The sequence below is a fragment of the Eleutherodactylus coqui genome, chromosome 6 (genome assembly GCF_035609145.1).
Source record: "Eleutherodactylus coqui strain aEleCoq1 chromosome 6, aEleCoq1.hap1, whole genome shotgun sequence".
NCBI lineage: Eukaryota > Metazoa > Chordata > Amphibia > Anura > Eleutherodactylidae > Eleutherodactylus > Eleutherodactylus coqui.
Genome location: NC_089842.1, coordinates 14,715,201 through 14,780,046, shown reverse-complemented (window position 1 = coordinate 14,780,046; position 64,846 = coordinate 14,715,201). Strand labels below are relative to the sequence as shown.

General features: G+C 47.6%; 2 protein-coding genes across 3 annotated transcripts; one reads left to right on the top strand and one right to left on the bottom strand.

Moving 5' to 3' along the window:
• The first annotated feature begins 8,859 nt into the window (after nt 1-8,859).
• Nucleotides 8,860-22,136, top strand: RCC2 (regulator of chromosome condensation 2). Of its 2 annotated transcripts, none has more exons than XM_066606340.1 (13): nt 8,860-9,013; nt 9,938-10,213; nt 12,040-12,133; nt 14,675-14,818; nt 15,708-15,839; nt 16,043-16,131; nt 16,212-16,326; nt 16,682-16,848; nt 17,589-17,769; nt 17,852-17,957; nt 18,729-18,801; nt 20,716-20,793; nt 20,885-22,136. In XM_066606340.1, exons 2-13 carry the CDS (start codon nt 9,962-9,964, stop codon nt 20,987-20,989), a joined length of 1,536 nt encoding a protein of 511 aa, XP_066462437.1. In that variant the 5' UTR covers nt 8,860-9,013; nt 9,938-9,961; the 3' UTR covers nt 20,990-22,136. The 2 variants fall into 2 exon arrangements, with proteins under 2 accessions (XP_066462437.1, XP_066462439.1); XM_066606342.1 differs by lacking the exon at nt 8,860-9,013 and adding an exon at nt 9,054-9,190.
• Nucleotides 22,137-25,874: 3,738 nt separating this feature from the next.
• LOC136631875 (protein-arginine deiminase type-1-like) lies at nt 25,875-50,637 on the bottom strand. Its single transcript, XM_066606339.1, has 16 exons — nt 50,351-50,637; nt 35,875-36,055; nt 35,501-35,573; nt 35,329-35,390; nt 35,133-35,250; nt 34,926-35,051; nt 34,635-34,798; nt 34,346-34,437; nt 32,744-32,855; nt 32,218-32,325; nt 31,920-32,074; nt 30,219-30,360; nt 29,951-30,044; nt 29,129-29,205; nt 27,453-27,584; nt 25,875-26,970 (listed from the first exon to the last, which is right to left on the bottom strand). The coding sequence occupies exons 1-16, from the start codon at nt 50,440-50,442 to the stop codon at nt 26,737-26,739; spliced, it is 1,962 nt and encodes a 653-aa protein (XP_066462436.1). The 5' UTR covers nt 50,443-50,637; the 3' UTR covers nt 25,875-26,736.
• Between the last annotated feature and the right edge of the window lie 14,209 nt (nt 50,638-64,846).

Genomic DNA, 64,846 nt, shown 5'->3' with positions numbered 1-64,846 from the left:
AGGAGCAGTATTATAGTAGTTATATTCTTGTACATAGGAGCAGTATTATAGTAGTTATATTCTTGTACATAGGAGCAGTATTATAGTAGTTATATTCTTGTACACAGGAGCAGTATTATAGTAGTTATATTCTTGTACACAGGGCAGTATTATAGTAGTTATATTCTTGTACATAGGCGGCAGTATTATAGTAGTTATATTCTTGTACATAGGGGGCAGTATTATAGTAGTTATATTCTTGTACATAGAGGGCAGTATTATAGTAGTTATATTCTTGTACATAGAGGGCAGTATTATAGTAGTTATATTCTTGTACATAGGAGGCAGTATTATAGTTGTTATATTCTTGTACATAGGGGCAGTATTATAGTAGTTATATTCTTGTACATAGGAGCAGTATTATAGTAGTTATATTCTTGTACATAGGAGCAGTATTATAGTAGTTATATTCTTGTACACAGGAGCAGTATTATAGTAGTTATATTCTTGTACACAGGGCAGTATTATAGTAGTTATATTCTTGTACATAGGCGGCAGTATTATAGTAGTTATATTCTTGTACATAGGGGGCAGTATTATAGTAGTTATATTCTTGTACATAGAGGGCAGTATTATAGTAGTTATATTCTTGTACATAGAGGGCAGTATTATAGTAGTTATATTCTTGTACATAGGAGACAGTATTAGGGTGCCCACCCACTGGCGTTTTTTTTCACTGCGAAATTCGCAGGTTTTTTTTTCTGCAGGGGGTCTATGGGACTTGTAATGTAAAAATCGCGATTGCGATTTTAGCTTTGCATGTCCCATAGCCCAAAGACCCCTGCAGAAAAAAAAAAACGCTGCGAATTTCGCAGTAAAAAAACGCTAGTGGGTGGGCACCCTTATAGTAGTTATATTCCTGTACATAGGGATCAGTATTATAGTAGTTATATTCCTGTTTATAGGGGGCAGTATTATAGTTGTTATATTCCTGTTTATAGGGGGCAGTATTATAGTTGTTATATTCTTGTACATAGGGGCAGTATTATAGTAGTTATATTCTTGTACATAGGAGCAGTATTATAGTAGTTATATTCTTGTACATAGGAGCAGTATTATAGTAGTTATATTCTTGTACATAGGAGCAGTATTATAGTAGTTATATTCTTGTACACAGGAGCAGTATTATAGTAGTTATATTCTTGTACACAGGAGCAGTATTATAGTAGTTATATTCTTGTACACAGGAGCAGTATTATAGTAGTTATATTCTTGTACACAGGGCAGTATTATAGTAGTTATATTCTTGTACATAGGCGGCAGTATTATAGTAGTTATATTCTTGTACATAGGGGGCAGTATTATAGTAGTTATATTCTTGTACATAGAGGGCAGTATTATAGTAGTTATATTCTTGTACATAGAGGGCAGTATTATAGTAGTTATATTCTTGTACATAGAGGGCAATATTATAGTAGTTATATTCTTGTACATAGGGGGCAGTATTATTGTAGTTATATTCTTGTACATAGGGGGCAGTATTATAGTAGTTATATTCTTGTACATAGGGAGCAGTATTATAGTAGTTATATTCTTGTACATAGAGGGCAGTATTATAGTAGTTATATTTTTGTACACAGGGGGCAGTATTATAGTAGTTATATTCTTGCACATAGGAGCAGTATTATAGTAGTTATATTCTTGTACATAGGGGGCATTATTATAGTAGTTATATTCTTGCACATAGGGGGCAGTATTATAGTAGTTATATTCTTGCACATAGGAGCAGTATTAAAGTAGTTATATTCTTGTACATAGGGGGCATTATTATAGTAGTTATATTCTTGCACATAGGGGGCAGTATTATAGTAGTTATATTCTTGCACATAGGAGCAGTATTATAGTAGTTATATTCTTGCACATAGGAGCAGTATTATAGTAGTTATATTCTTGCACATAGGAGCAGTATTATAGTAGTTATATTCTTGTACATAGGGGGCAGTATTATAGTAGTTATATTCTTGTACATAGGGGGCAGTATTATAGTAGTTATATTCCTGTACATAGGGGGCAGTATTATAGTAGTTATATTCTTGTACATAGGGGGCAGTATTATAGTAGTTATATTCTTGTACATAGGGGGCAGTATTATAGTAGTTATATACTTGTACATAGGGGGCAGTATTATAGTAGTTATATTCTTGCACATAGGAGGCAGTATTATAGTAGTTATATTCTTGTACATAGGGGGCAGTATTATAGTAGTTATATTCTTGTACATAGTAGCAGTATTATAGTAGTTATATTCTTGTACATAGGGGGCAGTATTATAGTAGTTATATTCTTGTACATAGGGGGCAGTATTATAGTAGTTATATTCTTGTACATAGGGGGCAGTATTATAGTAGTTATATTCTTGTACATAGGGGGCAGTATTATAGTAGTTATATTCTTGTACATAGGGGGCAGTATTATAGTAGTTATATTCTTGCACATAGGGGGCAGTATTATAGTAGTTATATTCTTGCACATAGGAGCAGTATTATAGTAGTTATATTCTTGTACATAGAAGCAGTATTATAGTAGTTATATTCTTGTACATAGTAGCAGTATTATAGTAGTTATATTCTTGTACATAGGAGCAGTATTATAGTAGTTATATTCTTGTACATAGGAGCAGTATTATAGTAGTTATATTCTTGTACATAGAAGCAGTATTATAGTAGTTATATTCTTGTACATAGTAGCAGTATTATAGTAGTTATATTCTTGTACATAGGGGCAGTATTATAGTAGTTATATTCTTGCACATAGGAGCAGTATTATAGTAGTTATATTCTTGTACATAGGGGGCAGTATTATAGTAGTTATATTCTTGTACATAGGGAGCAGTATTATAGTAGTTATATTCTTGTACATAGGGGGCAGTATTATAGTAGTTATATTCTTGTACATAGAAGCAGTATTATAGTAGTTATATTCTTGTACATAGGAGCAGTATTATAGTAGTTATATTCTTGTACATTGTAGCAGTATTATAGTAGTTATATTCTTGTACACAGGAGGCAGTATTATAGTAGTTATATTCTTGTACATTGTAGCAGTATTATAGTAGTTATATTCTTGTACATTGTAGCAGTATTATAGTAGCTATATTCTTGTACATAGGGGGAGTATTATAGTAGTTATATTCTTGTACATAGGGGGCAGTATTATAGTAGGTATATTCTTGTACATAGGGGGAGTATTATAGTAGTTATATTCTTGCACATAGGGGCAGTATTATAGTAGTTATATTCTTGTACATAGGGGGAGTATTACAGTAGTTATATTCTTGCACATAGGAACAGTATTATAGTAGTTATATTCTTGTACATAGGAGCAGTATTATAGTAGTTATATTCTTGTACCTAGAAGCAGTATTATAGTAGTTATATTCTTGTACATAGTAGCAGTATTATAGTAGTTATATTCTTGTACATAGGGGGCAGTATTATAGTAGTTATATTCTTGTACATAGGGGGCAGTATTATAGTAGTTATATTCTTGTACATAGGGGGCAGTATTATAGTAGTTATATTCTTGTACATAGGGGGCTGTATTATAGTAGTTATATTCTTGTACATAGGGGGCTGTATTATAGTAGTTATATTCTTGTACATAGAGGGCAGTATTATAGTAGTTATATTCTTGTACATAGGGGGCAGTATTATAGTAGTTATATTCTTGTACATAGGGGGCAGTATTATAGTAGTTATATTCTTGTACATAGGAGGCAGTATTATAGTAGTTATATTCTTGTACATAGTGGGCAGTATTATAGTAGTTATATTCTTGTACATAGTGGGCAGTATTATAGCAGTTATATTTTTGTACATAGGGGGCAGTATTATAGTAGTTATATTCTTGTACATAGGGGGCAGTATTATAGTAGTTATATCCTTGTACATAGAGGGCAGTATTATAGTAGTTATTACCTTGTACATAGAGGGCAGTATTATAGTAGTTACATTCTTGTACATAGGAGACAGTATTATAGCAGTAATACTCTTTTACATAGGGGGCAGTATTATAGTAGTTATTTTCTTGTACATAGGGGGCAGTATTATAGTAGTTATTTTCTTGTACATAGGGGGCAGTATGATAGTAGTTATATTCTTGTACATAGGAGACAGTATTATAGCAGTAATACTCTTTTACATAGGGGGCAGTATTATGAATTGAGAAACATGATGACATTTAAATTTTGGTATGTAACATCAGTAATTATCTTTTGTCTTTTCTTCTGCTAGTACACATGGACTTACCAACGCCTCTAATTGTGGATTGTTTTCTTTGTTGCACTCCCTAAAAATAAGTAAAACAGCCATTGTGTGAAGTTTCTTCTTTGTATTGGAGTTGTCAGAATAATGACTGGCGCTCTGCCAGGATGAATCAGATTGAAGATCTCACCTAATGATGCGGAGGAGCGCTGACGTCTTGCCAAAGTAACTTTGAGACCCGCAGTTTTGGTTCCACTGTTCTCTCTCTCTCTCTTGCTCCTTAGCAGATGAAGCACAATGTGTCAGCAGTTCAGTCTGTTACTAAGGAGCAACTAAGAAAATGTTAAATGTCCAATCTGAACATCTCAGAGAAAGTGGAGCAATGTCTCCGTATCTGAAGCAGAACATTCATATCAAACAAAGCTGCAATCCGAGTAAGGGAATTGGTTATAAATGTAACATGGCATATAACATACACTCAGCAACAGGCTCCTGGTTGTACCCTCTTAGCCTTTATAAAATCCTGAGGTGCTCCGCTATGAGACCCACCCCAGAAGGATACTTTGGTTTTGGGTTGGGGGAAGGGGAATATTTGAAGAATTCTTTCCGACTTGACTGCATCCATAGCAGCAAGTCAATGAGGGTCCTGAGCCTTTGTAAGCTCTTTGTATGGTCCAGCAATATAATTCAGGTGCACTAAGGACATCTGCTGGAGATTCAGTGCAACTACAGTTGTGGCACAGCAGTTGGGGTACAGAGGTGCTCTTTTTTATCTTGTCCTTTACTGCAAAGGTTCTGTATTGGGTGGGTGCTGTTTCTTCTTATTATCGGACCATTGTGCCAATACCAATGGGTAGAGGTTGAAGCACACTTCCCACTTTAACCACCTAAGGCCTCATGTTCACGGGCGGATCGGATTCCACATCTTTTAAAGAATTTTTGTTATTTTCTAAGTCAGGATCTCCATTTTTAAAAATTCCTAAAATCCTGCAGTTCTCAGACTGACCACTAGTCTGATCGTTCCTGTTCTGTACAGAATTTCCCAGACGTCATCTAATTATCATCACAGGCAGGGGTACTCTGAGAGGTGACACCTATATATCCATAACACAGGACTCCCCAATCACAATAAGTGATGTCACAGCTTACCTCCTCTCCCTCCCTGCACAGGCCACAGACCACGCCCACAAAAGTCAAGGGGTCCCCTCCTGTCCATTGTCTCTATGGTCTGTGAAGATGTTATACAGAACAGGTATTGTTAGGCTTAGTGGTCAGCGTGAGAACTGCAGGATTTCAGGATATTTTACAATATTCCCAGTGACAGAAAACAAAACAAAAATTCACCAAAAGTTTTACAAAATATATATTTAGAATTTTGTCCTGACACTAGAGGGTCGCCGTAACACAACTGGATTCATCCAACAGGCCATTTCCTGATGTGACTTTCTCTTTAAAAGGCGTGTATTAGTTTTAATTTCTGTATTAAAACAGAACCTGAAATATTTTCCATTTTTTCTGATTTTACTGTCTTTGTGTAGATTTGTTTATTCTACTGTCTGTGACTATGAGGGCGGCTAACAGAGAGATGCTTTACAGTCGCCTCATGGTCCATAGAGGGAATGTACAGAGAGGAGAGTGTTATAGGCATGTGCTGTGACCTGTGCAGGGAGGGGGAGGAGGCGAGCTGTAACCATCACCTATAGACTTCTATGGGAGAGTGTTATAGGCATGAGTGGTGACCTGTGCAGGGAGAGGGAGGAGGCGAACTGTAACAATCACCTATAGACTTCTATGGGAGTGTTATAGGCATGAGTGGTGACCTGTGCAGAGAGGGGGAGGAGGTGAGCTGTAACCATCCCCTATAGATTTCTATTGGAGAGTGTTATAGGCATGAGCTGTGACCTGTGCAGGATACACATGGCTTTAACTATAAACTGCTTGTGTGAAGATGGCCGGAGGGCTCTGTTACACAAGCATATGCGTATTTACACGCCTCAGCACATTTTTTTTTTTTTGCACACTTAGGCCGCGGGATTTCCACCCCTGGAAGCTGCCATAGGATTGCGTTAACAAACGCAATCCTATGCAGACGGCCCGATTTGGCCGCGCGAAATCTCACGCAGCATACACTATTTCTGTGCAGGGTTCGCAGAAACGTTACTCACCGGCCGGATGAGGGGACCCTGGTGGCATTGGGAGGTGAGGGGGTCTCGTTAGTATTGGGGGCATGAAGGGACCCTGGTGGTATTGGGAGGTGAGGCAGTTCTGTTGGTATTGGGGGGATGAGGGGGTCCTGTTAGTATTGGGAGGATGAAGGAACCCCGGGGTATTGGGAGGTGAGGGGGTCCTGGTGGTATTGGGGGAATGAAGCGACCCTGGTGGTATTGGGAGGTGAGGGAGTCCTGTTAGTATTGGGGGGATGAGGGAACCCTGGTGGTATTGGGAGGTGAGGGGGTCTTGTTAGTACTGGGGGCATGAAGGGACCCTGGTGGTATTGGGATGTAAGGGAGTTGTTAGTATTGGTGGGATGAGGGGACCCTGGTGGTATTGGGGGGGGATGAGGGGGTCCTGTTAGTATTGGGAGGATGAAGGAACCCCGGGGGTATTGGGAGGTGAGGGGGTCCTGGTGGTATTGGGGGGATGAGGGGGGTCCTGGTGGTATTGGGGGAATGAAGTGACCCTGGTGGTATTGGAAGGTGAGGGCGTCCTGTCAGTATTGGGGGAATGAGGGGACCCTGGTGGTAGTGGGAGGTGAGAGGGTCTTGTTAGCATTGGGGGCATGAAGGGACCCTGGTCGTATTGGGAGGTTAGGGAGTTCTGTTAGTATGGGTGGGATGAGGGGACCCTGGTGGTATTGGGGGGGGATGAGGGAGTCCTGTTAGTATTGGAGGGGGGATGAGGGGGGCCTGTTAGTATTGGGAGGTGAGGGGGTCCTGGTGGTATTGGGGGAATGAAGTGACCCTGGTGGTATTGGGAGGTGAGGGAGTCCTGTTAGTATTGGGGGGATGAGGGGACCCTGGTGGTATTGGGGGCATAAAGGGACCCTGGTGGTATTGGGAGGTGAGGGAGTTCTGTTAGTATTGGGGGGATTAAGGGGACCCTGGTGGTATTGGGGGTGATGAGTGGGTCCTGTTAGTATTGGAGCGATGATGGGGTCCTGTTAGTATTGGGAGGATGAAGGAACCCCGGGGGTATTGGGAGGTGAGGGAGTCCTGGTGGTATTAGGGGAATGAAGAGACCCTGGTGGTATTGGGGCTGTGAAGGGACCCTGGTGGTATTGAGATTGAGGGGGTCCTGTTAGTATTAGGGGGATGCGGGGGTCCTGGTAGTGTAGGGAGGATGAAGGGACCCCGGTGGTATTGGGAGGCGAGTGGGTCCTGGTGGTATTGGGGGGGGGATGAGGAGATCCTGGTGGTATTGGGGGGGATGAGGAGATCCTGGTGGTATTGGGGGGGATGAGGAGGTCCTGGTGGTATTGCAGGTGTGAAGGGACCCTGGTATTATTGGGAGGATGACTGGACCCTGGTGGTATTGGAAGAATGAAGGGGCCCTGGTGGTATTGGAAGAATGAAGGGGCCCTGGTAGTATTGAGAGGTGAGGGGGGGGGGGTCCTGTTAGTATATGGGGGATGAGGGGGTCCTTTTAGCATTGGGAGGTGGGGGGCCTTGATAGTATTGGGAGGAGGAAGGGGCCCTGGTGGTATTGAGAGGTGAGGCGGGGGGGGGGGGGTCCTGTTAGTATATGGGGGATGAGGGGGTCCTGTTAGTATATGGGGGATGAGGGGGTCCTTTTAGCATTGGGAGGTGGGGGGCCTTGATAGTATTGGGAGGGGGAAGGGGCCCTGGTGGTATTGGAGAGCTGAAGGGACCCTGGTGGTATTGGGAGGTGAGGAGGCCCTGGTAGTGGGGGGGGGGGGGGGATGAGTGGCTGATAGTATTGGGAGGTGAGGGAGTCCTGTTAGTATTGGGGGGATGAAGGGACCCTGGTGGTATCGGGAGGTAAGAGGCCCTGGTGGTATTGGGGGATGAGGGGGTCCTGGTAATATTGGGGGGATAAGGGGACCCTGGTGGTATTGGGGGAATATTGAGGTCCTGGTAGTATTGGGGGACGAAGGGGGCCCTGGTATTATTGGAAGAATGAAGGGGCCCTGGTGGTATTGGGGAGGTGAGGGGACCCTGGTGGTATTGGGGGAATGAGGGGGTGCTGGTAATATTGGGGGGGTGAGGGCGGGCCCTGGTATTATTGGACGGATGAAGGGACCCTGGTGGATTTGGGAGGTAAGGAGGCCCTGGTAGTATTGGGGAGTGAGGGGGCTCCCACAATGTTGGGGAGAGTGAAGGAGTCTCGGAGGTGTGAGGGGGTTACAGCAGCACTAAATGGAGGGATGATGGGACCCCCACAGTGTTGTATGTGGTGAGGGGTCTCCGGCCGTATTCGGGAGGGCAGTTTAGGCGCGAAGCTGGGTCTCAGCGCCACTTCTCCCACTGCTCTGGACCTGTGAGGCGCTCTGCTGCCTGCCCTCCTCCCGCCGCCTGAGGTCGCTGTGATTTTCACCCCTCCACTACAGACTCCGTTTGCTATTGGCGCCTCTGCAGTGTTCCTTCACCCGACAGAGGGCGCTGTGGAGACTCCCGTCGTTCTGGCCGTTCTCGTCTCGCTGCTCCCCCATGTGCCTGTGTTTGGTGTTGTGCCGGGCGCTTGTGTCGTGACAGGAGTTTCTACTGTCGGGACAGACGGACGAGCGCTGCGACAAGCGGCTGGGAGTGAAGCAGGTGAGCGCCCCCTGAGCCGGGCAGCCCTCTCCGGGCACTGTGTGTGGGGGAGGGGACGTGGGGGCGGAACCACGTGGTGCCGGAGCCCAGACACACACAGCCCATTGTTCGCATCGCTCACCCGGCGCCTCTGGACAAAGGGCCGCGCTCTGCCCGCCGACCAGCCGCCCGCTGCAGGTGACCCGGCCGGAGCCAGGGGCGCAGCAGACAGGGGGAGGGAGGACAGGAGGAGCAACGGAGGACCGGCCGGGAAACGGGTGGAAAGGGGGAAGTAGCGGGCGCGGCGGGTGTAAGAAGAGCGGGTGACCCGGCCGGCTTTGTAGGAGGGTTCCGGGTAACTTGGGGTGTAACTATCTCTGCGGGACAAACTGGTGAGGAGGAAACCGGGTGTAAATGCTGGGGGTTGTAGTGGGGGGTCTGCGGCTCATGGAGCCCTGAGGGGGTTTGTCCTCAGTTTGGGTTCTGAGATTTTGGGGTCCCTCAGGTGCAGTTTTTGGGGTGTTTGTCTCCATTGGGGCGAGCGGGGTAACTTGTTCTGGTGGTCGGGGCCGGCGCTGTGTCGCTTCAGGGTGAGCGTTATGTGACCGGGGGGCTCGGCGGGGAGGATCATGGGGGGCTCCGTGGGGAGGATCATGGGGGGCTCGGCGGGGAGGATCATGGGGGGCTCGGCGGGGAGGATCATGGGGGGCTCGGCGGGGAGGATCATGGGGGGCTCCGTGGGGAGGATCATGGGGGGCTCAGTATGTACTGGGGATGGATGTGATGGGAGGGTGTCGGGGTACATTTTGGGGGCTCCTTGGTGTTAGATTATGGGGGATCCCCTGTGACGTTTGTCTCTGCTGACTTGCTGACCCCGGGCTCCTGGTTTTGGGGGTCTCTCTCTCCTCTCAGGGGGTCTCACCCTTCGTCTCCTTCTCTTCGCAGTGACCCGCATCAGATCCATTCATTATGCCAAGGAAGAAGGTGACCGACGGACCCGGGAATGGCGCCACCCGCACCGGCGGCAGGAAGAAGCCCGCCGGCAGGAAGAGGGACCGGGACGAGTTCAGCAGCGACGACGACGACCTGGACGGGAGCCCCGGCTCCGATGGCTTCCAGGGGCCCAACAGCAAGCGAGGAGCCGGAGGGAAGGGAGGCAGCAAATCGCCGACCCCGGCGGCCGTCGTCGTCACCGAGCCGGAGCACACCAAGGAGAAGATTGTGAGCATGAGTGTTGGGGGTGACAGTGGCGTCGCGGGGGTGATAATGGCGTCGCGGGGGTGATAATGGCGTCGCGGGCGGCGCTGGAGTTGTCATGTGACATCCAGACAGTTATTTGGGAAGTTGGGTGGGTTGTCGTCCGGCGGCTTTCCTCGTCTCCTGAGCGGCGTTACATAAATCGGGGCATAAGCCGCAGGTTAGTCGTTATCCCGTAAATAAAGCCAAATCCTCGCGGTTCGCTGCCCTCCGATAGGCGCTGCGGGTCGGTTTATTTCATGCGCCCGTCGGCATCTGCAGTAAGGTGCGCCGAATTTATTAAGAGGCGAGCTTTTGTAAATTAGGAAATGACTTCTTTATGTGCAGAAAAATCGTTGCGCCAAAACTTCCCGTTTATTTCTTCCACTTGATAAATCTTCCCTTTAAGATCTCTGCTTTCTGTCAGTGAATGGAAACATTCTTCCCCTCCGGAGACTGAAAGCCTGCCCGGAGCTGCTGCCGCTCACACAGCTGAGGGTCTGTAACATTGTAGACTGATACTTTACCTGCACTGATACACTGTAGCAAACTGTCAGGACAGAAGGATTTGCCGAACTGTTCCTCTCCAGACTGGATGCAAATGTCACAAACCCTCAGCTTGGGGGCCCAGTGCACACGGCCGTATCTGCACTGTGGGATCCGGAGCAGATACAGCCTGTAGGATGGGCATTTCTATGCCCACGAGCGGAAATCGACTGCAATGTTCCACTTGCGGGGTGGTAATCGCAGCATGCCCTATTCTAGTGCAAAGCTCACGCTATGCAGATTATCGCCGGCCCGACTTCTCTGCTCTGCGCATGCGCAGCTGTGCGCCAGCTGTTACATCCACAGAGGCAAGACGCCGGACAGGTGAGCCAGGGTCACTGCAGGGGCACAGCGTCGCATCCCGCTGCGAGAATCTTGCAGTCAGAATCCGACCCAGCCGTCTGCATTTGGTGTAAATATTGAATGTTTCTATTCCCTGTCAGCAAGCAGAGATGTTGAAAATGGCGAAGCTTTATATGCGGAAGTCTGAATCTTTTAAAAAGACATTCGTCAGCATATTTTCACCTGCCGCAGGACCGCCGATGGGGAGGACGGGCTAAACATCCTGGGTGTTTTTGCAGCCGCAGCGCAAAAATTGGTGTCTGATTGTGCCGCGCCCCATATGCAGATTAGGTTAGAATTGTTTAAAGGACCGTTCGCCCGCAGGGGGCCGGACCGTTCGCCCGCAGGGGGCCGGACCGTTCGCCCGCAGGGGGCCGGACCGTTCGCCCGCAGGGGGCCCGCCCGTCGGACCGCTCGCCTGATCGGCATACATTACACAGTGCATTCACCGATTTGGGAGCGGCGGGGCGTTCAGCCTGTCCTCTGTGGCAGCGCTCTTTTTACACTACTAGTTTAGTACTGGAGATGCGCTGACCGTGTCCTCTACCGCCCCCGCTGGCACCTGTAGTACTTGCAGACATGTATATTCTGCACGTTTCCTTCCTCTCGTACTTCTGTATTTCTGTTGACGTCTTATAATCACCGGTTATAAATGGATTAGAACCAGTCGGGCGGCTTGTGGGATCCGTGCCGGGACTTGTCCTCTGCCACAGCAGCCATGACGCTGCTTCTCTTTGGGACTCGCCGGCTCTATAGGGGGTCACATTGACCGCTTCTGTTGGGGTCTCTTAGTTTCTGGGTCGGCCGGTCGTCTGCAGTGTCCATGTAGGATGCGTGTCGGTGACCCTGGATGTGATGGGGGGGGCCGACGGGATTCTGTATTTTGTGTCATTTGTATCAGATTTCTTATTTTTCTTCTCCAGAAACTTGAAGGCTCCAAAGCGAAGGGTCAGCTGCTGATCTTTGGGGCAACCAACTGGGATTTGATTGGACGGAAAGAAGTGCCTAAACAACAAGGTGAGCCGCCCAACGTATCTGCCGGTGTGGGCTTGGCAATGGCTAAACCCTCTGCTTGGAATTGGGGGGGGGGGGGGGGGGGGGTGCAGGTTCCTAGAAACCTTAGGTGCCCATAGACCTTTAACCCCTTAATGCCACGGGATGCACAGTTATATCCTGGAGGTTCGCGGTTTCCTTCTCCATATTTCTAATTAAATAAAATGTAAAAAAATTGGTGGTGCTGCGAGCGTGAAGGTCCGACCAATCGAAGGAACGCTTTATCTATCCCGGACGGTGAATGTCGTCAGGAAAAAAATACACGCAATGTCAGAATCGCCCTTTTTGTGGTCACCAAGAAGAAATTGAATACAAAGTGATCAGAAAGTCGCATGTACTCAAATATGGTCCCCACAGAAACCGCAGGACGTCCCGCTGAAAGCCCTCACACAACTGCGGATGGAAAGAAAATGGCGGCAAAAATAATTATCTTTCAATTTTTTATTTTTTTTTAAAGTAGTACCTTTTTTTTGGTGTTGCCGTATTCGTACCCATAGAGTACAGTTTGTGTCCTTCTCGCTGCAGTGTGTACGCCTCCCTGCTCCTCTCACCCACTCCTCAAAAAAATGGCGGTATTGCATTTTTTTTTTCCATTTCACTCCAAGAGTTCAGTTTCTCAGTACATTATACGGTATCATTGAAAAATACAACCCGTCGCGCAAAAAACAAAACCCAGTCAGCTAAAACGTGGAAAAATAAGAGGTATGATTTCTTTATGAAAGTGGGGAGGACAAATCAGAATAGAAGAAAAGGGCCGCATCCTTAAGGGGTTAACAGCGTTTGTTCTTCTGACAGCGGTCTTCCCCCGCTCCCATATATACACAAGCGTTCAGCTCAGATATACGTCGGTGTGTTCAGGGAGGTACGAGTGCTTTTATATGGGGCGACCGTCTCTCCTGTGCTTACACACGGGAGCGATAGCCGCTCAGTGAATGGAGGCTTAGTGCGCTGGAGATCGCTGCCGGCCGCCTCTATTCACTGTGGACAGGCAGTCATTCATAGGAGAACGGCTGCCTGTTTATATTGAGCGATAAGTCACTTTGTTTCAGGGAGCGGACATGAAGCAACTAAGCAGCGATTTCTTGTCTTGTACCCTATTGGGTCTCACATTTATGCTGATAGCCCATGTAAAAATACCCGGGTACCTCTGGCGCCGGCTGATCTCTTAAGGGAGCAATAGGATCAGGCATTGAAAGGCCACATCTCCAATTCCTCTTTCTCCTGATATCTGTCGGGGAGTAGAGGGGAAGCTGAACTGCCACCATACACATTAGACAGCCATCCAATGGGTGCAGACAACCAATGTCCATGGGGGCGGTCATTAACCCCTTCCCGCTATAGGACATACATTTACGTCCCGCAGCGTCGGGGTATGTATGGAGAGAGATCGCTAGGCAATCTCTCTTCATACAATGTGGGTGCCGGCTGTTTCTTACAGCCAACACCCAGCGGCAATAGCTACAATAAGCCGTGCGGTTCATCGGAGCTGTTAACCGTTTAAATCCCCCCGATGTTTGCAGGGAGCAGTGCGGGTGTCATGGGAGCTGGGCGTCTTCTGAAAGGCCCCAGGGCTGTCGTGGCAGAATGCCTATCAAGCCATGCCCATGGGGTGGCTTGATAGACTGCCTGCCCGATCGCAGGATGACGTAATACTATTGCATTACATCAAACTGCAGGAGCGATCAAAGCATCGCAAAAAGTAGAAATAAGAACAATAAAGTTTTACTAATTATTTTTTTAAAAAGTAAGTTTAAAAAAAAAATGCTTTTTCCATATTCATAATAAGAATCTAAATATTAAAACAAAATACATATTTGGTATCGCTGCGCCTGCAAAAGTCCGATCTATCAGAGTAACTCCTTATTCACCCCGCACGGTGAGTCGTTAGAGAAAAGAAATAAAGACCGCCAGAAATGCGCTGTATTCCAAAATGGTAGCAACACAACTACAGGACGACCCGCAAAAAAGAGCCGTCGCACAACTATGGCGACCGATAAATCAAAAAGTTATTGCGCTCAGAAGATGGCGGCAGAGAATCAATAAAAACAAAATTAAATATCTTTGAAAAAAAAAGTAGTACAGCAAAAAAAAACCCACTGAAGTTTGGAATCGCAATAATCGTACCGACCCACAGAATAAAGTTATCGGGTCGTTTTTGTTGCAGTTTGTGCGTCATAGAAACAAGACGCACCGAAAGATGGCGGAAGTTTTGTTTTCTGGGGGGTTTTTTCATTTCACTCCCACTTCGTATTCTTACAAGTTTTTCAGTACATTATAGGATACATTATATAGCAACATTGAAAAACACAACTCGTCCCGCAAAACATGAGCCTTCAGACAGCGACGTTGACGGATAAATAAAGGCGATACGATTTTTTTAAAGGGTAGAGGGAATTGAAAATAAAAGGATTCATGTCATTAAGGGGTTAAGGCCGAAGCTAATCTTGCTGTTCTATATTCAGATTTCATTGTCTCAACTTTTGTATTTCTCACTTTTTTTGCCAGCTGCTTATCGTAACTTGGGCCAGAACCTGTGGGGACCTCACCGGTATGGCTGCCTGACAGGGGTACAGGTCCGAACGGTGGCCTCCGGACCCTGCGCAGCTCACAGTATACTCATCACCACAGAGGGAAAGATATGGAGTTGGGGTAAGTACTGCAGGTGGATTGAATCTATTGCTATCTGTTATCAGCCATTTCAAGCTGAAACCATACACGCCATTCACATGTAACAGACCTCTTGTGTTAGGAAGTTTAGTGAGTGCCAATGTTATCAAATAGTGGCTGGCATGAAGTTTCTCCCTCTTCCCAAAGAGTTTTTTGCAGCAGCTGCGGAGCCCCTAATGAGTTTTAATGAACTCACACCCTTCTTTACTTAAAGGGGTTGTCTGGAGCTTTTACTATTGATGACCTATTCTCAGGATAAGCCATCAGCAGTTGATTGACAGGGATCCGCTGCTCTCGGTCCCCACCTATCAGCTGTTCACTGGGCCTGCTGTCAGTGCTATCAGTTTGGGTTAGTACTGCAGGCATAGCGCTCATTAAATATGGACAGCAGACCAGCAATTAGCTGATCGGCGAACCCTTATCTTGAGGATAAGTCATCGGTAGTAAAAGTCCCGGACAGATACTTTAAGTTACTGAATATTCCTTGGAGGAATCGATCATGTTACAAGGAGGCCACTCAGATCTATGACAACTGTAAAGGGGTTAATATGTCTGAGATGGCAGGGACCGCATACAACTACTATTACACAGGGGGCTTCGATAGGTGGAGCATGACAAGACACTAATGGAGAATCGGTCAGGCTCCGCCCCTTCAGGCTCCGCGCTTGGCATAACTGTGTTTATGTAGAGGGTTCCTTTTAGCACTGACTGTAAAGGATATATCAGGGACCAGAATGATGGGGGGACGGTCATAGCATTGGGGTTCATACTGTTGCCAGGGTTGTCCTTCATTCCGTCTGAAGCAACCATTGGACGCCGCCGCATTGAATGCTTGTAATCGGCCGCGGTAACAGCAATTCTTTTATTTCAGGACGAAATGAAAAGGGGCAGCTGGGTCACGGAGACATCAAGAGAGTGGACGCCCCGAAGCCTGTCGAGAGTCTTAAGGAGGAAGTGTTTGTGTATGCATCCTGCGGGAGGAACCACACACTGGCACTGACAGGTAGGTACTGCAGCGTGTGTCTGGGCTGTGCTCTGCTGGAAACTACATGTCTGTGTGTATATCCATATGGGGTGTATGTGTCTGTGTGTATATATGTATATGTGTGTGTGTGTATGTATGTATGTGTGTGTATGTATATGTATATATATATATATATATATATATGTGTATATATATGATCATTCCTGATGTACTCTCTGCAGAGAACGGATCAGTCTTTGCATTCGGAGAGAATAAGATGGGTCAGCTCGGCTTGGGCAATAAGACGGACGCAGTGTCCAGTCCGGCTCAGGTGAGTGAAGGGGACCAGCAGCAGGTACCTACCCCCTGCTTATGACCTTATGTAATACAGTGCATGTGCTTCTTTTACAGATTTTGTATAACGGTCAGCCGATCACCAAAGTGGCATGTGGAGCGGAGTTCAGCATGATCATGGACTGCAAAGGAAACCTGTATTCTTTTGGATGCCCCGAGTATGGGCAGCTGGGTAAGTCTCATCACTAGAGATGAGCGAGTATACTCGCTAAGGCACATTACTCGAGCGAGTAGTGCCTTAGCCGAGTATCTCCCCCCTCGTCTCAAGATTCGGGGGCCGGCCCGGGTGACAGGTGAGTTGCGGCGGGGAGAGGGAGATCTCTCCTCCGTTCCTCCCCGCCAGCCCCCGAATCTTTAGAGACGAGCGGGGAGATACTCGGCTAAGGCACTACTCGCTCAAGTAATGTGCCTTAGCGAGTATACTCGCTCATCTCTACTTATCACCTATAATACAGCTCTACTTAACGGCACTCAGCGGGGTGAGATCATATCTTATACCAAGGACTCGTCTATTTCACCTCACACAGGTCACAACTCTGATGGCAAGTATATAGCACGGGCACAGCGTATTGAGTACGACTGCGAGCTCATACCACGCCGGATCGCCATTTTTATTGAAAAGACTAAAGACGGACAAATTCTTCCGGTGCCCAACGTGGTTGTAAGAGACATAGCCTGCGGTGCCAACCATTCGGTAAGGCTTTAAAAGAGCTGTCATGATGGCATTCCCTGTTAAGATGCCCTACTAGGGCACACAAATGTCACAGTGCGGTACCCTGCTTGTGACCCCCTTCTTTGTCTCGGAATGGAGATCAGCTCCTGTCCTGGCACACTTTCTGGCTTCCTGTAATACTACATGATAGGAAATGTCAGGCTGGTGGCAGCTTCACATGGCACCTTCAGCTGGCTGCCAGGGGGCACCAAAACGAGGACTTGGGGCAGTCAGCTGATTGCCCTGAACCCCACATTTGCAAAAGGATTGTGCATCTTGGTACAACCCCTTTAATCATAACTCTTCCCTTGCAATTCTACAATGATTGTTCAATGCGCTGCCACCTAGCAGGAGCAATGGGAACTGCGCCAAAAATCAACAATCTTCTTAGGCTCTTTTCGTATCTACGTCATTCGCAGCTTCTGGCATAAAGTCCTGGATTAAATAGAGCAGCAAATGCAGGTCAGAATGCTGGAGGCTGGACACACCCCATTATCGTCAGTGGGGTCTGTCCTACATATTCCGCTTCTTTGGTATTTTGGTTGTTCAGCTCGCAGGACAGAGCAGAACATTAGCAATCGGGCTGGGGCACCAGGTGTAAGTGTAAATGTGTCCTTACTGGCAAAAACTTTGTTTAAAGTTTCCATAAGTTTATCGGAACTAGCCATAGGCTCGTTCTGTCTCCTGAACCGATTGTGACTGTTTTCTGTCTATTCCCACAGCTGGTACTGGACTCTCAGAAACGCGTTTTCTCCTGGGGATTCGGTGGCTATGGCCGGTTGGGACACAGTGAGCAGAAAGATGAGATGGTCCCTCGACTTGTGAAACTCTTTGATTTCCCTGGACGTGGCGCCTCTCAGATCTATTCTGGAGCTACCTGCTCTTTTGCTGTCAGTGAGATGGGTGAGTGCCATAGAAAGGTGCGGGAATGGTTGGACATTCATCTGTAAGGGTCTCTGAACACTAACTGGTGTGCGGTTTACAGGTGGACTGTTCTTCTGGGGAGCAACAAACACCTCGCGGGACTCCACTATGTACCCTAAAACTGTGCAAGACTTGTGTGGCTGGAAAGTGCGGAGTCTGGCCTGCGGGTGAGTTCTAGAAGTAACTTCTGAGACCTTTTGAAGAGGGAAGTATCTGTAATATCTAGTTGTCCTCCCCGCTGCTTCATGTCGGCTCTGCATAATTTTGTAGCACAATGAATTTAGGTTGATTTGCCGTTTGTTATTCTTGGAGGGCTGGGTGACCACCGAGTGCGGGAGCTGTGATGGTTACGGCTTTGGTTGTCACTCGGCTTTCCTGGAAACTGTTACACATATTAATAAGAATAGTTTTAGGACTTCATAAATGGCACTCCCCCAATTTTCTAACTCCCCAATGCATACTGTTTACTGATCTCTGGCCTACGCTGATCACGTGAGTGGTGCTGGCCAATTGGAGAGCAGGTATAGTGCATTGGTAGTCTGAAGATTTCATCAGCCATTTTGGGGGGCCCTAGAATAGGAGCCAGAAATGTCAGATCAGAGGGGCATCGCCACAGAGGGCCAACAGCAGACTATATAACTGCTTTATTTGGTCCCAGGCGACCCTTTTGTATGTATAAGCAGTGGAGCCCCAGCGATTGCCTTTGGTTAATTTGATGCAGTCCAATGAGAGCGGCTGTGGATTTTGGCTTTTATGGCAGCTTTCCTCCACTGCTCCCCTTATTTTTTTCCTTCCGTTCTCTGCTTTGTTGTACAGTCATGGCGTCTGGCACTCGTCACGTACCGTTATGTAATAAGCCACGTCTATTACTGACCTGCAGCTCCTGTTAAATGTTTAATCTGGGTTGTAAATTCATTCTAATCGTCTCTCATCTGTAGAAAAAGCAGTATTATTGTGGCGGCTGATGAGAGCACAATCAGCTGGGGACCCTCGCCGACCTTTGGAGAGCTGGTGAGTCTTTCAGCCTTTTTGGCATTTTGTGGATCTTGTACCTTTCCGGCACACATCCTGAACTAGATCCTCTTATACTCCAATCACATCCCGAGCTCCATTCAGTTGTAACTGAAGTATAAGACATGGCATAAAAGCAAAGCTTCCATGGTATTCCTGCTGGCAGGCATCATAGTCCTTCGGCCCTTTGTTATTAGCTGGAGCTCTATCACCTTAGCTAATGGCCTGTAATGACGTTCTATGTTGAATTGCATTGTGGGAGCAGTAATGTTTTGTATTGGGCACCATATAGTAGTTTTATTGTATGATTATATGTATATGCCATAGCGAAGCCTGTCGGTTTGTAAACAAAATACTGCCACCATGTGGTTGGATGACAACGCTAAGGCATTTATATTTGTGGACCAATAGATGGGGACTTGACACCGAATTGTTTATTCTGTAGATCAGAGATGTAGAGCGTGATGTGGGCAGTACCGGATGGGGTGCGGAGATAAGGAAGGGATCTCGTCCAAACTCTCTTCCCTACACCCTGTACTCAGCAGTGTAGCAGGGGGGGGCGCGCTCTACCAAGTTGCCCTGAAAATAAACCCCAGTATAGGTTTTCAGGATTTTTGAGGATGCCCTACTCCAAAAATTTGTCCTAATTACAGTAATTAAAAAAAGTCAATTTAAATAGTATCCCGGCAGCTATACGTGTAAAAAAAAAAAGTAAAATCTTTTGGAGCAAAAATTAATATAAGAACCTGTCTTATTTTTGGGGAAACGGGGTAATAGTATATACTCCCCCACATTGCTTCACAGCAGAGTATAGTCTCTGTAGAGATACTCAAATAATGGGGTGCAGCAGTGAGAATGTAGCAAATGGGTGACTAGCAAGTTTGTAATTTCTCTTCTGGATGTTAAGATCTAATTTTTAATAATCGTTAATGCTACTTAATGTCGTTATGCTAAAATCGGCAGCAAAGGAGCAGTGAAAGAATGGTGACTTATCTTAGATCGGCAGGGGTACACTGCCTGATCAGCTGCTGCGGTATTGCAGGCATATCTCTCATTAGTGAGACTCTGCCTGCAATACCACGCCGGGCCACTGCGCAGCATACGGAACTGTGTGCTTCCTGCTCCGTACACTGAAACGGCGACTCAGCAAACGGCTGATCTGCTGGGGTCCCAGGCGGCAGACGTCCAGTGATGCTGATCCAGAGGACAGGTCATCAGTCTTTTACAGCTGGGCAACCCCTTTAATTAAAAACTTTTGACATGTCAAAAGTGTTGATTGCTAGCGGTCCGGGTGCCGAGACCCCCACTGATCACTTCAACGAAGGGACTACAGCATTCTTCGACTGTCTTTGTGGCTTGTCGACTGCTCTCAGATGCATAGACTTGTACAGACATCCACGTGCCCATCTTCAGCTGTCGAAAGTAGCCGACGCTGTCCATTTCAGCACTCAGTGGGGGTTGCAGCACCCAGAACCCCACCCATTAAAACTTTTGACATGTCAAAAGATTTTTAAAAATGCAGTTCTACTTTAAGGCCAACTTTCAGGCCATGGGCTGTTGGTGTATCCCACAGACAGCACACAGTCTCCACCGTATTGGCCTATGAGGCTGTTCACATGATTTTTTTTTTTTGATATACGGACCAATGGTCAGTGAGAACTCCTAGCATGGCCTATCCCTGTCCATTTTTCCCACCCAGAGTAAGAACTGCAGTGTGCGGGGGGCCGTGTAGCTCAGGGGGGTCCGTGTAGCTCAGGGGGTCTGTGTAGCGGCAGAATTTCTGGAGTGCAGCTGTATTACAACCTTGTGTCCTTGCCTTAACACTGATTGTGTTTTCTCTGCACAGCCCCCCCTGGCTGTAGGTGTTCATATCACAGCCTGAATGTTTGTCTTTCTAATATCCAATCTCTTCAGGGTTATGGAGACAACAAGGCCAAATCCTCCACCACTGCTCAGGAGGTGAAGACATTAGACAGCATCTACTCGGACCAGGTGAGTGTCCCTGTACGACTTTTAGTTCACTGACAGGCGTTTTCTTCATTCCTCCGCTTCCCCTGACACTCAGGTATCTCCTCTCCCCCAGGTGGCCATGGGCTATTCACATACCCTGATCGTGGCACGAGATGAAACTGAACAAGACAAGGAGAAGCTAAAGAAGCTCCCGGAGTACAACCCTCGCACCCTGTGATACTTGGCAGCCCCCCAACCCCTTCTGGTTTGGGAGGAGATGCAACATAACAACCACTCCTCTCACCCATCCCTAGTGACCCCTGCAGTGCCCTCCGCTATGGCAGGTGGCTCCAGCACTGACAGGGGTGAGGCAGCTGAACTTAACCCAAGGGGACCGGAAATCATCAGACACATTCCTCAAGTTTTCTCTCCCACTTCCACTTCTCCAGGGAGGGGAAAAAAAACCTTAATATCTAATGTTTCTATGGAAATGCGAGGGACAGAAGTCCGGGACCTGACTTGACTCCCTTATTCTGCCATATGCTGCTTCTTCAATCTCATGCCTACCCCTGCCCCCCAACCCCCCCTCTCCCATCCACTTCACCCTGCAGTGCCGCCTGATGCTGATGTAAAGCAGAGAGCGCCAAACTGCACCCTAAACCCACCTTGTGAGTTTCCGGGAATCGGTGCCTTGTGATACGAGTGTTACTGGCAGCGTGAGCGGGCTCTGCTCCAGCAGTGCTGCACTATTGGTGCCTTTCGCTTACACACGTGTGTGGTTGGCGCACGGTACGGTTCACACTCCACCCGTGCGTTACCAGCCTTGTTACATATAAAAGCCGTTATAAAGTTCCGTAATATTTTAGTTTTTTTTTTTTTATTTAGAAATAAAGTTGAAAAATGGGGGAAAAAAAAATTCCTGTATAGAAAGAGTTAATGTCTCCCCTCCCCCTCCACCTCTTTTTAGCATCATCAACTAAGATGAGCTCTCACTTTAAGTCAGCGATCATCCGCCTTTTTGTCCGTGCAGAACATTTAAGAATTTTTTTATTTTTTTTTCAAATGGCAATAAAGCGACCTATCAGTTTTGTCCCCGTTGATAGTCTGAACACTTGTGACCATTCCATTATTAGCGGACAGCAGGAAGTTCTGCTCTTAGGTTATGATTTCGTCCGGCGCTGTCTGAACGTTAACTGTACAGTTTTTGATTTGACCCCGCCCTGTGGCTGTGCCGCTCGCGGTGACGGAAGCGGCCTCTTTCACAGTCGCGTCTTTCCCACGTTGGTCTTTTGCTGAGGTTGCAGGGTTCGGGGGTCCTTGTCGTATCTTTTGTTTTGAGTTTTATATTTCTCAAGGTCATTGTTTAAATAAAATACGTTTGTGTACGTTTTGGCGTCTTTCTCCGGCGCGGCTAGTGAATTGCAGGTTGGGCTAGTGCTTAGAACTTCATGAGGATGGGTGGGATTTACTTAAGACGTATCAGTATGTAACATTCTAATAGACTTGTTTACCTGCTGCTTTCAAGGTCTCCTTGCTGTCAATGAATTGCAACATTGTTAAAGGGGTATTCTGGGCTGTTTAGACTGATGACTATCCGTCCAGACAATCCCTTTAACATGCAGCGGCTGCAGACCTGCACACAGCTGAGGGCTCGTTACAGTGTAGCAATGTAAGAAATGTTCTGGGTTCCAGACTGATCGCAACAAACTATCAGAGCTGCAGAGATGTTTGTGCTGTGATACATTGTGACGAGTCCATCAGCTGTGTGAGCACAACCAGGGCTGTACAGGTTAATGGAAGCCTATATGGGCGTGGCGGGGTTGTTTTTGTTCTTTTTGAAATTTGCATTGTATTCTGCATCCAATTTGCGTCTTTCTGCTTTTAATGGGAATCCGTGCCGCAGTCTATATAGTACCGCACTGAATCTGCATGTGGATTCGCCCATTGAAAAGCACTACGGCCAGATTCCAACAAACGTATTTGCGCACAATTAATTTGTTTGCACAATACGCAGTGAATAGAACCGATTTGATTTCAATGGGTTCGCTCAGTTAGACGTATGTTGCACAAGCATTTGGTTCGCACACAAAAATACACAGCATGCGCTATTTTTCTGTGTATGGCCGCCTGCAGACGGCCGGCTCGGATCCCGATGTGAGAATTCTCGCAGCGGGATGCGGACCCGTGCCCCTTCAGAGGCCTGCGGCTCACCCGCTTCCGGCGTCTCCGAAGCTCTGTGATGTGCCGTCTGCCGTCCAGCCGGCGGCTCTTCACTGACATTTCTGTGCGGGTCTCGCAGAGAAATAGAGCATGCTGCGATTTGTTTTCCGCATAGGGTTTCACGCGGACAAATCGTGGCCGTCTGTCTAGGATTGCATTTTCTAATGCCATCCTATGTAGGTGGGCATGGGCGGAGATTCTGCGGGAAATCTCACTGCGGAATTTCCGCCTGTGTGCAGCGGGCCTATTTGTGGAGGGAAAGAGCACAGATTGAACGAAGTCCACTAATTGCCCATTTTAACGATTTTGAGCATGGTTACACGTTTGTGTGTATAAAAAGTGCAGTAAAACGCGCGAGCAAGTACATAACGTAAACGCACTGCCGTCCGTGTGTCACGGCCTAGATCTGCGCTGCAGAATCTGTGTGGGAAAGCTTGCCATGGATTCCACCGTCGGGGCACACCCGAGCACTTACCTTGTTCTCATGAACCCACGATGACGCTAGGGGGGGCGAGGATTAGTGGAAGGGCTCTTTAGTTTCTGCTCTGGACTTGGCGTTTTTCAATATGAAAATGAGGTATGAACTCTCGGCGGGTCGTCCACGGTCTCATGCCCCGCCACTTTTTACTGATTGACCGCTCCTCTGGAACATACACCTGCTTCAACTCAAGGGCGGCGGAGAAGTCGGTTACTAGGCCGCGGCAGGACTCCATCTCGACTTTTCATGGCCAAGATGGTAAACCCGGTTCTCTGCTTCCAACCGCCTGTCGGAAATGGCCGAGCGCTTCTGCTCGGCGCGGTTTGTGTAGCTCTTATTGAAGTGGATGAGGGCTAAGGAAACCTCCAACTTTTGTAACCGTGTAGTGCGTCACGCTCTGTATCTCCCATCTGCTTCAATAGGGCGGTCGTTAATAGCGGAGAAGCTGTGATTGGATTAGTAGCTTTTTAAGGTGAACATGGTGATTGGACAGTCAACGCTTCATCTGCATACCAGAAAACCATCGCTTTGGGTGGAAACTAAAGGCCCTTTTACACACAACGATTTATCGCTCAAAAGATGGCTTTTGAGCGATAATCATTGTGTGTAAATGTGTCCATCCCCGAGTGCAGGTCAGCATGAAATCCATCGCTGCTGATAAGACGGACCGCACGCTGAGTTCTCTGCAGGCAGCACTGATAACATTCTTTCAGCAGCTGTCCTGCTGGAGAACAAGAGCGATGTATTAGAGAACAGATCACCTGCTGTTCTCTAAATACATGCACATGAAGGACTGATCTAGCCCATTAGTACCTATGCAAAATGATCGCTCAAAGCTGTCAGTTTATGACAAATTTTATCAACCGCCCCCACCACCTGTGGTTAGCCGAGGTTTACGCTAGGGCGACACATGTCACTTGACAGTAAGACTGACAGTCTTGTAAACCAGTGCTTCCTAACTCCAGTCCTCAGGGACCCACAACAAGTCATGTTTTCAGGATTTCCTCCGCGTTGCACGGGTGATGTAATTATTGGCAGTGTCTCAGACATTACCGTAGATGTTATTACTACAGGGTATCCTGAAAACATGACCTGTTGGGGGTCCCTGAGGACTGGCATTGAGAAACAGTGGTCTAAACCAGTGTTTGAGTGCTGATGGCACCGCTGGGGTCCTTTGCCCTCCTCCAGAGTGTTAAGAAAGGCAGAGTTCGCCACTCGATTGCCACAGGATTCTCGCACAGCGCTTCACCTATATGAAGTGGGGAGTGTTTACACTCTGCGAGAAGCTGGCAAGCCCGGGGGGGGTTGCTTGAAAGCCAGCGATGATAGAAGTGAATGAATATGAAACCTTTTTTTTTTTTTTATATAGGATGATTTACAATCAATTGCGTTCACTTAAATTAATTTTAAGCAATAATCGTCCCATATAAATGGCCTTTAAGGTGCCAGACCAGTTTCAGAGCGGCGCTTCGGGCATTTTCTGCCACTGTTGCTGGTTGCAGTGCAGCACTGACTATCAGCTGGGATGTTGCATGCGACCCGTGTCACCGTGTAGCACTAGCCTGATGGGAAAGCTCTTAACATTCTCGGCAGGTGACCCTGAGCGACTGCAACACAACTTAGGGCTTGTTCCCTTTCGAGCCTCCGTCACTGAATTCCATTACCATACAGGATGTAATAGCGCAACGTGCAGCACTACGTCGGTCTGTAAAATACCCGCTGGAAACCAAACGGATCCTATTGTAGTCAGTGGGATCCATTGGATTCAGTCAATTCTAAATTCACTCTACACTGAAAATGTGTAATATTCCTTTTTGACCACAAGAGGGAGTAATTAACCGTAGTTTTCTTTCACTCCACTTGGATAACTGGGTCCAATCCAATTTATATCCTGTTTTTCAAAGGGTTATACAATGGCGCTATATGCTGGCTAAAGCCAGTACTGCATGAGGTGACACGTTGGATAGGCTCCGACAGCATAGAGGCTGGCAATATACAGTAAGAGAACCCTGATGGATGTCATCCAACATCGGAGCTGTGCAGCCTTAAATCATAATGTCTTCAGAGGTCAGCCAGTGGATGGAAAGGGTTAATGGAATTCTCCACACGCATCCATCTCTAAAAACTGTTTCAAATCCGTGTGTTTCTGCTGCGGCTTTTGCCAGCGGATCTGCACTCAGATTTAGCTCAGTCATTGGGGTGGCGTTCTGATGCAGAAAGTCTTATTTCCGTGTCAAGAAATATATTGGAATTCTGTGCATGGATTTTGCGCATTGAGGGCAGAGCCATGGCGGACAACGTGGGTTTTGCAGCAGTCGACATTCACGCAGAAAACTTCATGGTAAATTTGGCCGTGTGAACGTACCCTCAATGTCACATCTTGCAGAACATAATCTGAGCTTTATATTATAGAGGGAGGAGGCAATAAGCGGAACGAGGTGGCAGATATTTAATAGTACATAGAATCGGTCGTCGGCTACAATTATACATTATTCTGATCGGTTATAACAATTATACAGACTGCGGACACATTATACAGGGTGGTGTGAACTATATACATTCTACAGTTTAGTACAGATGGCTGTGGCTCTTTCCTAGTCCTACATAATGAGTGAGCAGTGCAGAAGTGTAAAGCATATATGTGCAGCAAGTAATCTGATACTATGGCCACTGTGAACATTCACATTCAAGTCAGGGTGTATTGCCACGGGCGAGCGTGCGATTGGATTGATATCCCGCTTGTAAACATGCACTTTGTGAGAAAAATACATTGTATCGCCGCAAACGTGACTCACATGCTTGCAAATCACATCTCAATAGTAAAAAATGTGAAATCACATCTGAGTGATTTCATTTATTTTTTTCCCTTTTTTGGGGTCTCATAAATAACAGTTAAATCCCCCCCCCCCAAAAAAAAATAAATTAGAGCATACTGCGATTGTTTTATGCCACAGTAACTGGGTATAGGTAGTATGAGCTCAGCCATGAGGGAAGAGAGTCCAGGGAGCGTGGTGGGAGGCTGAGGCCAGGATATAAAGACTGCAGCTCCGGCCAATATCTAGGCCTCCCATACCGACTACACAAGGAGCTGGGAAGAGGTATATATATATTTGGCTGGAGGGGCAGGATCGGTGTGATGTCTAGTGGAGGCCTTATGGTTTTAGTGACTCCTTGGAAACTGACAGGCAGCGTTCTTACAATATAAATTAAGGCCATATTATGGCTCCCAGCGCGATGCTCTGCAGAGCCTGCATAGAACCAACACAATGAGCACTGAAGATCTGTGGCTACACGGCGCACTCCCACCAACTTTGGGGGAACGGCTTCCTGATGACGTTGGTGCCGCAGTGCACTTCTCCCAGGAGCTCGTGGTAGGATGCAAAGTCATCGATGAAAGTGCAGATGAGCCCCAGAGGCTCCAGCAAGCACCGCACGTTCTCCTCCAGGCAGCAGATACCAGAGATCTTCGGGCCAAATGGTTTCGGAATCCCTAAATGCTTTCCCAGGACGAGCATGTTCACCTGGAGGAAAGAGCAAAACATCAGACGTCTGAGCAAGACCCCATAAGAGCACCCTGCCAGTGGGATGTGCAAGGTGATACCCTCTTCTGCAGCACTTGGTGTTGGTGTACACATGGCCCCTGTCACCGCACATATAGGGCACCACCTGTATCATTTAGGTGGTGGCCTAATTTAACCCTTTCCAATCCAATTTTGGATTCAGGGTTTCCTAGAAAGGCTTTTTCTTTTTACTGTTATATAACAGTGCCATCTGCTGGCTAAAGCCAGTGTGCGCGCCAGAGAGGCTCCGACAGCGGAGTGGCTGGCAATAGAAGGTAAGAATACCCTGTCGGACGTCTTCTGACATTAGAGCTGTACAAGCTTCAATCAGAATGTAGGAAGATGTCAGACAGTGGATTGGAAAGGGTTAAAGGTGATATATGCTACAATCTGGGAACAGTAAGGGTCACGTGTCTATATGCTGTAGATCCATGATGTCTCACCATGTTGGGGAAGAAGGACTCGGCGTCCTCCCCGGAAGAGTCACAGTTGTAGAGGATGGGGATGTCGATGATGTCTTCTTCAGTCAGACCCAGCTCCTTCTTCATAAGCTGCCTGTTCTGGTTTATTGCTTCCTGAAGAAGGATACAAGATGGAGGGTGACGACTCAACAACTACACAGTCCACAGAGACCGGCGGGAACACGTAACCATCCCGTATAACCCCACCTCCCAAAATCTGCTGCATTTAGAGTTGCAGCCATATAGAGGTTTTCTCTTACATGAGCGCTAGCGGTTACTGCTCATGCTGGCGGTTTCCTGACAATTGTTCTGATCCTGCAAGTGCAGCCCGGCAGTCCGTGCTATTACATAAGCATTAGCTGCTCTGGTATAATTGTACCCATGTAATAAACCGCTTATAGCTCAGACTCCGACCAGAATGGAAGTACGATCTTATCGATGAAGTTGGCAGGCTTGTGCAGCTTTTGGCATCTGAGGCTTGGCAAAGTCTTAGCCGCAAGGACTTGCCCTTACCCTACAGGGATATCAGTCTGTACTGTTGGGGTGGTATTACATGAGCACTAGTTGCAGCAGATAGCGCTTGTGTTTTCTAGATGATGGCCGTCCAGCAATCAGCGCTATTACAGCTGGTTAATAGTGCGAAGTGCCAGCCGCCAGCTCTGCTTACAGGTGCCGCCCAATGATTGGTGGCAAAACAGAAGCACTAGCAGTCATCTAATACCACCCTTACGGCTTCTTCAGACGTGCGTATATCAGCCGAGTTTTCACGCCTGGACGATATACGCTGCCCCTCTCTGCAGGGGGATGAGGCGGGCTGGGCGAAGTGCACTGAGCTTCCGCCCCTTGCCACTGTTTGCAATGGGAGGGGGTGGGATGGGGCAGAACTTAGCTCTGCCCTGTCCCACCCCTCACATTGCAAACAGTGGCGAGGGCCGGGAGCTCAGTGCACTGTGCCCAGCCCGCCTCCTCCCCCTGCAGAGAGGTACATTGCATATCAGCCGGGTGTGAAAACCTGACCAATATACGCACATCGGAATACGCCCCTAGGCTAGCTTCACACGGGCCATGAATCACGACCCAATATCGCGCATGCCAGCATGCGCTTTCACTACACATGTGAGGCAGCAGAGGATCGCGGAGTACCTCCCATTGTTCTCAATGGGGAGACATCACACTCGCATGCACCTATCACATGGTGTGATGCTGATGCCGACTCCATTGCAAACAATGGGCGATGCGAGGGCACACCCAACGATCTAACATGCTGCCATGACTCTACTGAAAAGATCTGTGCGTCCCGCAATGCTCAAATCTTGCACAATTTTCTCGGCCGTGTGAAAACAGCTTTAGGAAGAACAAACTGTCATCCAGACTCCATGAGGGCCGACGTCCTGTAGTGGGCGCTGTGCTCACAGTCCAGCACCAGACAGCTTGCTTCGCTTTCGCCAGAGAACACCCGAATTAGCAGGTCCGCCATTTGTGCGCCATTCTCACAGATGAGAGCAGGTTCACGCGGGGCGGGGCGGGTATGTCGCATTCAACAAGATCCGTTATGTGACTCAAGTGTTCCCTTGATTTTTTTTTTTTCAGCAGTGTGTATAAGAACCTCAGTTGTGGTGGCGCCCCCTGCGGGTCACTGCTGGGTAATGCTCACGTACCTGACAGAGCTCTGACGACTGCTTCAGGGCTTTACTTGACAAGATGCCATCGATAGTATAGGTTTTTTTTCCAACACCTGAAAAATGCAAAAATCGACCAATCAGAACTCACAATCCGCCCGTTTACTGAAGAGTAAGCCGTTTCGACTTAACCCCTTCCTGCCCCATGACGTCTATATTTTATCAAAGAAAATCCCACTGCCAGAAGAAGTTGTTTTGCTGTAAACCTCGACCTGCAGCTCCATCTCAGGCAGATATACAGATGATGAGAGTTGTGGTGATTAGATGGACGGTCTTGTCACCGGAGGCCCTAAAAGTGGTTCCCCCCCCCCCCCCCCCTCGGCCTATAAGAGGCTCTCGGAGGCTCCTTGTGTGCAGTGACCTCTTCTTCCGCTTGGAGAGCTTGTTGGCCACTCGACGCCTCTACGACGCAGATTAAGGAGCTGAACCTGCACCAGCCCCAACGGGAGTTGGCTGTGACTGACGACCAGGGTTCAAATATAACAGTGGGGATCAGACAAAAAAACCGATCCCTGCCTTTTAACTCCTTACGTTGATTGTGGCATGTACTGAGTTAATGGAGGGAGCTCCATCTGACATGATCAGCCCTCCACCATGCCATTGCAGAGGGGTAGTGGGTTGCCATGATAACCAAATGCCAGTCAATGTCCTCCGGGTCCGCCATGGCTTCCAATGTAAATAAATAGACATAATACACTGCAGTACACACGTATTGTCCTTTTCGAGTACCTGCCTGCTCGTCAGAAAAGGAAAGAGAGAGAGGAGAGAGAAGAGAGACCTCTGCCTGGCGCCTGCACCCACCTTCAAACATAACTGCGTCTCCGTGTCCTTCTCTCTGCTTCTTCTTAAAAAGCTCTAAACAGGCACGAGGGCTCGCCAGCAGCAGCCGGAATCCCTGCGGAGAGCGAGAAACACGTATACAGAGGGGGATCGCCCATCACACAGTGCAGAGGAGTTCCCCTTTAAGAATGTGTATGAACCTCTGACCTTCATGGCAATGACATAGGGATGAGTCAGGAGGATCACATATTTCTGTAATTCCCCCTCCGCCCGCTACCAACGCTCTTACCTTCTTCCCCGGCGCTGGCACAAAACTCATAAACTCGTCAATATGGCCGACGAAGAGCCAGGTGGAGTAGAGGTAGAGCGGGCACTGGACCTGCTGGGCGTGGAGGAAGTCTCGGAGGACTTTACTCATGCGCATGTCAGACCTGTAGATAGCGGAGAGTAAAGCTGAATGCATGAGCGTAGCTATAGGGGGTGCGGCGGTCCAAAGACCCCCCGCCACATAAGGGTGCGGTCACACGGCGCTGATTTGTCGCAGATATCACCCCTTTAATTTAAACTCGATGGACGTGTGACCGCGCTCTTAGACATCAGTATTATACATGGCGGGGGGCGCTGCTGCGTCCGGGACTCGTTACGTGCCGCGAGGAGGCGCTGCTGATCACCGCTGTGCGATTCACGTAATAACCATAGAACGCTTTATAGACTGTACAGCAATGAAGTAAACCCGCGACCTGACGGGAATGGCGGTTATAGGCGTGTAATTACAGGATTCTAGTAAAGCGCAAATCTGTGTCACACTGACTAATGTGGACGATAGGTGGCGCTACAAGATGCGGAATGTAGGCTGTAGTGGGGTTATTCAACACTACATGATGGGATTGGATACAGCGGCTCAGCAGAGAGTATCACACAAGATGGGGTTAGAACAGAAGCTCCACAGACGATATTACACGTTAGGATTAGATACAGCGGCTCAGAAGACAGTATCACATGATTGGATTAGATACAGCAGCTCAGCAGTCAATATCAGATAGGATAGGATTAGATACAGCAGCTCAGCAGAGAGTATCACACAGGATAGGATTAGATACAGAATCTAAGCAGACAGTATCACACAGGATAGGATTAGATACAGAAGCTCAGCAGACAGTATCACACAGGATAGGATTAGATACAGCGGCTCAGCAGACAGTATCACACATGATAGGATTAGATACACAGCTCAGCAGACCGTATCACACATGATAGGATTAGATACACAGCTCAGCAGACCGTATCACACATGATAGGATTAGATACACAGCTCAGCAGACCGTATCACACATGATAGGATTAGATACACAGCTCAGTAGACAGTATCACACATAATGGGATGAGATACAGCTAACAGTATCACACAGAATAGGATTAGATACAGAGGCTCAGCAGACAGTATCACACATGATGGGATTAGATACACAGCTCAGCAGACCGTATCACACATGATAGGATTAGATACACAGTCCAGTAGACAGTATCACACATGATGGGATGAGGTACAGCAGACAGTATCACACAGGAGAGGATTAGATACACAGCTCAGTAGACAGTATCACTCATGATGCGATGAGGTACAGCAGAGAGTATCACACAGGATAGGATTAGATACAGCGGCTCAGCAATCGGTATCAAACATGAGAGTCTTAGGTCACACTCGTTGGAAACGCCACGCTAAACGCAGTGCAACACCTCCACTGATTTCAATTGGATCTCGCAGACTCGCGTTCAAACACGGCGTTTCTAACGCTGCGATTTTCCAGCGCTGTCTGCTCTATTTTCAGGCGTTGAAGCACTTTTTAACGCCCCTCATCCCCCGTTACAATGACGGGGTGCATTACAAGACGCTGTGCAATGCGTTCGAAAACACTGCTCGAAATCACGGTTAAAGAGTGGCCCCAGGACAAGTGCCCGCTGGATGGCATCATGGGCAATGTGAACTCACTTGGACAGACCGTCTCCGATGAGGATCCGCCCCAGCGGGTAGTGCTTCCCGTCTGCGACCACAGGGGGGCTGACTTCCAGGTTTCCAAAAGAATCCAGTGTGGTCACTGTGCTGCTGTCACTCGGCTCCCGCGTCACGTATCCAAAGTCCGGACCCTGGGAAAGTACAAGTTCATATTAACCCCTGATTGGTTGGAAGAGCCGGCTCCACAGCGGCACCCAATGTGTTTCCGGATCTTGTGGGGCCGTTACACAAACTATTCATCTTATACCGTAACAAGAAAGGATCAGCAACAAACCAGAACTTCCGAGACGGGGAAATTCTTCAGTCCTCGGTTTCTTGGTGAATCCAAGACAACTGGAAACCTCTTGTGAGGAGCCTCCGTGTATCCGAACTCGACCTCATCCTGCAACACAAGGACTCAGTCGTTACAATGTACCTTTTTGAAAGTTAATATCGCAAACCTTTGGAGAGAGAGGCTCCTCCGGGGGTGTCCTTCTGTAGGGATGGGAGACAGCGGGGTGCAGGAACCCCAAGGAAAGGGGTTGTCAACACTAGTATACAATTATAACAATAGTGAGCAATTTTTTCGTCTTTTGCTCAGCTCACTACTTTTAGAAAAGTGGGTGGGGTCAGAAAAGTGGGTGGAGCCTGTCAGGCTTGTTTTACAGCTGGTATGTGGCGGCCCCTGCTCTGCCTAATACCCTATTTATATATCAGCGGCATCTTCCATCAGAGAAGCTGCTTATTACATCCCACCTACCAAGTGGTCCCGTGACGATGAGCTGATTGTAAGCTCCTCAGCCCTGTCCCCTATATCTCACCTGTATCCACTGGTCTCCCCGGTTTTCACTGTGCGTCACCATATTTAGGGGGCAGCGCGCCTTCTCCACGTACTTCGATAACAATTTGACAAAATCTTTGTTGGTTTTTACACTGGAAGAAAAGAAACATTTAGAGGAAGCAGATGGAAAGTGCGAAGTAGGCGGGGCTATCCATAGAGCAGGTATTCAGTAAGGGGCAGTCCTATGTAAATACTACTTTATCATAGGGCAGTACCTTTGCCAATTTCATGATCTCTGCTTGCTGTCAGGGAATAAGAATATTCTTGTTTTCCCTGAAAATTCCTCCTGACTTGTTCCTGCCCACACAGTTGAGGATTTGTTACAATGTGTCTGTGTAGACAATTCTACCTGTGCTAACCCACACGAATCTCTCCTGTCCTGCACCCCTGGCTGATGATCTTATCAAACTTGCAGCCGCACTCCTAGACTGGAGACGTTGCCTCAGCGTCGCTACTTTGCACATCTCAGAGCGGATCTGTAGGGCGAGGGGGTTCCTCTAGTACTTGGCAGTGGTCCCAGTTTAGAGATCCCTCCCCATCATATTATATATACCTCTATGTCAGGTGCCTGTGGGTGGGATTCACTATATAGGACACACAGGCTACGCCCTTTTGGCACGTCTTTTCTTGCTCCCTCCTGAGCTCCTATTCATTATTTATATTTCAGATCAGGTTTGGGGAGAAGTCATTGAGTTCATGAAGGAGGCGACTTCAGTGCTGCCGACTATAGATCAGCAGTGCGGGTACCACCTAGAGAAGCGCGCAAGCATCGCCCGTGTGTTTACTGACAATCTACGCCTCGCGCTGCACCGCTTCGTGAACTGAGACCTAATTATTGTACAGCTTTCTAATTTTACTTTGTTGCTCCATTCCTCGGGGTTTTCCATTTATCTGCTTGCTGTCAGTGAACGGGAACACTAATTTGCATCCAGAGGCTGACAACCTGAACAGACCTAACATTTCTCTAATGCTTTGTAAGAATTGTATCCAACAGTATAAATTGTTACAATTGTATCTAGTCCAGACCTTCCTCTATTACAGGGGCCCCCCTACCATGAGGCTACCTGAGCCAACCACCTCAGGCTGCGGGACCTCAGAAGGGTGGCGACAAGCTGGTAAGTCTCCAGCCTGACTATCTATATTATAGACGGTTAATAATAATTGCAAGCGACGAGCCGGCTGGGCAGCAACCATACAAGTATTTCACTGACTAATGGGGTCAATATTACTACCGGGACTATTAATGGGGTCAGTATTACTACTGGGGACATTAAGGTGGCGCTATTACTCTTTGACTTCAGACGAGTCTCAAGGGTTCAAATACAGTTTGTGTTCTTGTGTATTGGCGCTTTCAATGCCTGTAAAATGAGTGGATTTCTTTGGGGGGACGGGGGGACGGGACATTTCACACTTTGCCTCAAGCAGCATACGGGCTTGGAGAACCCCAGCTCTGTTATGTAACCAATCAGACTGATACATTGTAACAAGCTGCCTCTACCTATACTGGTTTCATGGTGTACATAATAAAGGATTCCTCAGTGTTCGGTAACGGCTCATCATATCTCGGGGGCAGAACACTTACTTGCAGACAAAAACTTCCATGGGCTTCTGAGTGTTTGGTGTCATGATCCACGGAGCCACTCGGAAGACCACCTTCTCTGTGAAGATGTTGCTCTAATGGGGAAGGTGGGAAAAAAAGCTTTCAGACCGCAAATAATGGCAGCATGCATAAAAAAATGCCGTGAATATGGAACAGCGCATTTGCTGTGTTTTTACACAATCCCAAAAACTTTAATGGGCAATTTCCGCCTTGTATGCGCGAGGCCTCAGTCATGGTTTCTGTTCCATTTCCCATTCGTATCATCATTTACCTTATCATCGTCCTTCCGAAATATGAGGTCTATATAAACCAAACCGGGGAAGTCAACATCGGGGAACTGAAGACCCTCCACGTAGAAAGTGATCTCATCCAGGTTGTCTCTCTTGACCTTATAGCTCTCCTTGGACTTGCCTAAGACCTGGACGTACTGATACCCTACAAGGAAGACCAGAAAATGTCAACTTCTCCTTGACCACCGGACTGACAAAAGATCCTCAAAAAAACAGAGTGGGATGAAAGGGTATTAATATAAGGGAATCCCAGTCATCGTACAGATACATACTCCTCTTCTGATAGACTCGCACTCTGTTGGCGTCAGAGGAGGAGATGGTCAGGAACACATTGTAGTCATCAAAGATCTCGTCAGGTCCTTCGGCGGTCAGGATCATGGGAGACATGTCCTTGATATCTATGGAGTAAGACACATATTAGACACCACACTGAGCGGTCAGCTATCGGAGAATATGAGAATGATGAGCGCGGTTGGTACCGGCAGCGTTAGGTAGTCCATCGTCTTGACTGTCAGTCACACCGCTGGTGTTACGGTCACTGTCACAGTTCACCAGCAAGATGGCTCCCTTTCCATCAGATCCCCAAGTCCAAGTGTCCTACAGAATGATAACAGAAGATGATGAGACATTGTAGGATATGTCATAGGTGAATAGGAGGGGCGGAGTGCACATCACCTTTCCTCTGACTCCACGAGTCACCACTCCAGTGCGGAAAACATCTACATCCAGAGAAATAGCTGAAAAAACAAGTCAAATGAAGAAACCATGTGAGACGGTAACGCTATCATCCCAGGAGGTCCCCCACCTCACCCCAATGTCATCCACAGTAACCAAACCCCACACTCACCAACATTAGTCAGGTACAACAAGGAGGTGCCCAGGAGATCTGTGCCGTCAGACCCATAATAGGAAACCCGAACCTGCGAGTGATTGAGGCAAATTATTGGTAATCGATGACTAATAATTGACTAGTTGTATGTTCTGCGGATTATTACACCATTGACCCCTCCAGGGATCTGCAAACATTACTCTGTCCCTTCCACCTCCTGGCAGATACAGTGTTATATGCTGCAGACTATTACACCACTGACCTCTCTAGAGATCTGCAGAGCATCGCTCTGTCCTCTCTACCTCCTGGCAGATACACAGTGACATATCCTGCAGAGTATTACACCACTGACCTCTCAACAGAAGATTAAATAATGCAATATTTGGAGTCACCTTGCTGTCGTTGACGTCTGTGCTGGTCTTTGTAGGACAGACCCTAATTTTGATGCCTTTTTGTAATGGCCATTTTTCTCCCTTCTTGGGTCTTTCCACATTCTTGGGGTTGTAAACAATGATGACGTTCAAGGAGTATGTTCCACGGATATCGAATGAATGAGCTCCGGAGGGGATCGACCTCAAAAGGAAATGCAAAATAGTGATGATTTAAACACTGAAAGGCAACAGAGAACAGTGGATATTTTGCTTGGTCATGGTGTGCCATGTTGGACGTGGTCATCGATGGTATGAAGTATTTGAGGCAGCCAGTCATGGTGTGCCATGTTGGAGGGGGTCGGTGATGGGGTACAGTTTTTGTGGTGGTCAGTCATGGTGTGCCATGTTAGGGTTGGTCAGTCATGGTGTGCCATGTCGGGGATGGTCGGTCATAGTGTGCCATATTAGGGATGGTTGGTCATGGTGTGCCATGTCGAAAGTAGTCGGCATGTTGTACAGAGTTAGCATTGTTTGCGGCTTACAGATTGCAGAACTATACACTATTTCCACCCTCCGGGTAGCTTTATGTAGTTGGTCTCCTCTCATATACAGGAGAAATTCATTTCATTATCTGTCATAACTCTTTATTTACTACCCTATAAAGCTGTCATGTGCCCTCATTCACTCCACTGGCTGCAGGCACAATCCTAGTTCTGATGTAATCAGGAAGCCGCGTGGCGCTATCTACCAACCTGTTACTCATAGTGCCACCATGCAGGGTAAAGAGCTCGGAGTCATCGCAGGCCGGTCCTACCGCACACACAGCCCTACAGTGCCCTGAATGCCAAAGTGTACCTACAGTATACAGACAAATGTAGCCATCTGCCTGGCGGAACATCAACACCATGCCCCTTCCAAGTCATTATGCCCAAAGCTGAGCATGGCGCTGTTTACTGAGTCTTTACTATAGAGTTTCTTCAGCCATTCTGCAGAATCAGCTTGGGGATATCTCAGAGTTCACTAGTCACCACTTTGTCCTCTCTATGTCTGCTTTCCAGAGGAGCATGGAAAAGGCTCTGGAGCAAGAAAACGGGCTCAATGCTACCTGGTCACGACCCATCATGAGTGCCCTGTATGTCTGCTACATGAGAAATACCCATGATCAAGCTTTCCTCTCCACTTCAAGGCATAACCTGAAGCTTCTGGGCGCCAATGCAAAATCTGTAACAGGGCTCCCAACTATAATGCTATATTCATAGTACTGGACTCCCTATATGGAGAGGAGAGGCCTTATAGGCCCAGGTGCAACCGCATCCCCTGTATTCCTTATAGCTACGCTAGTGCCTCCACCACTTGGGCCCTATGGAACTGCACAGTCCAGTCTGGGCTGCCCTTTGTGTGTTTTCCCATAGCCCATCCATTCCTGGATGGGCTCTGTATAAAGCGCCAGTGAGTGCCATCTTGAATGGAATGGTGTGGCACGAGTCGAGTGTATTGGCTGTCTCTTCCTACTGGGGTTGCAGTTTGGACTGCCTGCATGTGGCAAGCAGCAGTACCTGCATACAGTAGATCCAATAAATCATCAGGATCAAGTAGGGCCAGTAAGGCACCAAGTAGGAGCCAGCGAGTGCAGGAGAGGGACTCTTCCTTCTGCATGACCAGAGTGATGATGGTGGAAGAGTGGGGAGTCTGCTTCTCTGCAGATGTGTCACTGAAGACATGGCAGGAGAGATCATCAGCTAAAGACAGCTGAAACCAGAGATGACTGTCAGGTTGTACTTTGCTTATTCCCTACCTCCCGGCTTGGAAAGGGGACTCTTGTGGTGACCATCATCAGCAATGAGACAGGGCTGAGCAGGGGCCTCTGTGCAATATGTACAGTCCAGGTACACTGGGACCCAGTATACAAAGTGACCGGAGGACAGACACCCCACATGCAGCATCGCGCCTGTACTGTTGCCTTAAGCCCCATTTAGACACAACGATTATCGCTCAGAATTCACTCAAAAGCCGTCTTTTGAGCGATAATCTTTGTGTCTAAATGTGCCCATCTTTCAGTTTTCTGCTGAACGACGGTTTTCAGTCCTGCTTGAAAACCGTCCTTCAGCAGAACAGCTGATAAGCAGGACCGCAGGCTGTGCTCTGCCAGTGGAGATCTGATTACAGCTGATAACATTGTTAAAGCTATTCTCAGTTCTCACCCCCTGCCAGCAGAACAGCTGATTAGCAGGACCGCAGGCTGTGTCTGCTGTCCATGGTGCTGAATTCTCCAAGGGGGGCCCGCGGCTGAACAATACAGCTAATTACAGAGCTCAGACCTCCTGCTGAGTTCTGCAACAGCTCCCAGGAGCTCATTTGCATGTAAATGAAGCTGATAAGTACTAATAGCAATTAGTGCCTATTAATACTTTTATGCAAAACGATTACTTTTTTGCATTACTTTTATGCAAAACGATTGCTGATCTTTCAGTCTTTTGAAAGATATCTGATGTGTGTAAATGGACCTTAAAGCCCCATTTAGACACAACGATTATCACTCAAAATTGGCTCAAAAGCCGTCTTTTGAGCAATAATCTTTGTGTCTAAATGTGCCCATCTTTCAGTTTTCTGCCGAACGACAGTTTTCAGTTCTGCTTGAAAACCCTCCTTCAGCAAAACAGCTGATAAGTAGGACCACATGCTGTGCTCTGCCAGCAGAGATCTGATAACAGCTGAAAACATTGTTACAGCTGTTCTCAGTTCTCACCCTTGCCAGCAGAACAGCTGATTAGCAATTAGTGCTTATTAGTACTTTTATGCAAAACGATTGCTGATCTTTCAGTCTTTTGAAAGATATCTGTCTGTGTAAATGTCCTTTATATTTCTCTGCTGAAATCCTAGTTGAAGGCAGTGATAACAATATATAGAATAATTAGTTCTTCATTAAAGAAGTTCTTAGAATCCACAATCAGCACAAGATAAGAAGGTGCATTCAGCTATTGTTATCTCCTAACTCTTGATGCAATCATCATCCTGAAACAATTGTCTATTATTAGCAGTAGGAAACAAGAATTACAAGTCACTCCATAGAAGAGCAAGCAAGAGCGTCACTGCCACAGAGGAGGAAGTATGTATAGTTATGTGGATGGCTAAGATACAGTTGCAAGAAAAAGTAAGTTAGCCCTTTAGAATCATCTGGATTTCTGAACTGATTACTAATGCAATGTGGTCTGATTGTATCTAAGTCACAGATATATACAGATGCAATGTAACTAATAACACACAGACCGTTATACTGTTAATGTCTGTTATTTGCAATCATCCACAGTGCAGGGAGAAATAGTAAGTGAACCTCTATATTAATGATTTCTCCCAGAGCTAACTGGCATAAAATGTTACCCTTAAGGAAATGAGATTAGAAGCTTGCTGGCGCGTTGCCCATTAAATGAAGGCACACAAAGTCTGGTTACTGATAGATCTGCTGTTCGCAAGAAGGATTGTTGTGTTTGAGTCATGCTTCGATGTGAGTAGCTTTCGGAAGACCTCAAAATACGAGATGCATGAGGCTAGAACAGGCCACAAAAGTTAAAAACCTGAATATACACTAATCGATGGTTATTATTTACAGTTTAAGAACATTCAGCACTGTTCTACTCTCCTTAGGAACATCCTGTTACATAACTCCAAGAGCACAATGGGCAATCCCGAAAGATGGAAGAAAGAACCCAAGAGGAACAGCAAAAGACCTACAGAAGACTCTACAGAAACCTCTGTTCATGTGTCCTCAATTAGTGAGACACTGACCAAGAATGGTGAACACAGAAGAACACTATGAAGGAAGCTGCTGCTGGCCAAAGAAACACTGCTGTCCATCTCTTGTCTACCCCAGGCTTCTGGATGTCCCACAATGCTTCATGGAAAATACTTAAATATGGATGAGACAAAAGTAGAAGATTTTAGCACAAATGTGCTGGAGAAAGAAGAAAAAAGGTTTGGTACCGTGTCGCCAGTAGAGCAAAGGTAATCTTGTCGATATGATATCTTTTAATGGCTAACAAAAATACATGATGTTACAGCAAGCTTTCAGGTGGTTATTATCAAACCTTCATCAGGCTTTCGAAACTGGCTTGGATGGGGCACAAATATAACAGAAATGCAGAGATGACAGCCCTCTTGATCTAAATAAATGTTCACACACAGAAATTTAAGACTGTCTCGCACTCAAGGCTTAAAATAACACTAAACAACCGAAGAAAAGAGGTAAATACTAGAGATGAGCGAACGTACTCGTTACGAGTACTTACGCACCCGAGCACCGCCATTTTCGAGTACAGCAGTACTCGCGCGTAAAGATTCGGGGGGCGCCGTGGCGGCACGGGGGGTAGCAGTGGGGAGTGGGGGGGAGAGGGAGAGAGAGAGGGCTCCCCCCTGTTCCCCGCTGCTCCCCCCCCGCACCGCCGCGCCTCTCCCAGCCCCCCGGCGCCCCCCGAATCTTTACGCCCGAGTACTGAAGTACTCGAAAATGGCGGTACTCGGGTGCGTAAGTACTCATTACGAGTACGTTCGCTCATCTCTAGTAAATACTTAATCAGTCCACTGAGCTAAGGAATGTGACAGTTTTATGATGTCTGTTATCTCTTCCTTCAAGTCCAAACATAGAAAGACATGCAAACACTAGCCCTGCAGCACCACCTATTGGATGGCAACATTCTTACAAATCAATTCATGAATTTTTATGAAGTTTAAACCCCCCCCCCAAAAAATAACAATGATTGGGAAGAGAAAACCCTTCTTGACCTCCTTCAGACCTTTCATATTCTCCACTTATGCAAGAATCCCGGGCCGAGGTTCATTCCATTCTTGAGGGTATCAAACATGGCCATAAATTTATACTCCTAAATTCTTCTGTGACACTGCGACTTGAAGTTGCCCTTCAGTATGATAACTCTCATCTGTTCTATGTTGTGTCCATGACTAGAAAAATGTTTAGTCACAGGTAATTCTGTCTTTCCTCCTCTAACTGTGTGGCGATTAGATCTCATCCTGGCTCTCAGTTTTTGTCATGTTTCCCCAATTTAAAGCCCCCCCAACAGGACATTCCCTGTACAGGATCAGGTACACAACATCAGATGTGGAACGTGTAAATGTCCCTGGGATCTTATAGTCCTGCTGTGTGTAAGGGATTTGTATCCTGTCCGCGGTCCGTACATGTCAGCAGGTCTTACAGCTCCTTACCTTACAGGGATAAGTTCCTTTTTGTGTGTCAGAGGGGAGTGCACCCCTGATTAGGTTCCTCAGACTTAGAGGTTGCCTGTAACACAGAGGGGGGCGGTCCGGGAATATGGTATTCAGACGGTCATCCTTGTGTAGGTATGATGGAGTTTCCTTGCAATCTTCCTTAGTACCACCAGCTGTGAATTGTAGGTCACTACTAGAGGCACATGTCCATTTTCTTCTTTCTCCTTGTATTGGAGTAGTTGATTCCTGGGTATCCTGGTGGCTCTGGATTTGGTCATCAATTGAGGTGGGATGGTAGTCCTGATTTTAAAATGCCTTTTTGAGATTGTATAAATATTCCTCTCAGTCTGTTGGGTTGGAGCAGATCTGGTTGTATCTGATGGCCCGGCTGTAGACTATGGACTTTTTGATGTGTTTAGGATGGTAACTGTCCCATCTGAGGTATGTGGGTCAATCGATCGGTTTCCGGTATAAGGATGTTTGTATTTATTTTGTTTGAAATTTTTATGTTGGTGTCTAAAAAGTTGATTTCTGTATACGAGTAGCTTAATATCAGGTTTATGGTGGGGTGAAATGCACTGAATCTCTCATGGAATTGTAATAGTTCTTGTTCGGTGTTGGTCCAGATGATTATGATGTCATCAATGTAGCAGAAGTAGGCCAATGGTTTGTTGGGGCAGGAGGCCAGAAAGTCACTCTCCAGTTTTGCCATGAAAAGGTTGGCATATTGCGGTGCCATTTTACTGCCCATGGCGGTTCCAGTGAGCTGCAGGAATATTGTGTGTGAGGATGAATCTTGTGAGTTGTAACACTGATTTAGAGGCAACCCCATTGGCCTCAAGGTGTGCCTGGCAGGCGGTCAGTCCCTTTTTTTGTGGTGGTCAGTCCACATCCATGGTGGTCAGGATGGGGGAGGACCTATGGTTGACATTTTTTTCAGTAGGTCCGTGGTGTCCTGCAAGTAGTTTCTCACCAGTGGTTTGAGAACATCTTCCACCCATCCTGAGATTTTATCAGTGAGGGTTCCCACACCTAAGATATTTGGCCTCCCTAGGTTGCCAGCTTTGTGTAGTTTGGGAAGCATATAGAATACTCCATCCCTGGGATTCTCCGGTATCAAGTCCAAAAGTCTCGTGGAACCCACAGACAGGATAAAAAAGAACACTACACATCAACACCAAAACCTTATCCCATCTGTGAAACCTGGTGGAGGTGGCATCATAGTTCGGGGGCTATGGTGAAGGGGAAATCATGGTTTGGGGCTATAGTGGAGGAGGCATTATGATTTGGGGCTGTGGTAGAGGGGTTATCATAATTTGGGACTATGGTGGAGGGGTCATCATGGTTTGGGGCTGCTTTGCTCCTCAGAGCCTGGACTTCTCGTGATTTTTGAGCAAACAATGAATTCTAAGGTGGGTCAGTACATCTTACATGATCCAATGAACAAAGCACATAGGTTATCATGTAAAAAGAAGAATTGTGTTTTGGAATGTCCAAGTTACAGATCCGACCTTAACCTCATGGAGATGCTGTGGCATTACCCCAAGAGGGATGTGCACACAAGGCATCCCAGAAATAATGCTGAACTGAAACTTATTTGCCAAGAGTAAAAGTCTAAAATTCTTTCTCAACATTGTACAGATCTTACTGGTAGACTTGGTTACTTCTAAAGGGCATCTGCAAATTATTAAAGCGTCCCTCTGGTCCTGAACAAACAAAGATTGCCGAACCGCTGTCTATGACTACCTCATGCACACTGTGCATTAGTATAAGGTCTGTTTCACACGGGCTACAAAATCGCACAATGGGTTCTTTCACATGAGCGTTGTTTTGTAGTCTGAAAGAACCTATAGGAAAGCATGGGCTTCACATCCATGCGTTTTGTAGCCCATGTGAAACTGGCCTAGGACACTAAATGCTGCTTTGATTGACCCCTGCTGTCCACATGCACAGCGCTGGCCAGTCAGATTAGCATGTAGCATCCTAGACGACAGATACATATTAATACATAGCGTGTAGCAAGTTTTCAGAGCAGCGGTTTGGACATCTTTGTTTATCCAGGACTGGAGGGTCACTTAGGCCTCTTCCGCACGGGCGATTTTCTCGCATTGCAAGACTGCAAGAAATCGCATGCTTGTAGAGTCCATGCTTTCCTATGGGTTCTTCCACATATGCGATGTTTTGTATTGTGCGAGATAGCGAGGTTACAAAATCGAGGCATACTGCTACTATTTGCAGTTTTTTTGTAGCCCATGTTTCTCTATGGAGTCTGCGATTTTCTAGCATCACATAGCAGCCACTAGAGACATGCATGCTATACTATGCGAGAAACCTCTGCCTGCTATGGAGATTTGACTGTTTGACTAGAATTATGACTTGGATACAATCAGACCGCATTTTATTAGTAATTAGCGCAGAAATCCAGAGAATTCCAAAGGGTTCACTTATTTTTTCTTGCAACAGTACAGTATCACACCATGTAAGCTTAGATACAGCAACTCACATATGTATCACATCTGATAGGCTTAGGCAGAGCAGCTCACGGTCTCTGAAGATTGTCTTGTAACATTAGTGTCTGCCCCTCTACCTGCACCAGGTGTTCTGTTTTGGCTCAGTCCCCATCACGCTCTGCTTCTCTCAGGTCTGCTCTGCACATTGTGAGCTGCCGCCTGTAGATCAGGCTGAGACATGCACAGGGTTCCTCAGGGATGCCATTGCCTCGGCGGCGCAGCACTAAGGTCTACATTTCCTGCGGTTGTCACTTGTCATCTATGTATAAGCCGCCTTCTACAGTATAGAGTGTAAATGGCCAGTAAGCTGTAAGAGCTTCCCACAAGTCGAGGGCAGAAGCTTCTCCTCTTTACATTCCAGAACCTTTATAAAACCGTCACATTTTATGGGGAGTTGGGAGATCCGGCAGTTTACGGCACAATAAAAGTAATTACATGTAATAAACCTAATGATTTATCCCAGGAATTCATCATTAACAAATATTGAGTGCTACATGTAGCATCCGGAGCAAGAAAGGAAGAACTGGGTAGACATATGTCTTGTATCGGCCTTACATACTATGTTACTATTAGAGAAGGTCTGGGGCCCTGCTGTACCACATCTAGCTTGGATATAAGATGTGATACGGGCGGGCATGGAGGCTCTAGTACCCTGTTGTACCGCATCTAGCTTGGATATAAGATGTGATACGGGAGAGCATGGAGGCTCTAGTACCCTGTTGTACCGCCTCTAGCTTGGATACATGATGTGATACGGGCGGGCATGGAGGCTCTAGTACCCTGTTGTACCGCCTCTAGCTTGGATACATGATGTGATACGGGCGGGCATGGAGGCTCTAGTACCCTGTTGTACCGCCTCTAGCTTGGATACAAGATGTGATACAGGTAGGCATACAGGTTCTGTATGGTATCCTGCGGCATATCGCTCTGCATTTGCTGCAAACCCATAGACTGTGGAAGTTGGCATCCCAGATGGTCCCATACATGTTCTGTTCGCGATAAATCTGGTGACAGGGCAGCCACAGAAGTGTGACAATGTTGTGTGTCCTGTGACCCCCTTGTGTGCGGTCAAGCATTATCCTGCTGCCTCTTGGAAGCCGCCATAAGAGGAACACATGGGGCTGCAGGAAGTCCTGAACATATCACTGTCATTGTCCCTCGTACCACTACTAGGGGGGACCAACTGTAGTATGCGATGCCCCACAGACCATCACACCAGCAGGGGAAAGTGTGCCGCTCCACAGCAAAGGCAGAATGAGGCGCTCACCCTGAGGTCTCCAGACAGGAACACGGCCGCCGTCAGCACCCAAACTAAACCTGGATTCATCACTGAAGACAACCTGGTTCTCCTCCGTAGCATCCAGTTTCATCGTTCACAACATCACTGCAAACTGAGGCGATGGTGAGTGACAGAGGCCGTACATGTAATGGGGGTCATGAGACCAAATGTCCTTCAGCCGAGCGCCCAGAAATGGTTACGACAGACACAGGGGTGTAACAATGGTGCCATCTGTCTCTGGATGGTGGACAACAGTTGGAGCTGCTGGTGCTTGTTGGACGATCAGACGCTCCTCTCTACTGGTGGTCTGTAAGGGGGTCCTGAGCCGGGTCACCTTGTGTGCCCTCACACATCCACTGGTCATAACACCCCCTAACAGTCTGGTCAGACGCTCCTCTCTATTGGTGGTCTGTCGGGGGTCCTGACCCCGGTCGCTTCGTGTGCCCTCACACATCCACTGGTCATAACACCCCCTAACAGTCTGGTCAGACGCTCCTCTCTATTGGTGGTCTGTCGGGGCGTCCTGAGCCTGGTCACCTTGTGTGCCCTCACACATCCACAGGTCCCAACACCTCCTAACAGTCTGGTCAGATGCTCCTCTCTACTGGTGGTTTCTAAGGGGTCCTGAGCCTGGTCACATTGTGTGCCCTCACACATCGACTGGTCCCAACACCTCCTAACAGTCTGGTCAGATGCTCCTCTCTACTGGTGGTCTGTAGGGGGTCCTGAGCCCGGTCACCTTGTGTGCCCTCACACATCCACTGGTCCCAACACCTCCTAACAGTCTGGTCAGAACGGCCCGGTGGGGGACAATTCATGGATACGACCCTCCAGCTTCTCCCATCCCAATAATGTGCCCTCTCAGACTCGGGTAACGGGGTGAAATCTCTTCTCTGCGTCGTAGAGGCGTCTAGTGGCCAACAAGCTCTACACAAGCGGAAGAAGAGGTCACTACACACAAGAAGCCTCCGAGACCGTCTTATAAGCCAAGGGGGGAACCACTTATAGGGTCTCCGGTAACAAGACCGTCCATCTAATCACCACAACTCTCATCATTTACAGATCTGCCTGAGATGGAACTGAATGCTGAACTTTGCACCAAAATGACAACTTCTTCTACTGGCTTTTTTTACATATACATATAAAACAAGAGAAGTGCAACTATGCGGTGTATATATATATTTATGAAGGAGTCACTGAGTAACTATTAATTATACATGTAGATACAATGTCTCATTGAACATTATAATTATTCCCGATCATAAATATTCTGACCCTGAGATGTCATGCAGCGTTTCTTCTTGACCAGTCTGTAAAAATGACATGAGGATGACTGCTAGTTCTTCTATCTAGAGCACAGCGTGTTTCAGGAGCGGACGGTGCTGATTCATCATGTAATACATTGTGAAGGGAGCGGAGATCCCTGCAGTGCAGAGCAGTTCAGTAGAGAACTCTGTTTAGTTCCTCCGTTTGCTGCAGAGTCTTAAGGTCCTCATTCACATCAGACTAAACTTGATGAAAAAGGTCTATATCAACCAAAAATAGTCGTTTATCGGGTGATATTTAACAATGGATGATCGCCTCAGCCAACCAGGTCTTTTGTCCGTTGCCCAGTGTCATCGATCATGTATGATCAGTCTGAATGATCGTGACTGCAAATACGGAGTAAAATGTGGACGGCTGCGACGGTTCACCAGACAATCGCTCTTTCCACCTTCCTCCTAGTTTTATCCAACGTGTGCGGCCGCCTACACAAACATGAGCTGAAAGTGAAAGTTTACTTGAATGCCGGCTGCTCAATCCTCCCGGGTGGATCCGCTCTGGTGACATTTCCAGCGGTTGTTACATTGTTACTGACTGAAGTCACGTTATTATAGTAATCTTATAATTACCGCATTCCCTGACTCATCATGTCCAACAAATCTTCAAAGACTCCTGAACGTTTGGATTGGAGCTGAGAAGCTGCGCCGTCCGCAGGTCACCGCTCTGTAACTGATCAGTAACCAGCTGCCATTACAAAATATCAGAACCGAGAACCTGCTACCAGATACTGGGGGGCAGTCAGTGACCCCCGACCGTTTCCATGAATTGTGCTTGTCCTAGCTGCAAGACCCCCAGCTATCTGGACATATATGAGATACGGACTTTCTCCAGCCCAAAAAATGAGCAGCAAATCCACGTCAAAATCCATATCAAAACCAGATCAATGGTGCTGGGAGGAGGGGGGTCTGCTGCAGATCTGTGTCAAAATTCACAGCAATGTGGATTTTAAGGCAAATTAAGAGATTTGATGTAGGGTGTGAAGGGCTCTCGAAAAACAAGATTGAGACTTTTTAGAAATCCCAAGACGTACCTGACGACTCCAGCTATGGAGTGTTCCTCTGTATCTCTGCTTCCCCAATAGTGGTCCACTGTGCTCCTGCATCGCCCTAACAGTGGTCCTCTGTGCCCTTGCATCGCCCCAATAGTGGTCCTCTGTATCTCTGCTCCCCCTAATAGTGTTCCTCTGTATCCCTGCTTCCACCCAATAGTGGTCCTCTGTATCTCTGCTCCCCCTAATAGTGTTCCTCTGTATCCCTGCTTCCACCCAATAGTGGTCCTCTGTATCTCTGCTCCCCCTAATAGTGTTCCTCTCTGCCCCTGCATCGCCCCAATAGTGGTCCTTTGTATCTCTGCTCCCCCTAATAGTGTTCCTCTGTATCCCTGCTTCCACCCAATAGTGGTCCTCTGTATCTCTGCTCCCCTCAATAGTGGTCCTCTGTATCCCTGCTTCCACCCAAAAGTGGTCCTCTGTATCTCTGCTCCCCCTAATAGTGGTCCTCTGTATCTCTGCTCCCCCTAATAGTGGTCCACTGTGCCCCTGCATCGCCCCAATAGTGGTCCTCTGTACCCCTGCTTCTCCCAATAGTTGTCCTCCTTCTGAACCACATACATAGGGGGGCTTCAGAGATGGATCCCACCTGAGCAGTCACAGCTTGTGACTACACAATTTGAGTTTCAAGCCGCCATTGTCTCATTCCCGATGATTAATCACATAGTCGAGGGGGTGAGGTGTAAATTCTGTCATCTTCCCACTCCAATACTGTATGTTATCTTTACTATATAAAGCCGGCATCCTACACAATGGCGGTCGGATCTTCAGGCAATCTCTAAAACCCCTCCGTATTACTTGTCTGAATCACACAACCACAGAAGCTTTTCCTCTGGAGCCCCACCTGAACGAGGCCCATATGTGATTCCCATCCCCCCAGGGCACATGCTTGAAATAAAACTTAATCTTTGTACAATTAAAAGCTCTACAATGTTCTACAGACTCATTCATATCCGCCCTGCGGATCCAGGTCTCCTGCTCCGTCATAGGATTAGGGAAATGGAATCCCCGGGCCTCATGACAGCAGCGCTGAACGGCCCCCATGGACTATAATGGGGTCTGCTCACTTTTAGGTTGAACTGGCCGTCATTTTCCTGGACAAAATAGTCATCTGGGATTTTCACAGAAATAAGCAACGGAGGCTCCGAAAAGAACGTCCAGCGCTGATGTGAACACAAACTAATAGACTTTGGGTTGAATTTCTCAGCATTATCAGGATCTCTTTGCTGTCAGTGAATGGAAACATTCTTGTTTACATCCAGAAGCCAAAAACCTGAGCTGATGGGTTGTTACAATTGTATCCACTCTTTATTAGAGATGAGCGAGTATACTCGCTAAGGCACTACTTGCTTGAGTAATGTGCCTTAGCCGAGTATCTCCCTGCTCATCCCTAAAGATTCGGGGGCCGGCAAGGGGCGGGGAGCGGTGGGGGAGAGCGGGGAGGAACGGAGGGGAGATTTCTCTCTCCCCCCCCCCCCCCCCCCGCTCTCCCCTGCTCCCCGCCGCAACTCACCTGTCAGCCGCGGCGGCTCCCGAATCTTTAGGGACGAGCGGTGAGATACTCGGCTAAGGCACATTGCTCGAGCGAGTAGTGCCTTAGCGAGTATACTCGCTCATCTCTACTCTTTATACTTCTTGTTTCATCAATGATCTAAAACATATAAAATATAAGATGGCACAATGGCGAATCCTCTCTACCAACTAATCACAGAATTCCCTCTTTACAAATTGCAACATCTATAGTTTCTTAACCACTTCAGAACTGCCAAATGACTATAAACATCCTATGATGTGTATGGAACGGGCTCGGGATCAAAGTCTGCTCCATACCCAGCGATTATCAGCTATTTCTCCTAGCCCCCTATCCCCCAGCAGTGCGATCAGAAGGTGCCAGTGGGCTGGCATGGCAACTTGGAGCCTACTGAAGGCTCCCAGATCTGCCACACATAGATGCCTATTAAGTCCTGACCATGGCAGGGCTTGAAAGACAACATCAAAAATCACTATATACTGCAATACTGAAGTACTGAAATACTTAAGTATTGCAGTATATAGTATTGCAGTATGTAGTATAAGCGATCAAATGATCACAAGTTCGAGTCCCTGTAAGGACTAAATAAAAGTGTATAAATGATTTAATAAAGTTTTTTAACATTGAAAAAAAATATCAAAAAGAAAAAATTAAAACCTTTTCTCATTTTTCCAATAAAAAGCAAAAGCATTTTTAAAAATCCACATATTTGTTACTACCTTGTACATAAAAATGTCTGAACTATTAAAATATTACAATATTTATACTGCACGGTGAAACACGCAAAAATAGAAAAAGGTTGAAAATAGGACGAAATGCCAGAATTGCGTTTTTGTTTTTTTTTTTGTTTAATCCACACTTCCAAAAAATGTACATAAAAAGTGATCAAAAAGATGTATGAACCCCAAAATGGTACTGATAAAAGCTACAACTCACTTACACAACCCAATCGACAAAAAACAAAAATGTTACGGGTCTCAGAATATGGCAACCAAAAGCAATTTTATTTACTTTTTAAAAATAGAAAAAACTATATACATTTGTTATCACCGTAATCGTACCGACCGACGGAACAAAGTTCACATGTCATTGTTACTGTGCTACCATCGCTGTAAAAACTAAACCCACAAAAAAATGACACATTTCATTTTTTTTTCATTTCTCCCCACTTAAACATTTTTTAAAGTTTTTTCATACATTATCGCGTACATTAAATGATACCATTAAAAACTACGACTCAACCCACAAAACACAAGTCCTCATACGGCCATGTCAATAGAAAACTTAGAAAGCGTAGAGAGAAAAAAGTGATAAATCTCTGGACCTGAAGCGGTTAAACCTCCTTCTCATGATATCAATCAATGCAGGCGAGAAACCCAGGAAGACACAGCGACATCAGATCCCTGAAGTAGTCCCCACAGCACAATGTAGATCGCTGTGACCTGGGGGCATAACCCTCTAGATCTCAATCCTGAGGACTTAGAGAAGAACACGTATGACACTTAGGAGGAAGTAAGAATGTCCAAAAGTCCGTGAAGTAATGAAAAGAATCAATACGATACTAAAGAAAAAAAATGTAGTGAATTTACCTGTTAATGTCGAGGGCGGTTTCTGCCCCGACCACACACACATCGTAAGTAGGGTTCAAGTAGGTGACGGAGAGGCTTCTAGTCTCAGACATCGTGTCCTCCGTGTTCCTCGGCTGCCGGTGACAGCCGTTGGATTCAGCTACAGTGACTATTTCACTCCAGCGGCTCAGGGGTCATTAGTGAAGAAGTCTTCAGGTGTCAGTCATCCGTAGGGCAGGTAACTTGTAACGCACCTGGCAGCAGCACCTCTAGATATAAGTCATCTCGTCTTCCGGACAAGAGGCGGCGAGTTCTGTGGCTTCTGTCCAAATCAGGTTTATATATATATATAAAAGGCAGGGGCGTGTACAGAGAACCGTCAGGGAACTTCAAGTAAAGTCAGGATGGCCATAGGTGAGAACTGCTGCATCTGTGGTGCCGAACGATTAGACCTGACCAATTACAATGTTTTGACTCATAAACAGAATGTACACTATGTTGATAAAAGTATTGGCCCCCCCAACCAATCCTGTGCGGTCAGGTGATGTGAGAGCATCGGGTATAAAGGAGAGGATTGCACAGGAGATCCCAGTACAGAAACCATCAGATGCCCCCAGGTGTAGAGCCGACAATGGGGTCTGGTGGGGGGATGTCACCAGGTGTAGAGCCGACAACAACGTCTGGCGGGGGAATGTAAACCAGGTGTAGAGCTGACAACGGTGTCTGGCGGGGGGATGTCACTAGGTGTAGAGCTGACAACGGGGTCTGGTGGGGGGATGTCACCAGGTGTAGAGCCGACAACGGGGTCTGGTGGGGGGATGTCACCAAGTGTAGAGCCGACAATGGGGTCTGGTGGGGGGATGTCACCAGGTGTACAGCCGACAATGGGGTCTGGTGGGGGGATGTCACCAGGTGTAGAGCCGACAATGGGGTCTGGTGGGGGGATGTCACCAGGTGTAGAGCCGACAACAGGATCTGGTGGGGGGATGTCACCAGGTGAAGAGCACCAACAACGTCTGGCAGGGGAATGTAAACCAGGTGTAGAGCTGACAACGGTGTCTGGCGGGGGGATGTCACTAGGTGTAGAGCTGACAACGGGGTCTGGTGGGGGGATGTCACCAGGTGTAGAGCTGACAACTGGGTCTGGTGGTGGGATGTCACCAGGTGTAGAGCTGACAATGGGGTCTGGTGGGTGGATGTGACCAGATGTAGAGCTTGCAATGGGGTCTGGTAGGGGGATATCACCAGGTGTAGAGCCGACAATGGGGTCTGGTGGGGGGATGTCACCAGGTGTAGAGCCGACAATGGGGTCTGGTGGGGGGATGTCACCAGGTGTAGAGCTGACAACAACGTCTGGCGGAGGAATGTAAACCAGGTGTAGAGCTGACAACGGTGTCTGGCGGGGGGATGTCACTAGGTGTAGAGCTGACAACGGGGTCTGGTGGGGGGATGTCACCAGGTGTAGAGCAGACAACTGGGTCTGGTGGTGGGATGTCACCAGGTGTAGAGCTGACAATGGGGTCTGGTGGGGGGATGTGACCAGATGTAGAGCTGACAATGGGGTCTGGAGGGGGGATGTCACGGGTCTAGTGGTGGCATGTCACCAGGTGTAGAGCTAACAACAGGGTCTGGTGGGGGGATGTCATGGGTCTGGTAGTGGGATTTCACCAGGTGTAGAGCTGACAACGGGGTCTGGTGGTGGGATGTCACCAGGTGTAGAGCTAACAACAGGGTCTGGTGGGGGATGTCACCAGGTGTAGAGCTGACAATGGGGTCTGGTGGGGGGATGTGACCAGATGTAGAGCTTACAATGGGGTCTGGTAGGGGGGATGTCACCAGGTGTAGAGCTGACAATGGGGTCTGTTGGGGGATGTCACCAGGTGTAGAGCTAACAGGGTCTGGTGGGGGGATGTCACCAGATGTAGAGCTGACAATTGGGTCTGGTGGGGGGATGTCACCAGATGTAGAGCTTACAATGGGGTCTGGTAGGGGGGATGAAACCAGGTGTAGTGCTGACAACAGGGTCTGGTGGGGGATGTCACCAGGTGTAAAGCTGACAACGGGGTCTGGTGGGGGATGTCACCAGGAGTAGAGCTAACAACGGGGTCTGGTGGGGAGATGTCACCAGGTGTAGAGCTGACAATGGGGTCTGGTGAAGGGATGTCACCAGGTGTAGAGCAGACAACGGGGTCTGGTGGTGGGATATCACCAGGTGTAGAGCCGATAACGGGGTCTGGTGTGAGAATGTCACCAGGTGTAGAGCCGACAACTGGGTCTGGTGGTGGGATGCCACCAGATGTAGTGCTGACAATGGGGTCTGGTGCTGGAATGTCACTAGGTGTAGAGTTGACAATGGGGTCTGGTGGTGAGATGTCACCAGGTGTAGAGCTGACAACGGGGTCTGGTGGGGGATGTCACCAGGTGTAGAGCTAACAACGGGGTCTGGTGGGGGGATGTCACCAGGTGTACAGCCGACAACGGGGTCTGGTGGGGGGATGTCACCAGGTGTAGAGCCGACAATGGGGTCTGGTGGGGGGATGTCACCAGGTGTACAGCCGACAATGGGGTCTGGTGGGGGGATGTCAACAGGTGTAGAGCCGACAATGGGGTCTGGTGGGGGGATGTCACCAGGTGTAGAGCCGACAACGGGATCTGGTGGGGGGATGTCACCAGGTGAAGAGCCGACAACAACGTCTGGCGGGGGAATGTAAACCAGGTGTAGAGCTGACAACGGTGTCTGGCGGGGGGATGTCACTAGGTGTAGAGCTGACAACGGGGTCTGGTGGGGGGATGTCACCAGGTGTAGAGCTGACAACTGGGTCTGGTGGTGGGATGTCACCAGGTGTAGAGCTGACAATGGGGTCTGGAGGGGGGATGTCACGGGTCTAGTGGTGGCATGTCACCAGGTGTAGAGCTAACAACAGGATCTGGTGGGGGGATGTCATGGGTCTGGTGGTGGGATTTCACCAGGTGTAGAGCTGACAACGGGGTCTGGTGGTGGGATGTCACCAGGTGTAGAGCTAACAACAGGGTCTGGTGGGGGATGTCACCAGGTGTAGAGCTGCCAATGGGGTCTGGTGGGGGGATGTGACCAGATGTAGAGCTTACAATGGAGTCTGGTAGGGGGGATGTCACTAGATGTAGAGCTGACAATGGGGTCTGTTGGGGGATGGGGATGTCACCAGGTGTAGAGCTAACAGGGTCTGGTGGGGGGATCTCACCAGGTGTAGAGCTGACAATAGGGTCTTGTGGGGGGATCTCACCAGGTGTAGAGCTGACAACAGGGTCTGGTGGGGGATGTCACCAGGTGTAAAGCTGACAACAGGGTCTGGTGGGGGATGTCACCAGATGTAGAGCTTACAATGGGGTCTGGTGGGAAGATGTCACCAGGTGTAGAGCTGACAACAGGGTCTGGTGGTGGGATATCACCAGGTGTAGAGCCGATAACGGGGTCTGGTGTGGGGATGTCACCAGGTGTAGAGCCGACAACTGGGTCTGGTGGTGGGATGCCACCAGGTGTAGTGCTGACAATGGGGTCTGGTGCTGGAATGTCACTAGGTGTAGAGTTGACAATGGGGTCTGGTGGTGAGATGTCACCAGGTGTAGAGCTGACAATGCGATCTGGTGGTGGGATGTCACCAGGTGTAGAGCTAACAACGGGGTCTGGTGGTGGGATGTCACCAGGTGTGGAGCCGACAATGGGTCTGGCAGTGGGATGTCATCAGATGTAGAGCTGACAACGGGGTCTGGTGGTAGGATGTCACTAGGTGTAGAGCCGATAATGGGGTCTGGTGGTGGGATGTCACCAGGTGTAGAGCCGACAATGGAGTCTGGTAGGGGGATGTCACAAGGTGTAAATACAACAACAAGGTCTAGTGGGGGTATGTTACCAGGTGTAGAGCGACAACGGGGTCTGGTGGTGGGATGTCACCAGGTGTAGAGCTGACATTGGGGTCTGTTGGGGGATGTCACCAGGTGTAGAGCTGCCAATGGGGTCTGGTGGGGGGATGTCACCAGATGTAGAGCTTGCAATGGGGTCTGGTAGGGGGGATGTCACCAGGTGTAGAGCTGACAATTTGGTCTGTTGGGGGATGTCACCAGGTGTAGAGCTAACAACAGGGTCTGGTGGGGGGATGTCACCAGGTGTAGAGCTGACAATAGGGTGTGGTGGGGGATGTCACCAGATGTAGAGCTTACAATGGGGTCTGGTGGGGGGATGTCACCAGGTGTAGAGCTGACAACAGGGTCTGGTGGGGGATGTCACCAGGTGTAAAGCTGACAACGGGGTCTGGTGGGGGATGTCACCAGGAGTAGAGCTAACAACGGGGTCTGGTGGGGAGATGTCACCAGGTGTAGAGCTGACAACGGGGTCTGGTGGGGGGATGTCACCAGGTGTAGAGCTGACAATGGGGTCTGTTGGGGGATGTCACCAGGTGTAGAGCTAACAACAGGGTCTGGTGGGGGGATGTCACCAGGTGTAGAGCTGACAATTGGGTCTGGTGGGGGGATGTCACCAGATGTAGAGCTTACAATGGGGTCTGGTGGGGGGATGTCACCAGGTGTAGAGCTAACAACAGGGTCTGGTGGGGGGATGTCACCAGGTGTAGAGCTGACAATTGGGTCTGGTGGGGGGATGTCACCAGATGTAGAGCTTACAATGGGGTCTGGTGGGGGGATGTCACCAGGTGTAGAGCTGAGAACAGGGTCTGGTGGGGGATGTCACCAGGTGTAAAGCTGACAACGGGGTCTGGTGGGGGATGTCACCAGGAGTAGAGCTAACAACGGGGTCTGGTGGGGAGATGTCACCAGGTGTAGAGCTGACAATCGGGTCTGGTGAAGGGATGTCACCAGGTGTAGAGCAGACAACGGGGTCTGGTGGTGGGATATCACCAGGTGTAGAGCCGATAACGGGGTCTGGTGTGGGGATGTCACCAGGTGTATGGCCGACAACTGGGTATGGTGGTGGGATGCCACCAGATGTAGTGCTGACAATGGGGTCTGGTGCTGGAATGTCACTAGGTGTAGAGTTGACAATGGGTCTGGTGGTGAGATGTCACCAGGTGTAGAGCTGACAATGCGGTCTGGTGGTGGGATGTCACCAGGTGTAGAGCTAACAACGGGGTCTGGAGGTGGGATGTCACCCGGTGTAGAGTGTCAGGACGCGGGGTCCGGGAAACTGGAGGTCCCTGAAAATACCCGCAACCCCTGTCCCTTCCTACTTGCCCCCCTGGGCTAAGCCCCAGGGCGACAACTGGGCGACGGTCCCTACACTCACTAAGGAAGGGGGACACGGGGACTAACGAACAGACAGGCACTGGAACAAACAACAGCAAGGAGAGTCAGGCAATCCGGGTCAGCAACAAGAGGGTACGCGGTACAAGAGGGTCAGGCAAAGGCAACGTCAGGTCCAAAGGCAGAAGGTCAGTAACAGGAGTCAGGATTCAGGATTCAGGATTCAGGATTCAGGATTCAGGATTCAGGATTCAGGATTCAGGATTCAGGATTCAGGATTCAGGATTCAGGATTCAGGAGAATGCAGTACGCTGGTGTAGCAGGAAACCCAAAACTAACACTGGCACTGGTCAGGAGACACCAGCAGGTTTAAATGCTGTCAGAGCTCCCGCCCCAGCAGCTGATTGGGGCGGGGAGCCTGACAGCAGCTGAGTGCACCCAGCAGCACTGGGGAACCCGCCCCCAGCCCTGCAGGAGGCAGGACAGGAGACACACATTTGGTTGCCAGGATACCTAGGACGCGACGCGGGGCAACACCCACCGCGTCCCTAGCAACCCGGCGGTGAGGCGGAGCCCGGCGGCCAGGGGTGGTGACGAGGACCGGGGCTCCCCTGCGCCGCACAGCGGCCGCACGTGTGATCGGACCGGCGGTGCGGGCACGACGGACCCGCGAACCGCCAGTCCTTACATAGAGCTGACAATGGGGTCTGGTAATACGATGTCACCAAGTGTAGAGCTCACAACGGGGTCTGGTGGTGGGATGTCACTAGGTGTAGAGCCGATAATGGGGTCTGGTGGTGGGATTTCACCAGGTGTAGAGCCGATAACGGGGTCTGGTGGGGGGGTGTCACCAGGTGTAAATACAACAAGGTCTAGTGGGTTAGCAGGTGTAGAGCTGACAACGGCATCTGGTGAGGTAATGTCCCCAGATGTAGAGCTTACAATGGGGTCTGGTAGGGGGGATGTCACCAGATGTAGAGCTGACAACCGGGTCTGGTGGGGGATGTCACCAGGTGTAAAGCTGACAACGGGGTCTGGTGGGGGATGTCACCAGGTGTAGAGCTAACAACGGGGTCTGGTGGGGAGATGTCACCAGGTGTAGAGCTGACAATGGGGTCTGGTGGGGGGATGTCACCAGGTGTAGAGCAGACAACGGGGTCTGGTGTGGGGATGTCACCAGGTGTAGAGCCGACAACTGGGTCTGGTGGTAGGATGTCACCAGGTGTAGTGCTAACAATGGGGTCTGGTGCTGGAATGTCACTAGGTGTAGAGTTGACAATCGGGTCTGGTGGTCAGATGTCACCAGTGTAGAGCTGACAACGGGGTGTGGTGGTGGGATGTCACCCAGTGTAGAGCTGTCAATGGGGTCTGGTAATGGGATGTCACCAAGTGTAGAGCTGACAACGGGGTCTGGTGGGGCAATGTCCCCAGGTGTAGAGCTGACAACGGGGTCTGGCGGGGGGATGTCACCAGGTGTAGAGCTGACAATGGGGTCTGGTAGTGGGATGTCACCAGGTGTAGAGCTGAGAACGGGGTCTGGTGGTGGGATGTCACCAGGTGTAGAGCTGACAACAGGGTCTGATGGGGGGTGCCACCAAACAATCAGTACAGACATTGCAGCTTCTGGACATTTTAGAGTCCATTGTTGGCCATGGTAATGTGTGGTGCCGTCACGTTCAGGGAGACCTCGTAAACTGACAGAACGTGGACCACAAAGACTTGTATTCACGTCACGGTGATGCCAAGACTCCGTCTGGACCCTTGAGGTGGTGTGCCGAAAAAAATAACAGAGTCGAGTCCAGCAATAGTTTAGAAATCTGGGGGTGTACAGATTTACTAACTTCCATATTTGAAATACAAATGGAATTTATAATTTTCTGAAAAAGTACTTGAAACAGGTACAGGAAGATGCAGTATTAGGCAGGCAATTGAACACAATGCAAGACACAGTGATATTGACTTGATTAAGACCTGACTTCAATGCTCTCTTCTTTCTTTTCCTCTGAATTGTTTTGTGAGACAATTTCCCCACTAGCTGCTTTAGATGAAGGATTGATTTAGATTTTAGTGGAGTGTATATAAAGCAGAGGGACAAGTTGCTGAATGGCTAATCCTGGCTTTGAATTCATGGGGTAGCTATGACTCACTGAAGAAGATGGACCTCAGAAATGTTCTCCTTTCTTCCACTGTGGGGTGCCAAGGAAGTGGGTTTACACCTCGCTCGACCTAAGATGACACGTGCGGATCTGCTGGCTTGCTCTTGTATGAGTAACTCCTCCTCTCCAACATGACTGGACTACAACCACTCCTCTCTTACTACTGGCTGCAATTGCCTAACTGCTCACTGACTCCTCCTTTTATCTCCTCTGTTTCTTTCCTGCACTTTCTGGACCCCCACTCTGCATAGGGACTTGTGTTGTGGCTTTCCCGCCCTTGGGCTCTGCACCAGTGAAATTGAACCTGACTGTCAGCCAATGAGGGACCAGCTGACATCAGTGTTAAGCTCTAGGCGTAAAAGAGAAGGAGAGAAATAGGGTCTTTCCTACAGATGGCACCTTCTATATCCATAGATGGCATATAGACAGGTGTGACAGGACAATTGTGCTGTGAGTGTTCTGTAGGACCCGCAGGGCCACTACAGTACCAGCTGTGAAGATATCACACACATCGTCTGCCCTTACTCACGGGGTCTCACAGAACAATAGAGCATCCATTACCAGTGAACCATCCATAGGAAACAGCATGTGAAGGGTTACCACGGCCGAGCGGCTGCACACAACATACCAGCAGTGAAAGCACAGAGGTGCCTGTGATAGGGCTTGGAGAGTCAGACTGTAAATAAGTGGAAGCAAGTGTTGTGGACAGTGTAATATATAGCCCTGGTTGTCGGGGTGGCTATAGGTTAGATTTTAATATGGTTTAGGTGGTGCTGACTTCCACATAGGCTTTTGGATGGACGTTGGCCATCCAGGCCTATGTTTTAGTGTGTATATGCACAATTACACACATGAATAATTGAATAATAAAGCATTTAGATTATATTTTAGGGGGTATTACCTATGGGTTTTTGTTGCCTTTGGGAATTAGAATTGTGTTTATATAACCCTAAGTATTCCTAAGGCAATTTCATAATACCATATAGTCCTGGACAGAGGAATCACAGTACACCATCTTCCAATCAGATGGTCCCAATTTGGTGTGACACTTGCTTTGAGAGCAGTTTCTACCTGACTGCATTGTCCCAACAGTGAGGTTTGGATGATGTTCTGTTATGGTGGGGAAGGTGGTGTTTCTGCTGGGAAGGACTAAGGCCATTGGTTATAGTGAAGTCCACCTTCAACGCCAATGGGTGCAGAGACATTCCGGCCAATGTGGCATTACCGACCCTTCTGTAATACTTTAGTACAGCTCTGTGTCTCTAGCAACATGACTGAGCACCATGTCATACGGCACGCAGTCTGGAGGAGCAGACGGTCTACAAACTTCATTGGCCGCTCCAAAGTCCGGGTGTCAATTCCATCAAGCATCTTTGGAATGAACTAGAACGACGTATCCATGCCCAACATGCTCATCATCCCCAGCATCACTATCTGAAGCTCTCCTCGAGGAATAGAGCCAAATCTCTCCACACATCTATGGGAAATTGGTGGAAAGCGGCTGAGGAGAGTTACTGCAGTCACTGAGGCCAATGGCAACCCAACATTGTATGGATGTGAATGGAATGGAATTTCAGCACCTTCTATGTGTCCCAATACTTTGTCAACGTATCATTCTATGATATCTGATTGTTATTGGATTCATTGTGACTTGTGTTTGGCAATGATACAAATCTTGAGCGACATTCACTGCTCGTACGGCAAGCATTCACATCGTCACTGCTGACCAGCGCATTTACTAGAACAGTTAGCAAAAGACTGAGCACCGATCAAAAAGTAGTGTCAATAATATTAATGAGATTGCGGCTGGTGAATACACGTTTTACTATGCCACTGACATCTGGATATACGGATATGAAATGCGCACTGTGGTAAAAAAGCAATCAACATGGTCAGTCTTTATGTAGAATCTGTATTGAAAAATCTACACACAGATTAGCCCCATTGCATGCACCATGTGAAAATGAAAATCCTTGTCAGGGTCCATCTACATTGGCACTTTCATATATGTTTCATGTACATGAAAAAAACGTGTAAAAGCTCATGCATTTTAAGCTTACATTTACATTTTGATCCACTTTGCTGTTTGTAACTTTTAAAAAGTGTGAATTTTTCACTGGAAACTTTTTTCTTATAAAGTTTTGTAGTTCAGCACTTCCCTTCCCCGATCACAAAAAATCGTATACATTAAGCGTATGGTAACAGTTGTAAGGGACCTCCAGGCTCGTCGGGTTCAACCCCCTGCTCAGTGCAGGATCACTAAATCATCCCAGACAAATGTCTGCCCAGCCTTTGTTTGAAGACTTCCATTGAAGGAGAACTCCCCACCTCCCGTGGTAACCTGTTCCACTCATTGATCTCCCTCACTGTCTAATATCTAATCTGTGTCTCCTCCCTTTCAGCTTCATCCCATTGCTTCTGGTCTTTCCTTGTGCAAATAGGGCTGATCCCTCTGCACTGTGACAGCCCTTCAGATATTTGTAGACGGCTATTAAGTTTCCTCTCAGCCTTCTCTCCTGCATGCTAAACATTCCCAGATCCTTTAACCGTTCCTCATAGGACATGATTTGCAGACCGCTCACCATCTTGGTAACTCTTCTCTGAACTTGCTCCAGTTTGTCTATGTCTTTTTTAAAGTGGGGTGCCCAGAACTGGACACAGTATTCCAGATGAGTTCTGACTAAGAAGAGTAGAGGCAGATAATGACCTCACATGATCTAGACTCTATGCTTCTCTTAATACATCCCAGAATTGTGTTTGCCTTTTTGGCTGCTGCATCACATTGTTGACTCATGTTCAGTCTATGACCTATTAGTATACCCAAGTCTTTTTCACTGCTGCTGCTTAGCCCAATTCCTCCCATTCTGTATGTGCTTTCTTCATTTTTCTTGCCCAGATGTAGTACTTTCTCCTTGTTAAATCCCATTCTGTTAGTCTCCGCCCACTGTTCAAGCTTTTCTAGATCTTTTTGAATACTCTCTCTCTCATCCCTAGTGTTAGCTATCCCTCCTAGCTTTGTGTCGTCGGCAAATTTGATCAGTTTCCCATCAATTCCCTCCTCCAGATCATTTATAAAAATGTTGAACAACACTGGGCCTAGGACAGAGCGTGTATGATGCTCAAAGTTTGGGTCCGGAGACCCACAGTCAGGCCAGGACACACTTCTGCTCAGCATATGTGAAACGGGTGGTGAAGAATACAGTCTCTTTCCTATGTCTTCTCTACTCCTGGCTGTATTTTATCAAAAAGAGGAGGCAGAAGAAGTGAAACACATGATGCAGAAGACAGTGTTGTTGAGCCGTAAGTGCACAACTACAGGATCAAACTATCAGGGTTTGTTTGTAGTCTGTAACCATGGAGACATAAAGCTTTGCACAGGAGCTGTATACACAAAATGAGAAGAGATTTATTATCAAGGTGAGTTCCATAGTTGTTTTATTTTCTATTTTAGATACATTAGAGCAATAAAAATGGTTGTAAAAGTCTACACACCCTGTAATAGTGACTCTTTATGGATGTAGGTAACAAAATGACACCTGTATACTGCTGGTGACCAGACGGAGCTTTATCTCATGATTTATGACCTGCCTGTGGAGAAGATGATGCATAGAGGAGATAAAAAGAATGAATCAACAAGATGAAGTTCAGCTCCCTTCTTGCGCTTTCTAAAGGCAAAACCAGCATAAAAAAGGGAAAGAATTCAATGGGCAGCGGCCTCCAACAAAAGTATGGAGGAGGGTCGTTGGGTACAGCGTTGGTCGTCTACGCCATATGTTTATCTATATGGTAATGTTGTCAATAGTAGTGTTGTGGCATTGTCACAGGATTGACTCAGACGTCTCAGACCTGCGGCTGTTATTACTTCTGCAAATGCCTTGCTTCCTTTGCATTCCTCCTCCCTCAGTGAATCAGCAACAATGTCTCAGAAAAAATCTGGAAGATCTGGCCATCCAGTGATCATCCTCGTGTCAGCGCCTCGTTAATATCATAAACACAGAAAATTAGACTTGTAACCAGTTATTGTTAATTAATACTCCGCTAATTACTGCATCATCACATAATGATTTATCAGAGAGAATACATCTAAGCCTATCATGTGTGATAATGTCTGCTGAGCCGTTGTATCCAGAGGCATAACCTGAAGCTCCCGGGCCCCAATGCAAAACCTGTAACAGGACCCCCAACTATAATGCTTTATTCATTGCACTGGGCTCCCTATATGGAGAAGAGAAGCCTTATGGGCCCCCTAAGGCTGCTGGGCCCGGGTGTAACCGCATCCCCTCCATCCCCTATAGTTACACCTGTGGTTGTATCTAATCCTATCATGTCTTGCAGATGGAGGTTTCGGCCTTTCTTCCAGGAGTGGGAACAAGGAGGCCGAGTGAAGAATATGCGAGTGTTCGGCCTCCTCTGTCGTCATCTCCTGTCTTCCAGTTTGTTGTTGGGGCAGTTTAACTGTCTCACTGCTGATCCATTAGAGTTGGTCAGCTGACCACATGCTGTAGCTCATTTGCAGAAGAGCTACTGATTAATCAGCCCCACTTTAAATATTTCTGGTTTCTGCAGTAAGTTGCTGGTTATAGCGTAAGCTATGTGAATTTATATGCAGTATTCCTTGTATATTTCTGGTATTTTGTTTCTAGTCTAGCTTGTTTCATGTCAGGATAGTTTTTTCTGTTATTTCTAGTGAAGTCCCTGTAATGTTGTTGCTCTTCCCAGTTTGTATCTGTCTTGTCTTACTTCTAGTTCAGCTTTGTTTAGTTTGGTTTTGGTTGTCTCTGGGTCCTATGACCTTTTCTTTGTTTCTCACAGTCAGTCTTTCAGATTTCCATTAGTGATACTCAAGGACAGTGGTGTTTAGTGATAGGGTCAGTAAATTAAAGATGCGATTTTGCCATGATTTTCTTGCGGTAAAAATCGCAAACGCACGTGTGGAATTAGCCCTGTTAGTTTGCTACTATGTATTTACTTTCATCATTTGCTCCATTATCTGTCATCATTCCTCATCTCAATTATATGATACCATCACCCATCTGCTCCATCTCATCATCATCCATCTGAGTCATCATTTGATTACTATCATCTGTTTGTGCTATCATCCATCCATCGTGAGTACCTACTAGCAAAAATTAAAAGCCTAAAAACTTTATTAGGATAAAACTCAAAAAAACATATGGAAAGCGCATGAATCCATAGAGATAACCTTCATGTTTTGGCTTCAATAGCCTTACTCATATCATGAAAGCACCTTCCACCAAAAGCCATTATAAGCTCATATGTATGGGAATAAATGAGTAATTAATAATGAATTAAAGAAAAAATAAGTTAATAAATAAACATCAAATCTGACCTATGATTTAAACCCATAGCAAAACATGTTAATAATTGTAAGAGCTGGTGGTTATAAATGGTACATACTCTGATTGGGTCACTGTTACTAGTGGTGTACCACAGGGGGCAGAATTGGAGGGGTCACCGTTACTAGTGGGGTACCACAGGGAGCAGTATTGGAGGGGTCACCGTTACTAGTGGGGTACCACAGGGGGCAGTATTGGAGGGGTCACCGTTACTAGTGGTGTACCACAGGGGGCAGTATTGGAGGGGTCACCGTTACTAGTGGTGTACCACAGGGGGCAGTATTGGAGGGGTCACCGTTACTAGTGGGGTACCACAGGGGGCAGTATTGGAGGGGTCACTGTTACTAGTGGGGTACCACAGGGGGCAGTATTGGAGGGGTCACCGTTACTAGTGGGGTACCACAGGGGGCAGTATTGGAGGGGTCATCGTTACTAGTGGGGTACCACAGGGAGCAGTATTGGAAGGGTCACCGTTACTAGTGGGGTACCACAGGGAGCAGTATTGGAAGGGTCACCGTTACTAGTGGGGTACCACAGGGGGCAGTATTGGAGGGGTTATCGTTACTAGTGGGGTACCACAGGGGGCAGTATTGGAGGGGTCACCGTTACTAGTGGGGTACCACAGGGAGCAGTATTGGAGGGGTCACCGTTACTAGTGGGGTACCTGATAGACCTGATAAAAGGATTGTACAGTAAAATAGCAATATTTGCAGATGATACAAAACTGTGTAACGTAATTAAAAGTATACAAGTACATATAGATCTGTATACATATTGCAAATGGATGTGGATAAGTTGGGATTTTGGCAGAAAAGTGGCAGATTAGGTTTAACACTGATAAATGTGCGGTTCTGCACATGGGCAGGAAATACATGTCACCATTACACACTAAATGGGAAACCACTGGGGAACACTGACTTGGAAAAGGACTTGGGGGTCTTAATTAACTGTAAACTTAACTGGAGCAACCAGTGTCAGGCAGCTGCTGCCAAGGCAAATAGGATCATGAGGGGCATCAGAAGAGGTCTAGGGGCACATGATGAGAACATTGTTCTTTCTTTTTACAAGTCACTGGTCAGACCACACATGGAATATTGTGGACAGTTTTGGGCATCGAAAGGGCAAGAAAGATATATCAGAGCTTGAGAGGGCAACTAAAGCAATAAATGGAATGGGCGGACTACAATACCCAGAGAGGTTATCAAAATTGGGGTTATTTAGTTTAGAAAAAAGATGTCTGAGGGGGCAACCGAATAACTATGTATAAATATATCAGGCGTCAGTACAGGGATCTCTCTCTTCATCTATTTATACCCAAGACTGTAACAAGGGGGCACCCTCTAAATCTAGAGCACACGTGTCAGACACAAGGCCCGAGGGCCGAATCTGGCCCACTGCCTCATTTTATATGGCCTACCAGCCATGCAAGAACTTAACAGGCACTTCCCTCACACAGCTTGCAGCTCTTGTCCGGAGTCTGTGACCACTGACCTCTTCCCTGCCATATCTGTGTGTGCCATCCTGTATGCCACACGGATGTCAAGGGGAGAGGCCAGTGGTTACAGGGTCAGCAGCGGCTGGGTGAGTGAAATGCCCATAGGAATGCTGGACAGCCCGGGGCCCATTACTACTGAGGCTGATATGTGGGTCACTATTGCTACTGGAGCCACTATGGGGGTCACTGTTACTACTGGGACAACTATGGGGTACCCTATTACTACTAGGGCCACTATGGGGGCCACTCATTTTTGGAGTCTCTCTGATTACTGTGG

What these genes read in the sequence shown, in the direction of transcription:
- RCC2 (XM_066606340.1), top strand. Translation starts at nt 9,962, where the DNA reads ATGCCAAGGAAGAAGGTGACCGACGGACCCGGGAATGGCGCCACCCGC. An exon ending in AGAAGTGCCTAAACAACAAG is followed by an intron (nt 12,134 to 14,674) that starts GTGAGCCGCCCA and finishes TTTTTTTGCCAG; the next exon opens with CTGCTTATCGTAACTTGGGC. An exon ending in GTGCGGAGTCTGGCCTGCGG is followed by an intron (nt 17,958 to 18,728) that starts GTGAGTTCTAGA and finishes TCTCATCTGTAG; the next exon opens with AAAAAGCAGTATTATTGTGG.
- LOC136631875 (XM_066606339.1), bottom strand. Translation starts at nt 50,442, where the DNA reads ATGTCTGAGACTAGAAGCCTCTCCGTCACCTACTTGAACCCTACTTAC. An exon ending in GCGAGTCTATCAGAAGAGGA is followed by an intron (nt 34,799 to 34,925) that starts GTATGTATCTGT and finishes TCTTCCTTGTAG; the next exon opens with GGTATCAGTACGTCCAGGTC. An exon ending in TTCGGAAGGACGATGATAAG is followed by an intron (nt 34,438 to 34,634) that starts GTAAATGATGAT and finishes CTTCCCCATTAG; the next exon opens with AGCAACATCTTCACAGAGAA.